Below are 72,089 nucleotides of genomic sequence, written 5' to 3'. Positions count from 1 at the left end.
TAAAAAATTCACTAAATCATAAAGCTTTAATTTGTACAAAACAAACCCAAAAATCTTATTTCATACCAAAATTCATAGAAATAACAAGCAAAAGAATGGAGAAAAAGAAGAGGTTTTTCATGTTTTTTATTTTAGAAAAATTGTCCAGCTTGCAAAGGTGGGTTGACACTATGAGTATGAGTCCTTATATATATATATATATTGTGTGTGTGTGACATAGATATAATGGAAGTCAAAATTTTTTTTGATAATAATGACAACCATCGTTATTAATAAAGGATAGTCATAGTATCAAAATTGATCATTTTTTTCTTTCTTGACAATAATTAATGGAGAATAATAAAATGTGCCCCAAAAGCATATTCCATCCGTCCCAAAATATATGGGAAAATTGGTCAAAGAAAATTGATGTATTTGGTTAAAAATTCGGACTAAATACATCAACATTGGTTAAGAAAGCAAATATAGAAATTATCATGTGGAACTTGTACATATTAAATTTTTAAGCATTAAATTTCTTTCATTATTCAAACATAATTTCTATATTAAGATACCATTAACATAATGTGCTCTTAGGGCATAAAAAAAAAATGAAATATAATGGATACAAAGTTCTTGTGTGTCTAATAAATTGCCATTTAATTTGTGTTATACAGTTTCATATAAAAATGTCAACATATGGTATACAATGCATACAAAAGTTCGAGTCATATCCTTTATTTGGTTGTTAAAGCATGACATACTGCAATATAACTATAATAAAAGGTGAATAAGATTAGGTAATGCACACTATATGTGATTTTTGTGGTAATATATGTTGAAGATTTACATATGTTGTGTGATTGCCCACTTGATCCTCTTTGGTTGAATGTTGTTCATGTTAGATAAAAATAAATAAATAAATAAATAAATAAATAAATAAATAGGATTACCACATCTTGAGTAACAATAAGTCAAATTGAACACCATGCATTGATGGATGTTGAGACTCCATATTGACTATCACAAGGTCTTTTATTTTAGCTGAGATATTCATTAGTTTTTTCTGGATTCATTCTTCCATGAAGCGTTAAAAAAGAAGTTCATCAAAATTCAGGATCTCCAATAAATCAAATAATTGAAATGATTATTCAGATGGAAAAAATTCATCCGAAATCACCTTCTGTACCTCTTTCCAACTCTTGCGCATGAAAAAAATTCGGATGAAAAAGGAGAAATCACCTTATGTACCCAACAAATTTCTCAACAAAGTGAAGAATTGTAATATTTTCTAATCCCCACCAACAAAAATTTCTCTAAATCGGCCACCGAACATAGTGTCAGGGGCGGATCCATGCCTAATGGATTGGGGGCTCAAGCTCCCACAACTAATATATTTATTTTAGTCCCCATAAAAATTAATTAAGTCCATTAACTTATACTTTATATTTGTACACTCGCCACAAATTCAAATTTTCATTTTCATCTTTTAATAATCTTGATTAAAATAAAATAAGTCATAATCTCAAAAAAAATTCTAGTTATATTTGTGCGTAGGTTCTCCCGGTCTCCGATCAAATTCTTTGTACACTATCTTTTTCGCTTTTATTTTTCTCCCATCATATGCAACCTCTCCTCCTCCTAATGGATCAACATAAATGTTGAAGTACAAAAGTAAGTATATTTTTATCGTTTCCACATGGACTGATGCGATATTGATGTCGTTCAACAATTAATATAATTTTAAGTAAAGTGGTTGACATAGTTTGTTTATGAGAAAGTACGAAAATATAGTTATGGTAAAGAAACGATTGAAATCACAGAGAGATAAGTTTGCTGGGATTTAGAAATCGCTAACTCATTCATATGTATTCTCCTAATCAGTTATATAGATTTTAGACATTTATCAATATTATCACCTATCGCTCGTCGAACGTTTTCGTGTCCAGATAACGTCGGGATATCTATCGTACCTATTAACCTCCAATGTCTCGGATCATCAATCAATACAATAGCATTAAGATCCGATACAAAAAGTGAATATTAAACCTAAATCTATGTCTAGAATTTAGGATATTCAATAGATGTTATCCTAGTTCTTTGGGTTCAAAAAAGTATATGTCTATAACAAGTTAAACCCTAGAATTAAAACATGAATATCAAGGACAACACCAATATTAATGGATAATCTAAAATCATATATAAGACCATGATCATAAAGTATACATATTACTAGAGTTAGTTACATTTAATCCCAACAAAAGAGAGATTAGCTACTCATTTTCATGATAGCTTTACAAAAGATAAAGAAGAAAAGAGATGAACAAACATATCAATGATGATGTCTCAACTATTGTTGTGCATCCACCTTCAAATCCCCTTGAATCTGCCTCATTAGGTTTCTCTCGGCTTCTGGATGTGTTTTTGAATGTTTAAAACGGAATGAATCTTGTTTTTCTGCATCTGGTGTATATTTATAGTGGAGCTGGAATTTCAAGCATTACTTCACAATTGGGTTTGTTAACACGTGTCCCATTAGCCCTCTGAGTCACCTCTGAACTCTTCTGACTTTCTCTGGCTTATGCTAGGAACTCTTTGCCACTTTCTTGCCTGTTTCTAGCTTTCTCTAGCCCAGCTAGCATATATCAGTTCAAACATTAATTCTTCATAAAAAATTCAAGTTTAATTACAAAAACTTGTCAAAATGATTGGGATTAAAGATAAACTAACCAAAATTAGATCAACACATATATGTACAAGTTCTTGGGGACTTATATACTCATATCTTGCAAAATAAGTTAATAAGTACTTTGATTCACAGTGTAATTCAACTACTTTTTGGCACTTATCAATAAACGATTTTTTTAGGACCGTCCCAAAGATAAGGCTATCAAGGCAATCACCTTAGACCTCTAAAAATCTAAAATAAATTATTTTTATCTTCTATTTCTCTTGTGAACAATTGCAAATTTGTAGAATTTTTTTTTTGTTTATTATAATAAATCAAGCAACGTCTTCAAAAAATTATTAGTCGTAACATTTTCAAGCCCCCACAAAAAAAATTCTGAAAAATCCATTTGAATAACATATGAAATACATGAAAAATCCAAACAAATGTTTTCCAACATGTAACTGAAGTGGCATCCTTTTAAGTTCTCAGTCTTTCTTAATTCCTAAGCTTCATCCTTATAAAGAATTTGTGTCACTCGATAAATGCAGTCTACTAGTTTCATAGTTCCTTCAATTTTCTATGAAAAATGCAATTTTCTCTTTGAAATGTTAGATGCATCAATAACACAATTAAGTCATGACTTTTCAATAAGGAACTAAAATAAATCTTCACTTAATTATAATTAACTAATTAACTTACAATTGATAATAATTCAGTTGATAAATGACAAAGGAGAGGGAATCCAAATAACAATATACTATGCTTTCCATTAAAATTTACTTGTAGCACATGCAAACTACTTTGCTTGCTAAAAGACATGGTTGCTAAATTCTCTATGTTTTTTTTTCTCTCCATTAAATAAATAATGGATCAAATATATTTCACTAAAATGGCAATAGAAACAAGTGCATGCTATCCTCCACTCACTATACTTTAATATTTTGCTAAATTTTCTAAAGGAACTAACTGACAACAAAAACAAAACTCTGTCCCTTTACTTATAGAATCAATCTGCTCAACTAAGAAAACTGCCCTAGAATTTTTTTATTATAAGCAAAAGAATTATTAATATTGCCATTAAAAAAAAAAAAAGAATTATCAATATTATACAAAGAATACTTCAACTATTTCAAAAGAAAATTCAGACTCAGTATCATAGTAGAAGAAGTAGTTGCGAAGGGTGGTATATTGCTTTGGACTAACCTTGACTACCCTACTTTTTTTTTTCCAATTTATTTAATTTTTGTACTAAGATTGTGCATTTTTAATATTTAGCCACTTTTATAATGTAGATTTAATTATTCTAAATTAGTTTATTTGCGAAAAATTAGTAGAAATAAAAAGGCAAAAAATTGTTACTTAATAAATAAACTTATTCTTTATATTTTTATTTAGTAGTTTTTTAATTTCTTTGTCAATAAAAATTCATAAAATTTAGTCTTTGCTTCGCCGCCGTGAATAAGAAAAAAAACTACCCTAAAATCTTATATTCCTTTCATGTTTTCACTAAATAAACCATTGAAGATGAGGATATAGCTAGTGATACATACATAGTCTTTATATATACTATCTTTAGACAACGTCACATAAGTTAGTGAAAGTGTAGATAAAAGTAACCATGTTCTTCAAGAATCTCATAATATACTCGGTGTATATGAGTAAAATGTAAATGTAATGCCTCTAGATGGAAAACTATTTTTAATAGCTTGTTATAGCACAACATTTGCTTTATGTTTAAGTCCCTGCTTTTTCTACTTTCATCTCCACACTCCACTCAACAGATTACCTTTACTAAGGGTGTAAATATGAGATCGGCTATAAACTAAATTAGCTCACTCAAATTGGCATCAGAGAGAATCGAACCTAAGACCTCAAGGAGGAACATACTTCCAGGTCCAAAGTCAATACCACCAGACCAACCCAAGTAGGTTGAGATCGGCTATAAACTAATATTTGGCTTGGCTCGTCAAGGGGCTCAAACTCCAATTATTTAAATTTTTAACTTGGCGACACTTAGTCTAAACAAGTTGAACTATCTATTTACCTTTGCAAAAAAAAAAATTGATGATGTTAATTAATTAAATAAATTTAGGGTCCGTTTGGATTAACTTACTTTTGAGCTTATTCCAACAACTTATGCAAATAAATAAATTTTTATTTATTATTATAAGTTGGTTTATGATAAAATCGTTTATTAAAATATAATTTCACTCATGAAAACTTATAAAATAACATAAAACATAATTTATATTGCATAAAATATTTACATAAGTTAAAAAATAAACTAATCTAAACATACTGTTAAGCTTATTTATTCAACGTCAAGCTTATTTAATCTGAAGAATATAATTACACTAATTTATTATTATTATTATTATTATTATTATTATTATTATTATTATTTTGTGAAAATAATTAATATTAACTTCTTTTTTAAAAGATAAATTACCAATTTGTCAAAAAAAAAGAAGATAATTTACCAATATCCCTAATTTCTCCTAGTTACCCTGGTACCGTTTTAGACCGTGGCTAATTGACGAATATGCGTGGTTGTAGATTTGTAGGCATGTTACCACACTTTATACTAGGTGTTCAACCCGTGCGTTGCACGGGTTTGATTAGAATGTTTTAAAAAAAAAAAGTTGCGTTTTATAATAAATTGTATTAAAAATGATAATTTTTTTAGATGTGTTGAATTATTCTTCGATTATAAAAGTGACTTTTAAAATATTTTAAATTTTTTTTCTCCATTCAAGTGAATCTATAATATATATAGATAGATAAAAATTGTTTTAAACACAGACAATGTGTCATTCAGGTGTATATAGAAATTATTAGAAGTGCATTCGATTAGTGTATTATATTAAAAATTTGTTTTATTAATCTTGTTTTTTCTGGGTTTAATTTATATATCTTCAAATTAGTGTAATTTTTATTTTAATGTATTTTTTGTTTTTATGAAAATACAGTGGATCATTTTAATACATTCTTTATATCTACCATTCTCTGTAGCTCTCTATCTTTATCTTAATTATACTTCAATCTCATCATTATTTTATATGAAAAAAATGGTTGATACTTGTCTTGACATTTAATTTATAAGAAGAAGATGACATGTTAATTAATCGTAAATTATTTTGAAGTATTAATTTTTTTTATACTTTAAAGAGGCTTTTTATATTAGACTAAATATTCAAAGAACTTTCGAAACAACTTTGTCATGCATGTGTAGTGTAAATAGTATTTTATAGGGTTATTAAATATATTTTTAATCCTCTAAATATATTTCAAATTAAAGTCAAAACACTATTAAAATGAAAGATGTAATCTTCATATCAAAGTCACAATATTACCAAAACATTTCATTGTCATTCCGCTTGAATAAATTTGTCATATCGCTGATCAAACAAAACGATGAGATTATGAGTTTGCTAAGCATGCGAAAGGATACTGCACTGAAAATGAATATCTTATTCATTTTAATTTTGATCGGTTTGATATTATTTTGGCAGCTTACGATTCACATCATGAATTCACATCGACTTATCATAAAGAAAAAAACTTTGTCATAAAGACATACTATAGTATAGTCTACTAATATATTTTTAAGGATCGACATCGACTTATATCCACTATCCTCTCTATGTTTCTCGCATTTTCTCTCTCGATTCACTATAATTTGTCAAATTTTATATTAGAGCTAGAATTCAAAAGAACATTTTTAATAAAAGAATATATTTTTTAAAAGAGAAAAGAAATCATACATGTTCTAATATTCTTCAGATAAATATGGGATTTTATCTTAAACGTCTAGCATTTATAATCCTCAATTCATAATATCTTTTTCTTTTTTCCTTATGAATTTGATAAAATAAAAATAAAAAACACACAATGAATAAATATGGCTAATGATATCAACTTAATATAAAGAATATGTAAGAGCAGAGTTATCCTTTCAATTATACTAATATGTAATCACCACTAACTCTTAGTTTCTCTCAATTAATTGGTAACAATCATTTGTTATTCTTAAACATTGTCTCTTTTATTTCTACTTCGTTTAAAAAATATATTATACTATTTAATAATTATCTTAAAAATAACAAACTTAAAAAGCGATTTAACAATATTTGGATAAACAACGAAAATAGCTAAAACTACAAAAAAACAAAAAGTAATATTGTTACCCAAAGTAAGGAATATTGTTAGGCAATTTTTTTTTTAAAAAAAACAAACCATAAACTAATTAAAGGGAAATTTATTAGGTATATCCAGCACAAATAAAAAGAAAATCAAACAAACCTTTACTCAAAAATTAAAACATGTAGTCTTGTAAAGATGACACATAAGTACAATATGTTAAGGAAACATAGGAGTTGTATATAACATGCATTGCAACAATGTCTCACTCGTTGAATATGAAGAAGAAAAAAAAAAAGACACAATGAGATTACAAAATTTTAGAAAATTACTATTTTTCTACGATAAAACTAATAACTCTTCCAAGCTTCAAATATAAATTTCAGATGCCCATATATGTATGAGGAGTGATTGTACATAAAGGTTTGACACTCAAAATAAGTACACAAAAAACAACATTAAAAGGGTTATCTTTCACCTTTCATAATTTTTTTTTATACTGCTCGTTTGTAAACACTATAATTTTATTTTATTTGTTATGAGATGAAACACTATGATTTATGAGATTGCTTTTAGCATATATTAAATTGACATTTATATTAAATTGAAACTTATTGGAGCAAAGATAAAACAAACTTAACTGATACTTAAATATCGAATATGATAAAAATCTTACATGGCATAACAACCATTAGTAAATTTTATTTTATTTGTCTTTTTTACTAACATTAGAAAGTAGTTCTGACAATCAACCAACTTCTTATATTTACAAAGATTGGACAAAAGATTATTAGCAAAAACATTAACTTTTTTTAAAAAAAAGACAATAAAATACACAAAATAATAAAATGAACAAAAAAATTTAAAATGAATAATAACCCAAAACAATAATAATAGTAATAATAATAATAATAATAATAATAATAATAATAATAATAATAATAATAATAATAATAATAATAATAATAATTACAATTAGTACCCCACATTAAATGGATGTAAGTGAATGATGTGGCTAAATGAAAGGTTTTCATTGGTTTGTGGATTAGGGTTTAGATAAGCAATTCCACAACTATCTAGGATTTATATATATAGATAATGACTAATAGAATGAGAAAGGGTGGAATTTTTTTGTAACTTAAGCTTAATTACATTAATATTAGAGATTAATTTATTATACAGAAAAAGAGAAAGTGAGAAGATTTTCTACAAACCAAAAGAGTTACAACATAAAAGCTCACATCATACAAAACACAGATACAATTGTTTCTCCTCTACATATAGTAAACAATTACCGGACTATATAAGAGAGATTGATAAGATTTTTTCTACAAATCAAGAGAGTTACTACATCATAAAAGTTGACACTATCCAACTCATACATACAATTGCTAACCCTCTACATAGCAAACAATTATTATCATTAATCTTATCTTTTCATCATACATATACATGTCATCTATCTAGCTCAAACCAAAGAAGTTTGAAAAAAGGTTTGGAATTAAATTAATTCCACAACAATATATCAAATTCTACAATTATACAACTATATTTTTTAATTTTATGACAGCTTACTAAAGTTCCCGATGGCATAACTTGTATCCAAACATGCATCTGTCACTTCAAGCTTAAATGTTACACTTTTTATGTTGCGGTAGCAATCAACCACTCCATTTGCACGCCTCAAAAAGCTACACCAAACACAAATTGGTAGGTGCTTAAATTAAAAGAGTAATATCATACGCTGATTATTATGAAAAAAGGACACAAAATGAAAATACAAATCTTTGATTATTATTCTCCTTCTGCAATACACACACCTCTCAAATTGAAAGTCCACAAACCCATATCTAGCAAGAGATTGTTCATAAGGCACATATATATATAGTCAATTAATGTCACGTTTTAATTTTTTGTGGGAATTGAAAGGCTAAGAAGATTTTTTGATAGGAAAATAGTAAAAAATTGCTAATATTAAAAGAGTGTACTGTTTCAAAAAAATGACAACTTTTCATATGATTTAGGCCATAAAAGTTAATGAGAAAGTTATTTGGGAGTTACAAACATGAAGGAAACATAAGAGTATACACAATAACAATGCATATGAAAAAAATATGAGTTTGTAGAGATGACACATAAGCATAAGAGTTTTTGTAGAGATGACACAGCAAAACAAAGTTTGCTTTACAATAATATATATATATATATATATATATATATATATATATATATATATATATATATATATATATATATTTGCCACTTCAAGCTTAAATGTTACCCTTTATATGTTGCGGTAGCAATCGACCACTCTATTTGCACGCCTCAGAAAGCTACACCAAATATGAATTGGTTAGTGCTTAAATTAAAAGAGGAACATCATACGTTGATTATTATGAAAAAAAAGGACACAAAACGAAAATACAAACCTTTGATTATTATTCTCCTTCTGGAATACACACACCTCTCAAATTGAAAGTCCACAAACTCATATCTACCAAGAAATTGTTCATAAGGCACATATATATATATAGTCAATTAATGTCATGTTTTAATTTTTTGTGGGAATTGAAAGGCTAAGAAGATTTTTTGATAGGAAAATAGCAAAAGATTACTAATATTAAAAGAGTGTACCGTTTCAAAAAATTTACAACTTTTCATATGATTTAGGCCATAAAAATTAATGAGAAAGTTATTTGGGAGTTACAAACATGAAGGAAACATAAGAGTATATACAATGACAATGTATATGAAAAAATATGAGTTTCGTAGAGATGACACATAAGCATAAGAGTTGTTGTAGAGATGACACATCAGCAAAAAAAAAAGTTTGCTTTACAATTATATTTTTTCTCTTATAATTTGGGACAAAAAAATGGGTTTTTTTCCTTTATAATTTGGGACGGAGGGAGTATTTCAAAGATAGTCAAATATTCAAATCTATCCATAAAAGTATTTTAAAAGAAATTAAGCACAAAATCATGAAAATTGAATAGAGCAATAGCAAACACACATGATAAAAATATTCAAGAAGGCATGACATTGTGACACAATAGGACTTTTCTACATTGATTGAGATACAAATGACGAATTTGTGTTCTGCAAACACATAAAAAAATAACTCAAGATATAAAAAATAAACGAAGTGCAATATTTATTCAATTACCTCTTTTTTTTTCTTCTAACATTGATTGAGACACAAAAAATGAATTCGGGATCTGCAAACACACACAAAAGAATATAAAATCCTCTTGATTCTAATTGTTATGCAGACAAATTGAGAGCAAAATTAAAAAAAGAAAAGAAAAAAAGAGTAGCAATCTAAGAAAACAATATGAATAGTCAAAACATGTGTCAAGAGTAAGAAAAATAACAAAAACTATCAAACATAATTGGATACCATTGAAAATTGTTTGGAGAAAATGATGACTATCCAAAACAAAATTTATACCAAAATTAGTGAGCTTGTGTATTGCTTATAGAGTCCACCGTCTGATACAATTTTATTTATATCTATAATAAGGAAGAAAACGTCAACTTAAAATTTAATTATGGTGTCATGTGTACTATTACTCTTTGACTCCATGTATTCTTTTCTAATTATTGTTGTTGGTTTTTGTTTATGAAATTTATTGGTTGTTACATAACTTCTCATGTGCCACCGAAAGAAGATATAAGTGGTTGCCTTAAATTTTTCCATTTAATCAGTTATGCGTTTTTTTTTTTAACATCAATCAAGTAATGTGCAATGAGCTTACAAAAAAAAAATTAATGTGTAATGAAAAATGACACATAAACATCAACTCTTGCTTAGAAAAAAGAAAAAAATGAGGAGTTTTGTTAGGCTGCCACATCAGCAAAAAAAAGTTTGCTTTACAATTATAATAATATATAATATATATATATATATATATAGATAGATAGATAGTTGTGGCAAATACTAAATTTAGTTGTGGCTAAATTTTAACGCTCCAATAGACCACTCTCAAAATTAGCATAAGCTTATTAGCCACAATCAATTACACTTTTAGCTACGGTTTTAACCGTGGCTAAAGCGTATTTTTGCAGTGTTATAAGCAATTTTAGAAATATATTTATGGTTTATTTCATATTACATTTATTATTTTATTTAAATATACTAGACCAAAAAAAAACATAGAGATAAAAAGTCAAAAATAAACATTATGTAAACATTAGATATATAAATTTGACATATTATATATGCTGTCTATATTTTTTTTAATAAAAAAGAAGTTAAGTGTGTTTTTAGCAACAAAAAAAAGAAGTTAAGAGTGCTTGTAAATAGTGAGATCAATGGTCCGTTTGGATTAACTTATTTTTGAGCTTATGCAAAATATGTTATGCAAATAAATAAAGTTTCATGTTAATTTTTAAATTCCTACTAACAAAAACTGTATATTTATAAACTATTTTTTTATAAACTACCTTAACAAACTTAGAATAATATATAAAAATTTATTTATTTACATAAACTATTTTTATGTAAACTCAAAAATAAGTTAATTCAAACGATCTCCAAATAAAAAATATAAATGCATTCATAAGTTTTAGACATATCCACCCAACTTTGAGAATTGAGATAATTCAAACATGAAAGTTAAATTAAATATAAGCCTTTCTTCTAAGTTCTAACCATATCATATATATATATATATATATATATATATATATATATATGCTTCATTATAGACCATGAAAATTTCTTTCTGGATTTTTAATTATGTGTAATGTTCCACTTGACTGAAGTCTTTGACTAAACTAATAAAAGACAACAATATTGAGTAACTCGTGGCCCGTGATATCAACACTACACAAAATGCCATAGGCTGAAATAATTAAAAATTGTATTACTCCATTTAATTGATTTTGTCCTTTTCTACATATTAAGCCTATTGTTATGAATAATATAGATGTGGATGTCCATTAGTCTAAGCCCATATTCTTGGCCCATGTAATCTCCTATATATATGACTATCTCACAATGTAAATGACACACCTTGAATAGAACAATACAAGAGTCTATTCTCTCTTCTCTTTCTCTCCTTCATCTCTTCTTCTTTATTCTTGTTATTCTCTAGGAATAGTTCATAACACGTTATCAGCACGATAGTCTCTCCTCTTTCAAGAAAGGTATAACAACCATGGGAAGTGATAATTTTATTTTCTGTATGATTTTTTATTCTATTTTTTATCGGATCATTTTATTCCTTCTCGTTTTTTTTATATTAATTCACAAACTATGATCCAGAAGTATCATGGTGAAATTTTTGAAATTTGAATCCCGAAGATTCATAGTGTGATGAAATTTTAAAATATGAATCCTGAAGATTCATAGTGTGATGAAATTTTAAAATATGAATCCCGAAGATTCATAGTATAATGAAATTTTAAAATATGAATCCCGAAGATTCATAAGCATACGCTTATAAAAGTACCGTAAAATATCTTTTAAAATATGAATCCCGAAGATTCATAGATATAAGTAAAATCAATATCATGTTAATCTTTTAGAAGAATTCAAAAACATCAATCCCTGAAGGATTGGATAAATAATTGATTTGATCTGTTATACAGTTCTTGAACAATTTAAGAATCAATTTTTATTCTCGACGAATTCTTGAAGAATTCGTTACGGATACATCTATGAAGGATCGTACAATTAGATCTATTATATAGTTCTCAAAGAACTTAAAAATTCAAATTTTGTCCTCCATGAAATCTTGATAAATTCAATGTTATATGCATCCCGAAGGATTGCATAAATGATTATTTTTAGATTATAACAATGTTATATAGTTCATGAAGAACTTCATATGAATTCCTGAAGAATTCAATATACATACATCCCCGAAGGATAATCTCATCAATTTTTGTATAGTTCTAACAATTTATAATTTTTATTAGAGTTTTAGCAACTTATTTACTCTTATTTTATTTATTTTGTTGTTATTACTATAATTCATGATTACATTTTTTTATTTATTTATATTTTTACAGTTTAATCATACCTAATCTTGTTGAATTCCTGAAGAATTTAACACTAAAGCATCCTCGAAGGATTGCTCAAATAATACAATTTTGATTGTTAATGAAGATTAATTTTGATATAGTTCCTGAAGAACTAAAGAAAAGAAAAAACTTAATATTGAAGCATCCCCGATGGATTGTGCAAAGAATGAAATTTTATATCAATATTTTGAAATTTATGACATAGTTCTTTGAGAACTATAGAAGGTTAATATCACGCATCCCTGAAGGATTGCGTGAAGAATGAATTGCTCTTACAATATAATTAAAGATCATGTTTAGATTATTCATTATATATAAATATTTCTCAATATTTCTTGAACATTATTTATATAGTTCTCGATTAATGCTCCTGAAGTAGCAAATTTGAGAAATGATTTTAAGAGTATGCAAAAAGATTAATCGCATAAAATTTTGGCTTGCATATTCTATATACTACCTTTAATGCATATTCTATATTATTTTTTTCGATATATTATGCATATTATACAATTGATTTGAAATAATAGTATTATGAAAGGTGTATATTGCTTTTAAATTCACTTAATTATTTTATAGCTACGATTAATATCATTTTTAATTGTTAAATTAGTGGTTTTATTTACATTATCTTTTAAAATAAAGAATATGAATTATAACATTTAATTGTCATCATAATCACAAATTAATTTGTTACATAATAATCATGAATTATTACATTATTGGTAATTGTTAATTAGTTTTATTTAATCATTAATTTGTATGAATTGGTTTTGAGTAAGTTCGGTTACAAAATAAATTACATATTGCCGTTACTTTTTATAGCTACTATGAGTACCTATTAAAATTTCATAATTTTTTGTAATGTTAGTGTAATTAGTGTAAGATCGGTTACATAATAATGTAAGATTTATATATCTCAGTTACAGTTTAAATCTTACTCATGACATGACCTTTATTATTTTTATTCAATCTTTTAATTGTTAGTCTTCTATTTTTATATCTATTAAATAAATTGAAACCATCGATTATCATTCACCTTAATGGTCATTATCTCTTGTGATAATTGTTTTATAGTTGACACCATTATTCTCAATGTCTTCTATGTTTTAGAAAATAAATCTCACATTAATTTGTTTTGGTTTTATTGAAATTTATTTCATCTGTCAGTTTCTTTTACTAAAGATCGGACCAATATATATATATATTTGTTTTAAAGTTGGCTACTATTCTTCTCTTCAAAAAGAGCAACGGTTGAGATTCAATTAATTTGCATATTTTCTTTTCTCTTCAATTAAACCTTCAGAAGCTCATGTGTGATTGATGAGTGTTTATAAGTGTTTTTTTTTTTTACCGATAGTGCAATTGCACGTATAATTTTGAAATAGTACAAAATTATTGAAGGCTCCGGAAGAGTATGTGTTGTAAAGAAATAAAGTTACATTTTACTAATGTACTATATATTTTTAAGTCTTAAAGAAATTTATTATGCTTGGAGGAAATTCACATAAATAAATATCATATTGAAACAAATGAAGGATATCTTGTATCTTTATCTTACGTCAACATTTGCCTCTAATTTGGGGTATACTTATATATATTTGTGCAATTGAAGCACACGTTCTTGTAAACCGGAAGTTTACAAATCATAATAAGTTTGTAATTGGCAAGATCAGTTGGGTCATCTCTGTTCTATAATGATGCAAAAATGTTCTATGGATATGTATTGAATGGCCAGAAGTTCATTCAATCTAATATTTTTTTGTGTATTACTAGCTCGCAAAGAAAATTGATAAATTAAGAAAACGAGCGTCTCTTATTTTTTAGAATATATATAAGGTGATATTTGTAAATCAATACACCGATCATGTGGACCGATTAGATTTCTAAAATTTGAATTGATGCATCAACCAAATGGTCACATGTATGTTTGTTATAAACTCACAACCAGAAGTTTGTGAGATTATTTTTAAGAGATCATTTTATATATATTATTCTAGAAAGTATTTGATAAATATCATATGTTAATTGAAATTTATACCAAACATCTTGTGAAATATGTTCATACAAACAAAAAAAAAATAATGGACCTGAAGATCCATTCTAAGTTATAGTTGGGAACACTCAAACATGTATGTTGAGATATTGAATAGCATCATGCCAACAAATTATTATATACATAAGCTCTCCCCTAATTTATTTGAATTTTAGTTTATAAACCTATTTTCCCATATAAACATTTTTGGATGTGTTGGGTACGTCTCAATTGCTCCAATATAATGCATTTAAATGGGTAGTAAAAGAATATTGGGAAAATAATTTTTATATGAATCTCCAAAGTGAGCCAATAATTGGAGATTTTTTTACAACTTTATGGGTTGATTATCAATTGGTGAATTAGTTTTCCCAATATTAGGGGGAGATAATAAGCAGCTAAAAATATGAACTAGAAGTTCAATTGAAATGTTTTGAAATAAATTAATAATTGTTATTTTGATCCTCTTAGAAATCAATATGAACCAGAAGTTCAAAAGATAACTCATTTGCAAAATTTATGAAATCAATCAACAGCTGCTAATGCTCCAATAAAAATGAATGTCTCTGTTGGACAATCTAATATTGCAAATGATTCTTAACCACGCTTGAAGCATGGTAAGCAAATCGGTTTCAAGGATAAATTCCTCAAATAAGATAAGGAGCTAAAAAAAAAAAAAAAGATGACCCAAGTGAGGATATGAAAATCTCAAAAGAGCATTTGACATAATTGATTTTTCAGTTCCAGAAGAACTCATCAGGTACCTGTAATTTATTAAAACAAAGAGATCTCAATAAATTATGTCATGAATAAAATACGATGGAACCGAGATGAAGTCAACGTTGACAATATTTTTGCACATAATAAAGCGCTATATGTGATAAATGACAATGAGGATCATAAATCAAAGTCTATTAAGGATTATAGACAATGAAATGATTGACTAAATAGATAGACGCAATTGATAAAAAATTAAACCAGCTTTGCAAAGCGAAATGTTTTTGGACCAATAGTCCATTTCATCTGCAGATGGAGATAAATCGATATGAATAAGTTTTCAAGAGAAAAATAATAAAAACAAAATGTTTAGAGTTTGAATTGTTATTCAAGTATATTGATAAATGTCAATCATTGATTTTCAAGAAGCATATTCACCTGAAGTGAATTCAAAAATTAATTAAGTTGAGTAGCATCTGAAATACTCAATTCATGTGAAATATGTGTTTTAACGTATTTGACTGGCTCACTTGATAATGATGATCCCTGAAGGATTTAGTTATATTTGACAATGAATTATTTATATCTGAGGCTTATATTAATGATAAAATATCATCTAGACTCCCGAAGAGCTTATGAGATATTCTCATTTAAATTTATAATTTAAATAAGATTATATAGCAAAATTGTTAAAACAATTTGACATTGACAAATCTAATTTGTTGTATACTAAAAATGGTTGCAATGTCATTTGATGTGTCATGCCTCAAGAAAATGATGAACAATTTGAATTGGTCCTGAAGTACCATATCTTAATTCAATTAAGCTCACTAATATATTTGCTATAATTTCGTAGTATTTTATTTTTGCCTATTCATCCAACCCAAATATTGAAGTAAAGCAAAGCATACAATTATTTATACTTTAAAGAAACAACAATATCATCCAATCATGTGAAGATTTTAGCATTACATCAAGCAAGTTGAGAAGATGTTTTTTGTTGAGGATTGTAATTCAACACATACAAGAAATTCGTTGTTTTATTACAAAATGATGGTTCCTGCAACAACTCAACATGAAGATAATATCAGACGCAATGCTAATTTAGAGAAGAGTATAATAAAGAAGATATGACAGATTTTTCTACAGAGTCAACTTTTAGTAAAACTTTGGAGCAGCTAGTACAGAAGATTATTTGATTTTTCATCTCATGTATAATAATTGTCTTTATGAGGGAGAGATATAAATATGTTCTGCACTCTTTTTTCCTTCACCGTGGTTTTGTCCCACTGGGTTTTCCTGGTAAGGTTTTTAACGAGGCAGTTCACACACAAAGGATATTGTACTCTTTTTTCCTTCACTATGATTTTTTCCACTGGGTTTTTAATAGTAAGGTTTTAATGAGGCATATCATCGATGGACATCCAAGGGGGAGTGTTATGAATAATATAGATGTGGATGTCCATTAGTCTAAGCCCATATTCTTGGCCCATGTAATCTCCTATATATATGACTATCTCACAATGTAAATGACACACCTTGAATAGAACAATACAAGAGTCTATTCTCTCTTCTCTTTCTCTCCTTCATCTCTTCTTCTTTATTCTTGTTATTCTCTAGGAATAGTTCATAACACCTATAATTTAATAACTCTATTTTTCTTTTTCAAAAGCCAAATTTCATGTATCTATCTATATTATTTATAGCCACCAACATAGCTATTTGGCGCTGACGGGGTATGATTTTCCACGTACTAAACATTGATTAGTCCACATTTACCACGATAATTTTTTGTAATATTCATGGATGCAACTTTCATAACTTTTTCACCTTTCATGTTTACGTGTCCAAAATGACTTCGTCATAACTGTGTGCAGACTGGTAACTTTCTAATCTATTTTGTTGCATGTGTTTTCAAAGAATTGATCCTTCGTCATTAAGCTAAAGCCATTCTTTTTCTCATCGTGTAGGACCCCATTATTTTTTACTATAAATATAAATAATTATAACAAAAAAAATAATAATAATAAAGCTCATCATCTATCTGATCAATGTCTTTTCCCACCGCCATATTATGCTACCTTACTATAAAGTTAATTTTGCATGAAATTGAATATTTGGTAATGTAAAACATTTTTCATGTGTTCCTCTCAATATTTCAGGTTTAATTTTCTCTTGTATTAATTTTGATGAGTAATTTATATAGAGTAAAAATTTTGGCTTTAAACAGGTCTTTTTTAAATGGATGGTGAGATTGGTCAATTTAGATTAGTCGATCCTTGGAACCTGTAAATATACTCCTCCTTAAGGTCTCAGACTCGATTTTCTCTGGTGCCAATTTAGATAGGATAATTTATAGCTTCTTCAAAAAAAAAAAAATAGTCGATCTTTGGACCGGATACCAAATTTTTTAAATAAAATAAAAACATTTGTTTTTCCTTAAAGGAAAAACATCCACCATACGTACATATGAAACCCACTTTTACTTTTTTTAAAAAAAATAATAATTTTATCTTTGAAAAATGACCATAAAGTGTTTCCAATATCTTTTTCTATGTGGAATTTACGATGTTGCCCCTCTCTTTTCATCTTTAAATACCCAACTCCTTCAATTCAGTTCTTCCCTTTTCCCCTCCTTTCCTCCCTTCAACTCATTTTGAAAATAATTAGCAATTTCTTTGTTTCCTTCTCTTTGTTTTGTTTTAGCATTTGCTTGTAACAATGTCGTCCTTCTATGAAGAGGAATTTCCGGTCCAGTTGATGAGTCATTCGGTTCACGAAACCTTAATGTTCACACAAGACGAAATAGAGGAGTTATTTTCCCTAATTAACCAACCGGTTAATTCGTCCAGTCCAGAGTCCGGTTCACAAGGGTCAAATCGGGCGGTTTACTCAACATGCGAGAGAAAAATAAGGAGAATGCAATCAAACCGGGAGTCAGCTAGGCGATCACGTTGGAGAAAGAAGCGACATGTAGAGAACCTCAATAACGATTTGAACCGGTTGAAAATGGAAAACCGAGAACTAAAAAATCAGCTCGGGTTAACCATGCAATACAATCTCATCCTATCCGCGGAGAATGAACGTCTAAAATCAGAATCAATGTCACTTTTAGCAACACTTTTGGATCTATATCGGACTTTAGAGATCATAATTTCACAATAGATTGCAAATTTGCAAGTAGTCTTCATAACTAAATATTATTTACAACAACAAAGAAAGTGACACTATGTACACATGCATATTAATAATAAGTACGTTAGTTTTAGTTTAACTTTTACTAGCTACGTACTACAAAGAAATCATATTAACCATAGGAAGTGCATTTGTTAGAAAGTAAATTTTTTCTTCTTTTTTATTAGAAGAGAAAATGATAATCACATGGATGCGCATGTGGTGGTTTCGGGGAACCCCACGTTGTTGGAAGGACAAAGATTTGGGGTTGTGTCTACTTTTTTTATGTTGTTGCATGTCACTTTTGTCTTTTGGTGTAGCTTTTGTAAATTATATGTTTTTTTTTAGTGGAGTGATGAAAGTAATTAAGAAATGCCGGCGAGTATTTTCTAATAATTATTTGAGTAGTCTCAATCGGAATGATCATGGAATATTTGGTTTGTGTCATTGTAAATATAATCATCATAATTCAATGTAAATACGCTAAGTATCGTTCAAGTGAAGAATATGCCATATTGTTTCTTCTTTTTGTGTCTTATAATTTGGATTTTGGATAATCTTTCGTCAACTATATATTGAATTGACTAAGACCCGATGATGTGGACAAATATATAGTATTAAGTTGGTTCATGTCTTCTGCCTTATTTAAAAAAGAAAATAAAATATTGATCCACTATAGAAAAGGAAGTGGTTCACTAAAGAAATTGAAAAGGAAGTGGTTAAAAAAGTAAAAAGAGACGTAAGGCCAATATTTAGGTAATGAGGTCATATAGAAGCGGCCCACTTACATGTGAACAACTTTCTTTTTTGTTACTGAGAAAAATAAAGAAAAGAATGAACCATTTCCTAACACATAAAGGATGATGTTTTCTCTTTCGATCCCCCGTGATTATTTTTAACCTCCAATATTTCAATTTTGTTTTTGCAGAAAAATTTGTTTAGTAGAAATCAAAATTTTTTCTAGTGCAAATTCAGATAAAAATTTCGGTTTGTAGAAACCAAAATTTTTTTTCAAGGCAAAAAAATTTCGGTTTCTAAAATTCGAATTTTTTTGCAAGAGCAAAATTGAAAATTCAAGCGGTATAAAAGAAACACGGGGGGTCGGAAGAGAAAACATCATAAAGTATATGCTAACATGGTTGGAGGCAAAACATGGATTTATGGACCATAGTAAAGAGGTCGCAACAATTAGTTTTCATCTTAACAAGAATATCCGCACACTCATTGTTTCTCTTGAGGATATGATGAATGCAAATACTTCAATCTCTTGCAAGAAATTTTTTGTATTGGGCGACTAGTCCCCTAGGTTTATTGGGCTCGCCCCGCCTTTTGGACGAGAGTCCTAATGGGCCGTCTGATCCGCCATTGAGAGGACATGGATGGATTGGATCTTAGCTATCTGTAACCCTGAGCTCATAGGTTGGGGACAAGCTCAACTTCTTCCTCTTATTGAGGAGGCACGAGCGCCACCTTAACCTAGAGGAGGGATATATGGACCAGTAGCCATCAGAAAAGACACGTTCTGCATATACAGAAAGACTAAACCCTAGCTCAGCATCCCAGTTTACTAGACACTCTCTTACTTAACCTTAGCAAGAACAATTTCGAATGATTTTTGAGATAATTGCGTAATAATGAAAATATGGAGTGTCCTTCATGACCAACTGCACCACATGTCGTGAGTGCTTTAGTAACAAATAAACTTTCTATAAACTTTCTCCCAATATAATTTGAGACTAACCAAAAAAGCTTGAATCTCAACACAGAGGATATTAGAAGTATTCGCACTTCCATAGAAACTAAATTGAAAATTGTACGTCATGTTTACCAATCAAACCAACGTAGCCATACTTGGATTCGTCAACACACTCCCATCAACATATCGTGGACAACCATGGTATTACCATCTCGAGGGCCAAGTGACCATGAGAACCGGCCGGAGACACCGCCAAAAGCTAGTTGAGCAAGCTGAAACTAGGAATATTTTAGATACTTGTGTTCAAGAAAATAGAAAGATTCATAAAGAAAATATATGGAGATCCATTGAATCTTCCATCACTTGTTCTCAAAGGATGAATCTTCAAATGTCAATTCTTCACATTGTTTTCGTTGTCCCCAAACTTCAGCATCTTAGACTACCATACAATATGCTATTTTCTCCCTCCCCTCATGCATCAATCTCAAATTATTATTCTCCACTTTACAATATTTATGATAATAAAAATACACCTATATATAATAACGAGACCTTCTTTCATTTGTTATTTTACAATCTCAAATTTTTATTTTTCATTTGTTATTTTTTAATATTATGTAAAATTGTCAAATGTATATAGAAGGAGAGAGTATCAATCATTGTCTAGGAAAATAAAGATGCACGTGCATATTTTGGACTCAAGTAAAATCTGCCTTCAAAGTTACAATGACTTTTTTTATGAGTGGTTGTTTTTAATCCAAATGCAAGGAATGGATTTGAATTTCAGATTTGTAGCCCCCATGAAATCCACTTTGAATCCTCTTCGTGAAATTGAAAAAAATAAAAATAAAAGGAGTTAAATAATCGCATCGCATGCAAACCAACTTATTCAAAGTTGCCTGTGCATGAATATATAATTTTATGAAAATATTTTCTTTTGAAAATTTTGGTTTAAAAAAATAACTTGCTCAAATTAGATTTACATGTATATATTTTGATTCTCAATTTATATGTTTTATAAATATATAGCGGTGTCGGTGTCCTATATTTTTTACATTAGTGGTGTCATGGTGTCCGTGTCTGTGTTGTGTCGGAGTCCGTGCTTCATAGTGAAATACATCTTATTTAGATATATGCATCGATATATTGTTGAGGATGGTAATTTTATAGGGTCTACAAATAGTGTTTAAAATAAAATAAAAATTAATAAACAATTTTCATAAATTTATCCGAATTATCCACCTCGGCGGATGTATTGATACATATTTAAATAAAATATATATAAATTATCAAAATGAAAATAATTTTCAAGGTTGAATTACATGCTGCCACCTATTTTCTTTGCCTACTTCTTAGATACTGCAACTTCTAAGAACTTGCAAGAATTCTCTGTTGCAACAAAGTTTAATAAAAGCAAGAGTTGTCATCTTTTGACCTAAAAAACAAGATTAGACAAAACAAATTGATAATACTTAACTTTAATTTTAGAGAAAAAGATAATCAATACGATTTGATATCAATCCATATTGTGCATTGTGGTGTAATGTGAAGCTTCTTTTTCTTTCCAACAATGGATAATACAAGACTATTTACAATATAATCTTTTCACTGTCGGTTAGGATGTCTCATATTTCAATTAATCTCTGTTCATGAGATTGATTAAGTATAGTAGACAAATTATCATGCACCAATCATATATGTTCCTTTCTAAAACTTTTCCTAATTTAACTTAATCTAAAACAGTCATTTTAATCTCATAGATGACATCTCAGCAGTCACAATTTTTTTTAAAAGTAGACTCACCTTATCAAACCAGTTAGCAGAAAATCCAATGAGTTTGTCGCTTAGTTGATTGTGCATATACTAAGTTTGTTGCGAAAAACAAACTTATGAATAATACATAAAAGATTGTTAAAAAAAGAAATACATAAAAATTTATTTTCTTGCATAAAATATTTTATATAAACGAGTCCTAAATTTATTACGAAAAACATTTGATTCAATTTTAGATAACACGTAAGTGATATTGGTAACAAAAATTTAAAGGTTTGTGACATGAATTTTACCTGTGATTAAACAATAATTTGATAAAGTTACGTTAATCTGGAAATACAAATGTTAAAAGGTTAGGGACATGCTGAAATATGGATTATCAGAAAAAAAAAAAAAAATGCTGAAATATGGATTTCAATCTACTGTTTTCAAAACTCTGCACGTATATTTTTGCATGAAATATGAATTAAATTTTTCCGTTAAATTCTTTAAAAAAAATATAATGTTAGAATTAAATAGACATTATAAAAGAAAGTTAATTACAATAATGTGCTTATTAGTTTGAAAGACTTTATAAACTCGTGGAAACAAACGGTAAACCCACATATATAAAAAAAGAGAACGAATTTTTCATTGATATGAGAAAAATAGTTGAATCTTAGTCATTGAATAAAATTGTGATATTAAATAAAAAATAAGAGAAAAATATTTAAAAGTGAGATTAAAGACACATAGAAACATGAATGAAAATAAATTTAGAGAATATTTTGACCACCCTCAAATTTAAATTTTAGTTTGAAATGAAATTCAAAATAGTCCAACAAAAGAGTTAGGTGGGAGTAGAACTTTGTCTTGGTAGGTAAAATATGTTTCTTTGCCACTAAGGTGAAGAGCCACAATGTGATAGTTATTAATAGTAGGGTTGAGCATATTGATCAGTTTCGAGTTAAAAATCGTCAAACTGTTAAAATTCAAAGCCATTTTATTTGGACATAATTTTGACCATCTACATCTTCGATTTATTTGGGCATTGATCGGTTCGAGTTAAAAATCGTCAAACTAGTAAAAATCAGAGCCACTTAATTTGGACATAATTTTGACCATATACATCTTTTGTTTATTTGGGTCTCCAGTTATACAGGCTTGGTTTGTATGGGTTTGATTGAAACTTTGTTGCTATGTACATTCGAAATTTCATTGATCTAGAAATTTTAAATCTTCAAATAGTTCACCGTACACAAGACACAATAAAAGATGGAAGAACTAAAATGAACAAACAAAGAGGGTGAGATGCAGTTGCTTTGTTTCAATTTGTAGATCCAAAGACAAAATAGATCAAGTATATTAGAAGTAGACATTAAAATAAATATTCCACACATGCTTCATCAACATATTATAAATTTGTAAAATATAATATTTCTCTCCTCTCTTAAAGGGAGATAAAGTATATATTAGAGAGAAGGTGCTCGAAACCGAAGAAAAAAATTACATCCTAGCTAGTGATAATTCGGCCAGTTTTTGTTAGCAAGAGATAGATTTTTAGAGACCTGTACCACCTGTATACAAACCGTTTATGACTGATTTTTCATAATTGTTGACTCGAGACCCAATCCGCATTTGATCGGATGCTTCCTTGTGTTGGCGGTCATGTCGGTTTGGCGATTTCGAGTCAGGTTGCGAGTTTGTGCTCAACTATAATTACTAGTACATGAATTTCAAACATAAATACTTTTATAATATGAAAATCGTAAACTACTGGAGTGGATTCTCTCCCATGAGAATCCATCCAGTTAAGTCTGGACCCAAAATAATCACAGTTAAAATAATTAAAAAATAGAAATAGTTTGTTTTAATGGTTAGGATTAAATAATGGAGAGGATCTCTCCCGTAAACTATAATAGATGGTAAACTCTCCTTAAGATAACACTACTCCAACTAGAGATTGAACACTGAACTTTGATTAAGTTAAAAGAGATTCACATCATTTCATCTAAATATTCTTGGGTTGTTTAATTTATTCATCTCGAGAAATGTGTTCGTATATCACTTTTTTATTCAATTCCATTAAAAATGTAACATAAAAGACCGTGAAAATCATGTAACAAAAAAAAAATCGTGAAAAAAAAAATCGTAAAATGTATTTTACCTAAATATAAGCTATATATCCATACAAAAAAAAAGTATTTTACCTACAAAATAATATGCCAGCACATGAAGTTTAATAAGTGACTCATTAATTCAACCACTAATATATTGACTCTACACCTTTTTTCTTTTCTTTTTTTGTCAAGAAAACGAAAATTGACCCAACACTTTAATTGAGTCAATGACCAGTTCAAATTTCTAAATATAAAATTGCATAGAGAAAAACTGTGAAAATATGTAATTTTTTAATTAAAAATATTTAAAAGTGTATTAGTAAAAAAAAAATTATTTAAAAGTGTATTAAAATTTTATTCTTCTAATATTTATATTTTTTCAATATAAAAAAGTTTCATCTTTATCTTCACACACAGAATAATAATAATAATAATAATAATAATAATAATAATAATAATAATAATAATTAATAATGTTAAATATTCAAATAAATAAATAATAATGTTAATTTGAAATAATTTGCACGTATTAAGTCCAGAATAAGGCACTGCATTGAGACACAATGAGTTTATTATGAAAGCAAAAACTTTAATTAAAGTGGGTGTGGGTTCAAAAAAACTAGACAAGTAAAGTTTAAGTCATTGTCAATATCATTTTAGTCAAATATTAATGATCCAAAACCAATCAGATTAAAGTGCATCATGATTCATTTAATCAATCTTTTTTGTCCCACCTAATATTTGGTCACATAATCTCACATAAGATGTACATCATTGATCCAAATAAAATTTATATGGATATCATCAAATGAGTCTCATATACATTTATTTGTATCCATGTATCAATATTCCATCTCGTCTTTTGAAATCGGAGAAACTTAAATCCAGCAGCCAACTCGTTTTTCCCATCAAAATCGGGACAAGTTTGAGCGGGTACCCACGGGTACGAGTAATATTCCATGCCTGCAAATAAGTCATATAAATTGGAGTACTTTTTCACTCCCTCAAAAATATTGCACCTAAAATTGTGAATCATCTCGTTGATGAAATTGCTGCAATGTTTGACTTCAAGAGACATGTATCAACTACTGATTCAACGATCATCAACAATGCAGATTCAGAGACATGCGTATTCTAGTCATTTTAATTTTGTCATATTATTTCTCAGTATAAACATGTTATTTTATACTATTAATTTTGATGATGTGACATTGTTCACATATTAATCCTTTTCACTTAAAAAAAACTTATAAAAACACGGACGAGGCTTTCGCACTCCTAAATTAAAAGGCCTTGTCACAATTTTGAGACCAAATTTAAGCCCACCAAATGCATGATTCAACAAGCCCATGAAAGCCCATGAAAAATAGAAAATATCCGTTTGACCGAGGGTATTTACGTCAATAACGAAAAAAACATTCAAATTTCACAAAGAAAAAGGGAACTAGTAGCAGATCCCGTTCCGAAGTGTAAAACAGAACCAAATGGAAAAGATCTGCGTCGCCGTTAGAGTTCGTCCTCTCGTTTCCACAGATTCCGTCAATGGAAGTTTCTGGAAGGTTGAAGATAACCGCATTTCTCTTCACAAGATCCATGGAACTCCATTCTCTGGCTCTTCTTATGCTTTCGGTAAACATAAATTCAATTCAATTATCATTATCATAATCATAACCAATTTCGTTCTTATAATTTTTTTTTCACTTTCGATTTTCAATTGTTTTCAGATCATATATTCGATGAATCTAGCACGAATTCGAGTGTTTATGAGCATCTCACTAAGGATATCATTCTCGCTGCACTCAATGGCTTCAACGGTATACAAATTCAAATTATTTTATCTCATTTTAGTTTAATTTCTTAAGCATACTTATGTACTATCTTTTAATTTTAAGTTTAATTTTCAATTGAACATTTAATCTTAGCTTAAAAATTAACTAGCTAAACAGTGCTAAATTCAATTTAGTAATATGTGCTTTTTATGCTACTAGATATATGATTAGTGCTACTAGATGTCTCTCTGATGTCTACTGGTCTTTGAGCGGGTGGGTGGGTAGTTCAACTAGTTTGAGGTCGAGGGTTCAAACTTCAAACTTGGACAAAGTAGAAAAATACTAACTAAACTACTAACATTCAAAAAAAAAAAAAGAGAAGATTTGAGCTGGTCAAATGATATATGGAATTGGATTTATGTAGTAATTGCATCACACAGATACCAACTTCAATGGTATGTTTTTTGTTTGTCTGAAGACGAAATGGCAATTAGTACCTATGGAAAATGTTCAGACTAATAATCTCGGCATTGCTAGTTTTGTTTGGTCTTGCGGATCACTTTATGCTTTTTTTACATAAGGACGAGGCAACCGTTACTGCATGCTTTTATTATCTTGTGTTAGGGATGTGGCAAACCGTTACTTTGTGTTAGATTTGGATATAAATGTGAATTGATTGAGATAATGACAATAATTATATGATATGGTCAGGGACTGCATTTGCTTATGGGCAGACAAGTAGTGGGAAAACGTTCACGATGAATGGTTGTGAGACTGACCCAGGAGTGATTCCTAGGGCAGTCAAAGATATATTTGCGAAAATTGAGACGGTAGGGATAGTCCTTTTTTTATTTTAACTTTCAGGAAGAGTCATTACTACTATTCTTGCAATGCTTAATTGTTTATGCCTTGTTTGTTTGTTTCTCAGATGTCTGAACGGGAGTTTTTAATTCGAGTTTCCTACATGGAGATTTATAATGAAGAGATTAATGACCTTCTTGTTGTTGAAAGTCAGAAATTGCAAATTCATGAGAGTCTGGAGGTTGGTTACTTGCCACTTGATTTTCTTTTATCTCTTGTGGTTAATGTTATGTGTGTGGAATAAATGTAATAATCATCTAATATATTGTGCTGATTTTATTTATTTGGTTTTCAGCGGGGAGTATTTGTTGCAGGGCTGAGAGAGGAAGTTGTCAATAATGCTGAACAAGTGCTAGATCTCATTAAAGCAGGGGAAGGTTTGTAGTTCTACTACTGCATTCTTATTTGTTTATGAAATTTGAAGTTAGAATAAGCATACTATGCTATATCGAAGTTGAAAACTGTTATGATTTTACAGCGAATAGGCACTTTGGTGAGACAAATATGAATGTAAGGAGTAGCAGATCGCATACAATATTTAGAATGGTATTCCTCATTTCTTTAAAATTTGTAATGCATGCTTTTTACATAATATTATTAACTTTTGTATAACAATAGTCCTAATCAAATGATTTTTAATCAAATATGTAGGTGATTGAAAGCAAAGGGAAGGATTCCAATTCTTCGGATGATAGTTCAATAAATGACATTGTTCGAGTTTCAGTCTTGGTTTGTACTGTTTCTTTTCCTTCAAGTTCCTTCTTATATAAGAACTTCTTGCAAGCAAGTTGCATACTTATAGTTAAGTTTGTGGAATTAGAATTTGGTAGATCTTGCTGGATCTGAAAGGATTGCAAAGACTGGAGCTGATGGAGTACGTTTGAAAGAAGGAAAATATATTAACAAGAGCTTGATGGTTCTAGGAAATGTTATTAATAAATTAAGTGAAGGTTCAAAACAAAGGTATATAATTTTTTGAATTTGCCTTGTGTACATGATTTGAATTCTATAGCTTAAGAAAATAATAATGTTGGACATGTTTCATTTTATGGTAGGGGGCATATTCCATATCGTGATAGTAAATTAACACGTATTCTCCAACCTGCTCTTGGTGGAAACGCCAAAACTTCTATTATTTGCACCGTAGCACCAGAAGAGGTAGAAACTGGTTAAAATTGTGTCTTTCTTTTTCTTGGTTATGTACATGATTTCACAACTCCAATATTTTTCAAATCATTTAGGTTCACATTGAAGAAACAAAGGGAACTCTTCAGTTTGCTAGTAGAGCCAAACGAATCACCAATTGTGTTCAAGTTAATGAGGTCTGTGTATTTTATGCACATCAAATTTACTGTTATCCTAACTAATATTCTTTTCTCCCCTTGTATGTTTCACATTGGTCAATGTTTTCCCCATTGCATTTTCACTATGATATAGTTTTCCTCTATTTGCATGATGTTACTTAAGTTCTTGTTTGCCAAATTGGTTTTACAGATTTTGACAGATGCAGCCTTGTTAAAGCGGCAACAATTAGAGATAGAAGAGTTACGTAAGAAACTTCAGGTAATTGTCTTTTAATGATACTACTTTTGATCTCAAATATAAGCAAAAAAGTCTATGTATTTAGTTTAGGCCAAATAGATAAAAAAAATTGTTCATAGTTGTGACCGGAAGGAGTAATTTTTATTTACACCCTTGTTGGAGAATCTTACAGTATTGTTTCTATTCAGGGATCCCATGCTGGGGTGCTTGAGCAAGAGATTCTTAAACTTAGGAACGATTTGCTCAAGGTAAGTTTTATTTTTCAAGTTTGTCTTCTTAGCAATGAAATCATGCAGAAGCATTAATTATATGATTTTATGTTGATCTGTTAATTATGTATTCATATTCCAATAGTATGAAATGGAGCGTGGGAAGCTGGAAATGGAACTGGAAGAAGAGAGGAAATCGCGTAATCAATGGATTAGCGAGCAACAGATGAAAATTGAAAATTCCAGTATTGCATCGTTCTCAGTCTCAGATTGTGGGACGAATGACAATCAGGTACACTTCATAAGAAATGAAATAATAGGGCCAGATAAAGCCTGTAAATGCTAAATATTTTCTAAGATAGTGGGAACTGGGAAGCCTGCAAAAACTTTGTCATTTATCTAGTCTATTTAGATCCTTATGTTACTTTGTACGTGCATAGTCATTTTTGCTTCTCTGGACAATTCATAGCTTTACTTTTTGTGCTTCTTTTCAAACTTTCAGTTGATGTGTTTTTCTTTCTGACGTTTTTGCTCCATTTTGTTGTTCCAATAAATCTCATGTACTGTTAGGGACCAAGATATTTGAGGAGGCAAGGGTTTAGGGAAGACTACAGTGACGTTAATAGTACATCCCATGGAGATATATTTAAATCTCCCTGTTTAAAGACAGCTAGTGCTTTTGTTGTCAAGCGATCAAAGCATTCAATATTGCCAGACAGTAGTCCTCTTCCTGATAGTAGTCCTCTTCCAGATGCTTTCAACAATGTGGCTGATGAAGATACATGGTTGAAAATGAACAATGGTTATGTTGCGAACCTTGATTCTCCCCAAACGACTCCCACTCGAAACTTTCAATCATTCCCACTAAGTGATACAACTCCTGTAAGTTCATGTCTGTTATTTCTATTTTTTAAAAGTAATTTTCTTTTTATGTCTTTCTGTTGCCTTTTTTTGGCATCCATATTCCATCCACTACTTCCCCCATACGGGAAAAATTTATAAGAAAAGGAAGAGTAGCAATATATACAACATCAACATGTTCTCCATAACTAATATACAAGATATAAAAGACTAATGGTTGTCTAGACATACTTGATGGTTATGGTTACACCAGTTGAGCAATTATTGATAGTTACCCCAGCTGAGCAATTATTGTTGGTTACACCAGTTTCACAAAATAATACTTGACCAATCCAAGTACCGAACAATGGTTATGTATGTAGATTTTATAAAAACTAGAATTTGTGAAAACCATATTTTTGTTTAAATGCAAAGTGCTTCTAATGCACTGTGTGGCTAATGCACTGCTTTTAAGTAATACCATATTAATCTCTCTTTTTTCATGTGTGTGCTGCTTTGTAATCGTTTCTTTCATTTTACTTATGTTTGTCAGGGTTGTGCAAGTCAAGTTGAAAAGTATGAACGGGAAGTTCAAGATTTGAGAAGACAGCTAGAGCTTGCAAATGAAAAGATAAATGAACTGGAGGTTAGTATACAATATACTAGCATTCATACTTCGGTGAAAATGAAAGTGTTAGTAAACTAGAAGATCATCAAACAAAATTGTTTGACTTGATAGGTGTGCCCTTGATATTTCCAATTTGGTTTGTCAATATTTTGAATCCATTTGGTTATGCTGATATAGAGATATGCATGATCATTTTTGTACAGTTGTGCATCCATGATAATATACAATACTATCTTGTGCTTGTGCCATATGAGAACTCAATAGATTTCAATCTTTCTTGCATTGCCTTTATGGCCTTGATGCATGCACTACAAGCTTTTGCCTTTTTAGTTCCCGTTATAAACTTGTCCATGGCTCTGTGTTGATGCATATTAATCCAGAGAAAGCATTCAGAGGAAGTACTGTCAAGCAAGCAATTAATAGGCGAGATCCCAGACAATCAACAAGAAACACAACTAATTCAGGAATTGCCTCTAAGGTTATCGGAGTCTGTGGAAAATTATAAAGATAGCTTTGAGGAGGTTTTATCAGTAATGCAGGTTGAATGAGTGCACCATATCAAATTTATTTTCCATGATCATTCCAAGAAATAGTAAAGTAAATTTTTCCTTGTTTTAAACAGAGATTTGCATTGGATGGAAAATTCTCAACTGAAAAAATGCTGTCAACCATGAGTGACATTGGTGCACAGTTATTTGCAGCTTTGGAAGGTCAGCTTACAATATTTACGAACGGTGAAAGGTCTTCCACTGCGAACTATGCTTTGATCCAAGAACCACAAAAAGAGTTTCATGAGAGGGTGAAGAATATAATAACATCATTGGAGTTATCAGAAAGCTCAATAACAAAAAATCAAGACAGGAATCCTTTGTGCAGCTGTGAACACAAGGTAGTTGTCTGGCCTCAAATATCAAGATATCAATCATCAATCATGGTTTTATTTTGTGTCGTATTTTTAGGATATCTTGTGTCTTTTTTCAAGACTTTGTCGCCGTTAATACCCCATAGTAACTAAGGCATTTGTTCAATAGCTGAAATTGAACAAATAATAAAAAAATTAATAGATATACTTGTTGAGTATGTGTGTCACTTCAGGGTTGTAACTTGTAAGAATTGAACCGAGTTATACTAGATCTTTCATGATCTGCTTGTGTTACATGTTCTTCAAATTATACAAAAGCTTAAATCAATATAATGGCTGATTTATTTATCGATGCAACTGTTTTCCTTATACACCCCTCAAATGAAGTAATAATATTCAGCTTTATTTGAAAACATTAGTTAGAGAGGTTAAAATTGCATAACTTTAAGTGCCCCAAAGTTAAATTACTGAATGTGAGAAAATCTGAGGAATTTCTATTTGGTAGGAAGACTTAATGATCTATAGGATAAAATGCATATAGATTAGATTATCATAAGTTGTTTAGAGGTCAAAAGTCAAGCTAAAGGAAGCTGCATATAGATTAGATTATTAGAAGTTTATAGGATAATCTTACTAGTAATACACAAATCCATGCACACAGTTTTCTGAAGAGCCATAGGTGAAAAGATAGAACTGCATTCTAGCATAAGTTTTGAGACCACATAGTAGGTTGTTCTGAATTATCCTAAACTGACTTTTTGTGACAAAGGACTCTGGTTTGGGAGGAGAAATTGATTCCTCAAAGGATGCATTGAATGAAAGATATGAAAGCTTGGAAAAGGAGTTATTACTTTTGAAGAATGAAAGAGACTCTTTGTTACAGAAGTTCTCTGAATCTTCTGATAAACTTGCAACTGTTTCAAGCGAAAAGGAAAATGTTTTGAAAGATTTAAACACTGAAGCACATAGAAGGAAAAAGCTAGAAGGGGAGGTTAAGCAATTTACTTCAGCTTTTGTCTGTCGTCAGAAATCACTTATTTCTTTGCGTAGTGACCTTAAGACCAAAATTGAGAAATGGAAAGCTGAGACACCAATTTCAGTGCCCAAGTCTTTTGGGTGTGAGGACTAAATATGTTGTAAAGCATGAACATCTTAGTGTTTTATTTATTTATTTATTTATTTTATATTTAACATCTTAGTGTTTTTTATGCTCATATATTATTATATTTATATTTATTCACTACACTATTATTCTACATTGATTGAATTCTAGCCTCATTTCACTAGTGTGTGTGTGTGTGTATGAAGATTTTCCTTCGAAGAAGTTAAAGAACTCATAATTGAAGGATAATTTTCCTCAACATAATCGTTTAAAGCGTAAATGAAATCATGGCTAAGACTTACAGGTTAATCACTTTGCTAACTCGCAAGTTCAACAATAAAACAAAATAAACAAAAAAGATATATTATCTATATTTTCTATACCAAACTATACTGTATTATATTAGAATTTTACGTTAAACTTTAATCAATCTTGTAAAATTGATCATAAGATGAAAAAACTGCATCTATATATAAACTCATACTCAAATTTTATTTCATCCAATATAACCACCCTACAACCACCAAACATGCAAGCTTTCATATTATGCAAGCATCACAGAGTTGAAGTGTTGTCAAGTATCGATGACCTATACAAAGAAAAGCGACAATAAACATAGGTTATGGTAGAGGAAAAGGTCTAAGGATTAGGCTTAGTTTTTTAGACAGATAATACAAAATTAGTGGCTGTATCTATCTTTAAAGTTGATACTACTAGTGCCATTTATTATTGCAATGCCTTTGGTCCAGGTTGGGAAAAGGTGTGTGTTATTATATAAAATTTATATTAGAGAGTGCTTTTTCATATATTATATTTTTATTTCCCACCATAAGTGTTGATGCTGCATGGGACACTTCTATTAATAACATTTATCTAATTATTGAAAACAATATCCCACCATAAGTGATAACTGTTTAATTAAAAATGTCATTTTATGGTACAAATCAAAAATGTCATTTTACATCCGTGTCAATAATAATATTCAAAAATTGAAAGGTCACATGGGATGTTGAGTAACTAAAATAGAATTAAGCCTTCAAATTTTAAAGCATCTTCTTTTCTTTTTTTTTTCACTGATTAACAAAGATCTCATGCAAAATTACAAGATGTAAAAAAGGCAATAAAAAAGTGTGAAATCATTTTTTTTTATATAAAATCCATGTGTTTTTTTTTTTTTTTTGAAACAAAAATCCATGTGTTATTAATTGAACAGGAGAGCTAAAATAAAATTCAACAACTTGACTGTACAAATGGTACAATTGGCTGACAACCAAATCTAAACTAACTTTCACAAATGAAGAAACTATATTTCAAATAAATATGTACTTAATTTGGTGTATGAAATTATTGGGTTAGATCATTTTTTTAGTCCCCTATTGTTCTTGTCATGAATCAGGGACCACTATCTAAAGACACACAGCTGCAAGATAGTATTAAGTTTGAATTTGGATAAAATTATTTACGTTTCTAATATCGATATTATCAGTTGAATATTTTAAACTTCTAATCCATTATATTATTAGTAGTATTTTAAAATGATATTTAAAATAATAAAATATTGGTTAGATACATTCTTTCTATAATATTTGCAAGGACTCTAATATATTAAACTGGTAATATGAAAAAAAGAATTTAAAATTAACTAATTAAGCCAATAATTTGAATAATATATTTAATAATAGATCTAGAAAGATGATTGAACTTGATTAATACTTTGTAATTTTATATATGATTTTTGAAATATTGATAAAATGAAAGACTAATTAGGTTGGTAAGATTCTACAATTTCAAGCAAGATATTTAATCCCAGTTTTCTTATATTATCCCTTTATATTTATTTATTTATTGACGAAACATTATCTCTTTATATTATTTATTATATAATTTTTTGACAATTTATATCATCTCTATGTATTGATTAATTAATTAATAATATACAATTATGACATGTCTTCTTTTATAGTTTTTTCTTTTTTTTACTTAATGTCTTCTTTTATAGGTATTATTAGGTAGTAAACAATCATCTTCATTTAAAATCTCCGTAAACAGTTGCTTTCTTCTATATTATAGGCTATTGAAAATTATAAGACCTTAGACCTATATTTAGTCCCAAAACGAAGAAGACTTTACACCTATATATTTACATAACATAGGAAAATATATATAGGAACTAGGAAACCAACAACTTTAAAATGTAGCTTTTTTCTCAAAAAAAAAAAAAAAAAAACTTTAAAATATAGCCTAGCATCATACAAATATCAAAATGAATTTAATAATCATGTAACGACAGTAACATAACATCTAATCAAATTTTACCATCTACTACACTTATTTGGTAAACTAACACAATAAAAAAATAAAAAATTATTTTGAGTAGTTGATATTTAAATTTAATATGGGTAGTAGAATCCTATAAAAAATAAGGTCATAAACTTCCAAAGAATCCTTTATGGCTGCTTTCAGATATGTTGTCCTATAATAACATCTTCTATTTTGTACTCCTAATCCTTCAACATAGTATCCTCAAATCAAATGGCTTCACCAATAGCCAAACCCCAAAAAAGATTAGGAGAATTTCTAAATGAGCAACAAGAACCCTTCATGCTAGAGCTATATCTTCTAGAAAGAGGGTACTCAAATAAGTGGTGCTTAAATGAAGATTCACTCAAAAAGAGAAAGAGAGATGTTTTATTACCATTTTCCAAAGTTCTAATATCCATAGTTAACAAGCTTGCTTTTCATAGCCAAAGTAGTACCCTACAAAATAGGGACAATGGTCAAAGAAAAAAACATGTAAATTGCAATGTTCAATTTTCATCGGCTAGTAGCTTTACTATGTTCAATTTATGCTCAAATGTTGATGTAGAAAGAACTTCCATATCATCACATAAAGATCAAACTTTCAAGGAATGCAATATGAGGTAAGAACTAAAACTTGACATATGTAATTAACTCCAAATTTTCAAATGTTAGAAATAATTAATTAATGTATGGTTGTGTTGATCTTGCTAACAATAGATGGCAGAAGCAGAGTTGCTTAGAGGGTAGGCCTGATTCACTTGTAAAGATACCTCTAGGCAGTGTTCTAAATGGTAAGTATTTCTTTTAATTCTTGTAACATGCACATTTTCTAGACTTGGTTTCTAAAAAAAAAAATGGTTGGTTGTAGTCATTAAAATATAGAAAACTCTGTTTTAAGTCTTAGAGTCAGTTTTAATTGCTTATTTGAGCTTATATATTTTTAAACGCTTGTGAGAATATTTATGAGAACGTATGAAAAAATTTATAACATGTTCATAAACTTTTTTCAACTTATTTTTATAAACTCTTTATGAAAGCTTATAGCTTAGATGAAAAAAAATTGACTTTATGTTATTTTCTGTTATAGAAATAATTTTTTGCATAAGTAGTATATTATTGATTTTATGTTAGTCATTTAAAGTTTTAGTTTATAATTTTTACATAGGTTGAACACATCATAATAATTCCCTAAAAAACATAGTTGTGTGATTAACTGTCTTATGAAACAGTGAATGAGGATGTTGAGGAAATGCCTAAGAAAATGACAGAGGACTCATTATTATCAGTTGCTATAATGAATTTATTTGGCTTGTCAATGAAGAAAGAGGATTGTACTAATGTGTTGCAAGATTATCTTCCTAAGCCTCATGTTTCCCAAGTATTAAAATCCAAAAGGGTAACCCACAAGATAAAGAAGCTGTTATTATTTGATTGTGTTAGAGATATTAACATAACCCTTCCAACAAAAAAGGAAAGAAATCAAGTTTGCAGACAATCCATGGGACCTACAGAGTTTGAGAAGCTCAATTGTCAGGGAACAAGAGAATGGGGACAACATAGTGAAAATGGTTTAATGTCTCTATTGACTATTGATTACTTGGATTCAGTAATGGAATGGAGCAAATTTGTACCAGAAGTTAAAGACATTAGCTTTGAGATCACTGATGCAATTTTGGATATTATGAACAATGAAATAGTATCAGAAATGATTGGAACTTTAACACCTACTTAATTTCAAATTTCATCATTATGTATGTGTCTGTCTATTTAAAACAATTTATTCTTTGAAACTCATCATGTGAGATTATAGAAGTTAAATGCCAGCCGCGATGAACATAGCAATCTTTCTCGATTTGAAGTACTACATTTTTATATAGATAAAATGTTAGTGGTTAATTTGTAAGGAGAACAATTTATAGTAACAAAAAACGAGTTCTGTACAGTATTCTTTCAATATCTCAAACCATATCATTGAGCTACTCCTTCGAAGACAAATGAGTGAATGCATAAAATAGATTTTAGTTCTTCCGGTCAAATGGCATCAGTTTCTTAACATGTTAGCATTTGTCAAAACATAATCTGCAAATATTAAGTTTGCAATGTCATTGAAATTTGAAGATATGTAGTTCACATTAAACTTGGTACAAAGAAAACTTCAACAAAAAAAAAATTGGTACAGAGTTTACATAGAATCGATAAATCTATAACGAGAACTAAAAGATTTCATTTTTACATAATCCTCCTAAATTCACAATTGTCCCGAGATGAAAAATAACAAAGTTGTTGGACAATGAAAGTCAATATTCTCCAAATGATGTAGGTGAAATTCTATATCTCATCATTGCAAAAAGGTTAGGGACTAAGTAGTAAACTAAACCTCTCCATCATCACCGAGCTCCCCATCTTCAAGATCGTCATTCAATCCGGTTCTCCTAGAACCATCCCCGTGCTCCCTCTTGTGTTTTTTATGCCGACTCTCGTTGTCTGAATCAGGAGAGTTTGCATGCTGCAAGAATATATTCATTTCAGATACCTATTCTAAATTGTAAAACTTCAAATTGATAATTTACTGAATGAAGATGCAGAAATATCCATACCTTCCTAGACTTCTTGCGATCACTTCCATGTCTACGCGATTTTCTTGACTCTTCCTTCTCGTCTTTTTCAGAATCCACGTCATCTATACTGCTCTGATGCCTTCTCCGATGCTTCCTTTCCTTTTCCTTATCTTTTTTCCTCTCCTCTCTATAACCATGGCTGTCACTAATGTCTTGATTATCACTATCTGATTCATCTTTCTTATGTCGTTCCTTTGATTTTTCTTTCTCACGTTCTCTGTCCTTCTCTTTTTTCTCCTTCTCTTTCCGTTTCTCTTTCTCTTCTCTTTCTTTTTCCTTCTTGGCCTGGAAAATTTATTTATAAAATAAAATGATGACCCCATATTTAGTAAAACAAATGCAAGAAAATAATCCAGACATGCACGCTACACAACCTGTACAGGATCCTAATCCCTAAGCTACATACACTGAACTACGAATTACAATGCATGCCAACTCATTTCCTCCACTAAGTTTGTTTTGGAAAAGATACATAGTAAGAACTAAGAACCTGAATGGAAACATTATTTCAACAAAAAGGAAATTCGAAGTAACCATGGTTGGTTACTTTCAAGTTTTTTATTGCAAATTCAAGCATATGAACAACGATTGCCTCAACAACCAACATATATAGATGTTACAAAATCAAATTTCGAAAGAAACAAAATTATGCACCTTTTCTTCTTCACGCTTGCGTTCCTTCTCTTTAGCTTTTTCCTTTAAGTATGTAATGTATTCTTCAAAAATTTCTCTACTAGAGCTTTCGTCCCCAATTGACCTATAAAAGGAGAATGCAGGGTAAAAAATCATCAAGCAAAAAATCTTCCATCAAGGAGACATTACGAGCTACAACTGCTCCATCTACATAAAACCAAATGATAATCATACTTGTACTCTTGTGTCTCCTCAAAAAGTGGCTTGCAATCCTCCCATATTGAAGTAATAGTAATTTCCTACAAAAATAATATATGATGTTTTATTATGCTTAATAGCAAATTATTGAGCCAAATACTGAGAAATATGAATCAGATCACTGCTAGAATCTCCATCTACCTTGAATGAATATAACAAGTTAGTAAAGTCGTCAGCAAGGCGTTGGCGTTTCTTAGCTTCTTTCTCCTCCTTCTCCTTCGCTCTCTCTACTAACTCTTCAAATAAAAGCTTTAAAAGAAAAACAAAGTATCAAACTCTGATAATACATGTTGCAAAGAAATAAACAACATTAAATAGGCCAACTGGCTGACAACCTCTTCATAGAGATATTTGTTCCAACATGCACATGAGATTCTACGTTTTCGAAGTTATTCCATGATATTATAATATAAGGAGACATAAACAACAATTGATAGAACAAGAAAATATATTGAAGTTTCAAACTCAATAATCATAACTATTGATTATAAATGGCAGATTTCAATGTTTTGTTGCTGTGAGAGTTAATTAGAGACATCAAGACAAATAGTAATAATTGCCCTGCATTGTTTTGCCTTGTACTCCCCTCGTCCAAAAAAATATATCACTTTAGCAAATGACACACTAATGGTATGGGGAATTAAGAAACATAGTTAATTTTGTACTGGAAAGAGAAATTATAACTTACTCTAGGAAAATATTTTTCACTAATGGTATGGGGAAAAATAGTTAGGGGTATAATAGTAAAAAAAACATTAATACTTCATTGTATTGTAAAATCACATATAAAATGAGTTTTTTTGCCTGGAATGACTTATGTTGCGGGACGGAGAAAACGAGACTAACTGACTCTGAGCTCTAATTTCAGTCATAACTACTTTATAAAAAAATATACGGGTTTATGTTTCAGGAGCATCAAAAGGAATTGAAATGGACAGATTACAACCAAAATTCATTACCTTGAAATTGATTTCCGATATTGTTTCGCAAGCAGCTTCTTCTAATACAGCAGACTTGAAGTCCTCAAATACTGATGTAGTCACTACAGTGATCTACTCGAATGGGAAAAGAGGCCGGGGTTAGCAGAGTTTGTCATTAAACACAAGCTACCGATACAACGCGAGAAAGATCGTTTTTATGCCTACCTTGCCTGACTTCAGTGTGTCTTTTATGAGTGTCTTGTCTTCATGATACTATCAACAAGTCATGTTAAAATAGAAATCAGCAGCCATCTTAATACTTTAACATTATATCACTGTCTAATACTAAAAATCTAGCACATCACTATATTACTCCCTGATCACAGACACAACAAATACTCGATTAAGATACTAATTGCAAAATACAACAGCAATCTTGTTTTCTTGAAGTTCTAAATAAGTTGAAATCAAGTCAACTAACAGTAACATTAAATACGAACGGGGAGAATTTGCTTTCTTTCTGTTTGTCCACTGAGCAGTTCAGAAGAAAACAGGACATAGGCAGAACAGGATGTCACTCCAAAGAGAGAGCATTTTGGTTGATGAAAGGCAGAACAGGATGCCTACTTGAATAACGGTAAACCATCAACTTACTTGCATAGAGCGTAATGATATCATTCTAGTTTTCAGCAGTGATAGACATCTATAACAAACTCATCCCCAACATTAAAAAAATATAATCGAAACCAAATTTAGGTAACCTTCTTTTCAAGATCTTCAAAGACATCCTCAAATAAATCTCTCGGAGTAGAACCAGATGTATTTGATGCAACAGCTTGATATTGAGGCAACTCTTTCACCTACAAAATAGAGAGCATAATGAATATTTCCTTACCATATTTTGCCAGCTTTCATGTGACCAACTAAATATTTTACTACCTTCAAGCAATAATTTCGCCATTGTGTTTTAGCAGTAAGAACTCCATCAGCAATATGCTCTTCCAGCAACTTGCGAAATGCGTCACGGTTTTTCCTTTCACCCCGACGGATTCGTTCCTATATCATACCCCATTAAAATGAATACACAAACAAAAATTGACCTGAAAAACAACTGATAATAGAACACTTAAATTCTACCTTCTGTATCCTTTTGTGTTCCTCTTCCTCCTTCTCCAAGTCACGAATATAGTCCTGCCAAAATTAATATTAGCACATAGACCTGTCAAAATTGACTTGTAAGTTGAGAATTGCCTTTTATTATATGCTCTAAATAGGCCATATCTCTAGCCAATGTTGTACTTGAATATTTTCCAATAATGAACAACTAAAAGAACATATATACCTGGTAAACAACCAAGCGGTCAAGTTTTTCAAGTAGTAAGCATCTATCATCATCCTCTAGCCGATCTTGGATTTTTCGCCAATGACTATTCACCTAAAATAAAATGAAAAGGGTTCAAGAATAAAGCAACAGTTACAACAGAAGTGTACCTCTTCAAAAAAAATGTACCTTCACAAAATCACAGGACTCCAGAAATTTCCTATATTCTGCTAAATTCCGCCGGTGTTCCTCAGCAGCATTTTCCTTTTCCTAGAGTTTACACATAAAGGATAGCAGTATTAATTAGAATGGACCATGTTGACACATTACTAACTGCACAGTTTAGCTATTTAATTTTAATGGGAACTTGAATTAAAATCAGCCAATGCTCATTATTAAGTTTTAATCTAAACAGGGATTTTCCACCCCAATATGTGGTCCCAGGCTGCCCTGGTGTTCACTCTTCGGTATAAACAGAAAAAAGTAACCCAGATCATGTAGTCACTGGTCACTCATTAACTTTATAAGCAGCCAGCATAGAAACTTTGGGGAATAGATGGCCAACCCAGAATTAAAAACTAACTAGCTAACACACAATAGCACAATCATCAGTGGCAAACTCATTAGCCCTCGATTCATGAAAAAGGTAGTATTATTCTTCTCCCAGCACTCAATTCATGAAAAAGGTTTATGCAGCCTCTTTGAGTACCAACAATAGACCTAAATGATATGTCATGCTCACAAAGGTTTATATGTAAAAACTAAAAATATAGTAACATAGTAATCACCTTTCTCTCAAGTTCCACCATGTAGCTTTCAAATAAATCTTCCCGGTCTCTTACTCTTTCAACAGCATTGAATCGTTCATCATTTTCAAGCATACTTATAGCTTTGCTGATTTCAGTAAATGATTAATTAGAAACTTCAAGATGAATCAGTTCAGCCTAAAGGTTTATATGTCAAAAAACAAATCATTAATCAGACATCCAAAATTATACCTCCATCTTGTGGATGATGTTAGCTCCTTGCATTCCTGAAAAGAGAATGTTTGTAATGAGTAACTATTAAAGGCACAAATTAATCAAGTATTCTGTTCAACGTACTTCTAACATCTTTGTGAATTCTTCGCGGGCTTTTTTCTGTTTTATGCGCTTCTCTTCAGCCTCTATCTTCTTCCTTTGGCCCAAATACTGAATGGAAGATAAAATTGATTCAACGTCAAAAGCCAGATAAAAATGGCAGGCAACTGAAATAGTTCACTTGATGCAAAGTGAAGGATACGATGTAAGGTCAGATATGCAAGGTCCCATATGAGGCCTGACTCTCACCTCATTGAAAGCTTGTTTTCGCTCACCAAGTGTTTTCAGGGCATTATATCTTTTATCATTGATGATTTCTCTCATTGCCTGAATTACGATTCAAATATAATAATTAGCATTTGAAACACCAGAATGAGTGGAAAAACTGAAGGTCACCATCTACCTGTTCCCACGACCAATCAGAATGAACATTCACAGATTCCAGAAGCGCTTTAAATGCATTTTTTGCTTCCTGAAAGAGTAATGTAAAGCAGTAATAAAGATGATGGAGAAGAATGATAACATACGGACCTAGCAAGTTTTTTAATAGAGGAGATTATACATGACATAAAGAATCCTTACCTGCTTATTTGCATATACAAAAGTTTCACCATCATTGGTCTTCTCCGCTGAAGGAGTCACATTAGTTGGTCCAACCACAGGAAGTCCTCTTTTGGCTTCCTACAAGAGTTGCAAGATAATTTGAATAATAAAGAACCACCAATTAAGGTCTTATCCACAGCTACATGGTTCAAATATGCCTATAATATCCTACAACAAATTTGACTAATATGTAAATAAATTAAAAATATTCTTGACTGGACAAAAAACTAAGGATTCTCCTAGTATTATACGATTGATCCAAGATTGCAAAAGTGGACAACTACGGATTAAGATACTACAATTAGAATATATGCTTGCATGAATGTTTATGTTAGGATTAATATACACAGCAGGTATCTCCAAACTAGCCATACTTTTAGAGTGATTACAATTCCAATAATTCTAAATGATAAAAATAAAGAAAATACCTCCATATCTTGAAGAGGTGCTCCATTTACAGAGGAAGTAGAATCATGAGTTGCTTGATTTTCAACACTGTACCGGGAATTTTCAATATGTAAGTCAGCAATGAAGATATAAGAGAGAAATGAAGTCATAAGAAAAAAATGAACTTGCAAAACATAATTTCATACATGGATGGAATTTTTGAATCAAGTGAGCTGGCTGCTACTCCTGAGCTTCCTGCAACTGTTGTAGGTGCAGTGCTCACAATTACAGCAGTGCTTGGTTCAACTCCTGTGGTACTTGAAGTGACTACAGAATGGGAAACAGAGGTCCCCGATAATCCAGAAACCATCCGTTGCTGATCAGTAGCTACAATTGGTGTAATAGAAGTTGGGCTTGAAGCAAAACCGTTAGATGTCAAAGTGTTGGAACTAGCTGCATTAGCTGGTGTTGATGCTGCTGCAGAGGAGGCCGTAGCATTGGATGTGTCACTTGTTTCTGACACCATCCCCTGGCTAATAGTTTTATGTGCCTGCTCACGAGCCAGCTGAATGGAAATTTTACAAATAGGTAAGAAATTGTCGGGCAAATAATGGAAAACAATTACAAACATCATTAATCATAAACCTTGAGTTCTTCTGGTATTGTCCATGTTGATTGCTGAGTAACCTTGTTGTAATAATACCTGCAGCAAGTCACCGCCAAATTAATTCAATTATTACAAATTAATGACACACGAAGGTACAGAAAAAATATATGGTACATTTTGTAAATAAATATAAATATTATGCAATAATTAGACAAACATACTTTCTTCCGTCTGAAGAAGTGAACTCTTTCCAGACAGTTGACGCGTCGGCCCTCTGTCACATCCAGCAGAATTAGTAGGTTTTGAAAATGCTAAAAGTAAACTACCCAAGAAAGATTATTATATCTAGGTAATAATTAACTACAAGCCAATAAAGGAAAGAAGATAGTATAACTAAAGTGCTAATTATTGTCATACAAAATATTGCCAAAACTAACAAGAATAATACAACAAGAATTTATATATCCCATTCATAAGATAAGCAAAGAAGAAAAAAAAAGAAACTAATAGATGGATAAATGAAAATAAACCATGATAATAAACATAGAGAGATGCACAATAAAACCACTAGAGGAAGGGAATGGAAGGGTGCGGTCAACCATCAATTAATGGCATGGCAGAACCAAAGTTATACACCAATCTCACATGTTAGGCTTAGAAAAACAAAAATTGTAAATAGCAAACTGTTGCCTGACTTGAGAAAGTGCAACCCCAGCCTTCACAGAGACCATATAGAGCAGTTGTTTAAATTTCTCCTGACTTGCGATGATATCTACAAATCAGTGGAAGTACATGCACATAAAAGGATATTCACACCATAAACCTTTCATGATCATTGGAAACATAGTAGAAATGGTCAAAATCCATACTGTATACCAGTTGGGTTGAACACAACATTTTCAAAGCATGTCCAACAGATAATAAAAATGACAACGGATTTCAGCACCAGCATGACATTTTAACTCACCTCAAGAGGTGACATCAACTCCAAAGGTTTTTCCCAGCTAGATTGCCTTGTATTCTTGTTGTAGTAATATCTGGTTCAATTTGGTAAAGAACAAAAACTTTATTACACTTCAAAATATTGCAAATTGTGAAAGCAGTAGATTATCAAATCATCAACAAAAATTGAAAAACCATACAAGGCATTTTTTGTTTTTGCTAGGAAAACAAGATATAATTATATTAACCAATACCTTCTCCCATCACCAGCAACATGCTCTTGCCAATCAGATGCAGAGTTCTGGTTAGTGGTATTAGTTGCCTAAAATTTGTCAGAACAAACAACCAAGAATTATTTAATCTCAAATATCTCAGAAAAGATAATACAAAACAGAATTATATCATCACAATTGAATACATTATACATTTAATTCTTTGTATTGGGAAAAACTCAGGTCTCACATTGATAATAGATAAGGCAAGAAAAAAGTTTCTAAAGAGTGGCGACCCTCACCTTTAAGCCGGTTTTGTACGGATGAGTTAGGTCAAATATAAAAACTTAATATATCCAATCACATCTAATGAAAAGTATTACAAAAAATTAATTAATGACCTATGGAGATTCATCAACTACTCTTGGGGAATTTGCCTCAAACGACATCATTACTTTAACAACAAAGTCACCAATTCTTTTACAGTCACATTCTACCACAATATATGCATGTCAACTAAATAATCTTTCCTCGCATCCCTTAGGTAAAACAAATAATTGAAAAATTAACTTTACATAACCTCTAATTTATACTACCAAGTTTGTCAAAATTGCCTTTATACTTGTTTTCTGGTGGGAACACTAATGAAACTCGTCATACTGGTATGGGATCAATAATCATCCACGAGTTGGGAACCCACAATACTAATCAGTTGAGTTGGGCGACCCTGCAGACCTAATAATCTAGGATCAGTGTCCTCTCTAAGTTGAATCAATTCTCTCAATTTCAATCCTCTGTCAATTTCTGTTCTTCGTCATCTCACAACAATGGTTTAATTGCAATTATACTTGAAGTTTTGCTGTCCTCACTATGCTCGAGGTCAAGAAGGTGCTGTCGCATCTAAATATGATAATGGTGAGATCACCTCATCACCATGAAAAATCACAAGAGCATAGGATGTGTTTTCAAGCCAGAAACATGCAACGAAGCTAGGGTTCACAAACAACCCACGAATCCTCACTAAAGTGAACCCTAATTTTTCCCATCTTCTCATAATCTAATTCCCTAACTCACGCAACATCTGTAGCAGAAACTGACCCTCTCTTTCTGCTACGCAACCTATGAAACTCGAGCTCTCACACTCAAGCACATATCCCAATCCGCACCAACGGCAACTCCCTTGTCACCAAATTTAGTCCTCCTTTGACCCAAACATATCTGACCAATCAAACTCTTTTCCGCCAAATACCCTCCGATCTCGCACATTCAAAACTCTTCCTACCTATTGACTGATAATGCTTCAGTCACAGATCCGTGGGAGCCCTCCCTCAAGTTTTAGTTTGTGCAGTGTAAACTCGTCTCTTTTTCAAGTTTCCTGATAAGACCTTTGACAATCCTGGATACAACTATAGTTGCACAATGCAGTACTTAGAGGCATTGAATATGAATCAAATTGGTAGATTTGCTTAAACTTCACAAAATGAAGCAAAGCAACATACAGAGAAAGACAAACAGTGGACTGATTATAAACATTCCTAACAACTTTTGCGAAATTCACCCTGAATGAAAAACCGAAACAAATAAACCTAAAAAAAATATCATATTCCATAATGATACTAGAGAATCACCATCTTGGCCATTCTATTGGAATATATTCATTCAATGAACAAACAAGTAACTATAAATTACTCCCTCTGTCTCATTATAAGTGTCCTCTTTGCAAATTTTCAATGTCTCAAATTGTTTGTCGTTTCGAATATCAATGCAACATTTATTAATTTTTTCCATTAATATACCCTTATTTATTGTATTTCAACTCATCTAACCACTCCACTAACTACTATTAATAAGGGTATTTAAGCAAATGAAACTCATTTTATCATTGAAATCAACACAACTAATCATTATTTAAGAAATGTACAAAACTCAAATGGGAGACCTACAATGAGACGGAGGGAATAAAAATAATTAAAAAAAAAAAAAGGAACTACAGCATTTAAAACACATTACTTCATAGGAAACACACTTGAATATAATTACACTGTATAAACACAAGCACTTTAAATGTAAATTTCAAAAATATGAATTAAACCAAAATTAATATGCCTTAAACAACACTTACAGCATCATTTGATGCAGTACCAGATGATTGAACTCCAGCCGGCTGTACTGGCGTAACAGTTGCAGCACTCTGAGGTACTGAGGACGACCAAGGTTGTCCAGCAGGAGGTGCAAGCATTTGAGGCGGATGCTGGAATTGGGGCAATGCATTAGCATTGTCTTGCTGCTGACCATACGATGGTGCGAACTGAAAAATCGAAAATGATGTGTCAAAGGTAATACATGATTCAAAGACAAATCTTGTAATCTACAACAGGAGGAAAAACTTCAAAAACTAAGGCACCCGTACTGTATATGAAGATTGAGGAGGTGCTCCTGACAAACCAGGCATATGATTGCTTATGTGGGGAACAGCTTGCTGTGCATGTTGTGGAACAGATGTCAGTGGCCTGTTTGTTTGAATATATGGCATAGGTATACCCTGTGATGAAGACACAGGATGACCGGGCTGAATTTGTCTTGGAGTCAACTGTTGCATTTGTTGAGAATACTGCAATTGCTGACCCTGAATGACAGGCATCCCGACGTTAGACGAAGGAACAGCATGCCCTGTATGTCCAAATTGTTGTGAAGTCATTGGAACAAATGGTTGCCCTTGCTGTGGATGAATCACTGGCCGAAACTGCACATATAAATATGTTAGAGTGATTGCAAAATATCCAGGTGTAAGAATAGTTAATAGCACATAACACCAACAACCACCAGCAAGCACTATTCTACTAAGTAAAGTTAGCTACATGAATCTGTTTATTTAGTCCGTCTGGCACTTTGAGCGGCATTAACTGCCCCGCTAACACACTATCTATATCTTAGGAACAGATATTAAGAAAGAGTAATAGTTCATCAATTAAATTGACTGTATATTCAGAATGTAAGCTACTAGCTAATCCCAATATCAAAATTTAGTGTTAACATTATCACAATTATTTCATAATCAAGCAAAAGAAATTACAAAGATACACTATATTGAATTAAATTATAAGAATTGATAAAGAAATAGGTTACCTGAATACCAGAAGGAGGTTGTTGAGGATTATTTGCCATCTAAACAAAATTTCACAAACAATTCCTGAAATGAACAACAAGATGAATCAGTTAGTACGGAATCGAGGTGCAGAAGCAATTCTCTTTTGAGGAGGAGTTTCTCACTGTTTGTGGCGGACGACGATGAAGTCCGCTCCGTTTTCCGGCGAGATTTTGAGTTGAATTGAACTGACTCCGATTTAGGTTGGTTTATGATGCAAGAAGGGTTTTGATTTCGTGAAATCGATGAGTTTTCTTGTTTTAGGGTTTTAATTTTTCTTTTCTTTTTTTTTTAACAAAAAATGGCTTTTAGTTGTAGAAGTGTTTTTTTTTTTTTTGGGTGAGTGATGGTTTGTCTTCTTCAAAATTGAGATGAATTGGTCTTTGCATAGTCATTTGAATTTTGGATGCATATAAGATTATATATTATTTAAAAATAAAAAAATAAAAAATATTTTTTCCATGCCACTAGGTTTGATTTAGTTTGATGGATTTGAGTAGTATGTTATAGGTCATGAGTTTGATTCTCACTCATCGTAAACAAAAAAAAAAATGTTTCTTTTGTTTATATAAGAAATAAATTTTTCTTCAAAAAATAAATAAATAAATACATTTTCTTAAATGTGTATCCAAATACTTGTAATCAACCAACTATTTTTTTATTAAAATCTCATTTTTTTTAAATAAAGAAACTGTTTTTGTAAATTTTTTGGTACATGTGTTTTTCCTAAAAAGGCAAAAATTATAGTACTATTTGTTATCGTTTTTTTAATATGAATCAAGTATTTTTAGAGACAATTGTAAAGACTAATTTTTAGTTTTAAAAAAAATTGTAAAGACTAATTTATCGAGCTGAGTAGGACTGCAAAAGGTGATAAAGTTGTCCTTCGAGAGAATATAACATTATTGGTTGCATCTCATGGTTGGATTTAAACTCATGAGCTATGATTAAGCTGAAAAACATCTATTACCACATCTCATTAAAGTGTTTTTGGATTGTATATTTGTTATGTTAGAGTAATAAAATGAGAAAATAAACAACCTTTCTAATCAAATTAAATATTATATCATTTTTGTAGATTAAATAATAATGTTCTTTTATTATCAAATTCGGAAGTAGCAAAAGTTTTAGCTAGGTAGAATAGTTCGGAATAAATCAAGTTATTGGGCTCAAGTGGTTAACGAGCTTCATCAAAATGGACGAATTTCGGGAGAACTCGGGTTCGATTCCTGGGTGGAACAATTTATTGGTCAGGCTTTACATACCTCGCGGTCGAACTCTGGACTACTAAGAGCTATTTCCCCTAGGAATCAGATGGTTATAAAACAAAAAAAAATAGTTCGGAATTTGTAAAATATTTGTCTTTCTCAAATCTTATTGTGTAATCGGATACTTCAAATGTACTAACCATAGTGATTCTATAACTTCAAATGTCTTAGACGAAGTGGTAATCCACTGAAATTATTAAACTCGCATATATTTGTGAGATTCCGGGTTCGAACCTGAGTCACGACGTCCGATCTAACAATTTCGATATTTTTGTCAGTTGAGTTATGATTTATTGAGACGAGATTATATTAATTTTAATATTTGCTTTGATAGTTTAATTTTTGTACATATCACCAAGCTGGTCGTTGTTTATAAATCATATTACATGTGAATTGAAGAGAATTCACTTTAGAAGGTGGTTGTGAGTGACTTTGAATCACTTTGTTGTGTGCCAAGGAATTTGAGCTGCAGAATGGGGGTGAATATGCATAGACAATTTACAATGATAGTGTCAAGTAACAATGAACCAAAGAGGTATTGCTATTAATATGCTCCATTCAAGACTAGTAAACTCAATTCTCATTAGTTCATCATCTTATACCATTATAACTTTTATTATTTACACACCTAAAACATATATAACACTAGAGATTGACTTGTCCCAATAGAACACAAGTTCATGAAAGTAAATACTAGCTATGTGATTAATTAATTGAAACACACATATCAATCTCAATCTATGTTTTGTGGTGAATGGGAGATTCTTACCAAATTATTGTCTCTAACATTGCAAGATCTCTTACATGAAAAAAAAGACATATTTCTCATTAACCTTGATTCACAAAAACTACTACTACCACCCCTACTCAACTTTTTGTCCTTCATACCACTTTTCTTACTCTTGGTACACTCTTTATAAGCTGCTAAGAAAGGATCATCATCTTGAACCCAAATACCTTTCTTAGAAGTAGTTCTATAATAAGGAGGTTGAAAAGCACAAGGAGGAAGTGGAATTTGAAAATCATGAACATGATTTCTAGGAGTAGTTGATCCATCTAGTGAAGAAATTGGAGGAGGTGGTAACTTATGCAAAAAATCATCATCTTTTTGGATTAATTTTTCACCATGAGTACTAATAATACTTTCCTTAGGGATTCCTGGCTTCTTTTCCCATGAGAATGATATCTTTCTTGTTGGTGGTTGACTCATGATTCTATGAGAGGAGAGTTTTTTTTTTTTTTTTTGACAATATGAGAGTTTTTAGTTATGTGTGATTCTATACTAACTAAGGGTTTATATATATTTTTCTACCTTATAATAATTCTAAATTAAATGACATAATCTTTTGGTATTGGACAAACACATAAAACATGAGTATAGACAATTTGTATTGCGTGTTGGAATAATTTCTTGAATGATGACAAGTGAGTTTGGAAAATTGTGGCCATATTATAATGGTTGACTTGGTCTTTTTGCCATTTGGATCAATTGAAAGAAGGCAATGATGTGGAGGTAGAATATAAGACAAAACCTTATATTGGTTGACTTGGTTTATCTCAAGTCCTCAACCACATAAACACTATCTTCACTTCTTATGATATTTTTATAAACCAAACACACACTATATATAGTCTAAAAATAAAAACTAAACTAAGTGGTTGGATCAAGTTATTAACGAAATTTTAGAAGAATTCGAGTTCGAATATTAATGAAACAATATTTTCACTAGATTTTACTTACATATATGTTCCCTAATAATCAAATTATTTTAAAAAAAATAAATTAAAATTTTATAATTGTTAGAACAAAATAGATTTAACCAGACTTTGTCCTGTAATTATTTTTGATTATTTAATAAAAGAAAATCATTTTGTACCAAAAAGAAAAGTAAAAGAAAAGTAATACATAAAAATTGTCAAAGCAGGCAGACCGTATTTTGATGAATGAGAAAATGAACATTATTCTGTTTGAACTTTGAAGTAGTGTATGTAAGTATTACTACTATTATCTAATCTAAACTATGGAAAAAATTAAAAGATATTGTTCATACAAGGCTGCAGAGAATTAACTAGTGAGTAATTGTGTTCTTTCTTCCTTGTTTTATTTTGACCAGTCATTATATGATTTCTACAAAATACCTATAATATATGATAACTCAAAACTGACATTTGATACTATACAATACATACATACATATGCATCCAAATTAAACAAAATACAAAAAATTATCAGCAAACAATTCAAGATCGGTTTCAAGATATTATTTTTTAACATCTCTTTCGTTTTTTGAAGAATTATTTTTAATTACTTTTTTAACCTCGTTTACATCTTTAAATCTGAATTCCTTGCGTTTAAACAAATACATTGTTGTCTCGTAAGCTTAGCTCGGTTGGTAGGGATATTGCTTTATACAGGGGGTCGAGATTCGAACTCTGATCATCTCACTTATTCACCTTTAAGGATGAAATTTCTAACCACTAAGCTACTTGATAAAAAAAAAAAAAAACACAGTTACATACATCAATTGATTTCGATTATCGATTTAAGATTGATCGACTCACATAGTCACATTACATCTTCATCAAATTATCTTTAAATAATTTTCACATTCAATTTGAGATCAGATGTCCAAAAGCAATAAATGTGTCACACTTTTCTGCGTGAAATTGAAATCTCAAACCTTTCTAGCATAGAGACTTTTATGACTAATAACATCATTAGAGTACTTACAAGAAAGAATATGCATATACTTCCTTAAGCTAGGCCAATTAAATCCATTGTTCTTTTGATCCCTATTTTGCCCTTGAACAATAAAAGGACTTTTGGTGCAATTCTTGTAAGCTTCAACAAAAGGGTCTTCTTCCTTTTGATATCTACTCTCCAATTTGAAAGAACCAATTCTAAGTAGAGTACTTTGAACTGCACATAGATCAACAGGAATATATTTTTCCTCATCTCTAAATCTATGATGATCACTTTTAGATAATGTACATGGAGGAGGTTGAAGCACTAACTTAGTAGCATGATTTGTGTCATAATAGTTAGGATTAGTGACTTTGGAAAGACCAGGCTTGTATTCCCATGAGAAAGGAACATTTATATTCCCTTCATAATAAATATCATTGTTGTAGGTAATATTATAGTTGTTATTGAATGGGATCTTGGTATGTTTCATGAAGATTAATATATATTATACTCTCTATAAGGTTCTTAATTATAATATAGTGGCTTTTTGTGTGTGAATCTTATATATAGTGGTTAGGCATACATAATCATGATGTGTTTCGTGATTATTGATTAATAAACGGGTAATCAAAATTGTGTGGTAGATGATATGTAGCTTGTATATTAATTAATGTATTGTGTATTAAGATAAGACAAATAAACATGTAACATGTTCATGTACAAAGTATGCAATTTCTTATAGGCCCCCTTCATATGAATATCGTGATATATAATATCATACATTACTAGTATATAATTATTGGAACTTGGTATCTTAATTAGAAAAGGACCTATATTAGATGAAGATCGTGACCTACACGAGGGTAATATGCCACAAACCTAGGTAGAATTACATTTCGTGGCGTGTGTTTGGATATATATATTTTTTAATTTGGTGTTTAGATTTTTTTAAGCAAATGTTTAGAGAAGATTTCATAACAAAATCTAAATAAATTAGAGAATTAAGAGTGATTTATAGTTAAAATTTAGATGGTAAAATGGGTTGAAAATTCGGATTGACCCGTTTAGGCCGTTTTTTCACGGGTGAGTTGAAATATTGAACTAAAACGATTACTCCCACCTCTTCTAACCGTTAAAAAATGTAACGGTGATGAGATGAAAATTAAGGGTTAGAAAATTATATAATTTGATCATTTTAGTTTTATGATTTTTTTTTTGGTACAATTAGTTTCATGATTTTAGTCTCGTGTTTTTAATAGTTTGTCAATTGTTGAACTCATAAAATTTTTAATGTAGTTGTTTTGTTGGTTTATTATGGATTCTTAGATGATGAAACATAGATCTTTGAATGATAATTTCTATATTTTTAATCGATTCATTAGTTACATATTTTAGTTTCTTTAAATTAGTCAAACTAGCTCTTATATTTGAGACGGAAGAAGTATTTTTTGTTAGTTTTACAAATAAAAGGAAAAACATTGGCTGGGCAACCCAACGATCCACCATAAAAGGGGTAGTATAGAATTTTTAACCTTATATAGTTTCGTTCAGCCCCATTTTAAACAAGTTAATGATGTAGTAAATTGTTCTGTTTTGTCATCTACGGTATTAAAATTGTACTCCATATCATCTTTTAACACTCCACTTATTTATTATAAAGTAAATTTTTTTTATTATTTTTATAATTATAAAATAAATTTCTAATAATTAGAATACTTACAAAAAATATCATATCATCTAAATTCAACTAGATTTAAAACCCAAAATTTTATACGTATATATAAATTTTAATGATATTTATTATTTCGCGGTAAAAAATTTAACAAACAGCGAAATACTAACCATACTCCACTTTTGCACCACGTTGAGGGCCTTAGAATAATCAGGTTCCAATTTCCAGATTCACATGCCACCTGAAGCCCATTTGGAATTGGAAGACTCAAAGTTTTATTTATTTTATTTTTTTACAATTATCTTACACCCATAGTAGAAAAAATCTTGTTTGTGTTGCAGTTTAAAAGCAACTCAAGAGTTTTCGTCTAATTAATCATAATGTTATCAATTATCATAGTTCAATAATCACTCGATGTCAACATAAAATAAAATTCTCAATGATCATCATCATTAAAGAACAATATTAAGAACGTTATGATAATCGACGGCGGACTATGCAATCATTATTTATTCACAAGCTTTTGAAAAAACCAATAAATGAGAGAATTTAGTTTATTTAATCTATATAATAGTTTTTCTATTCGAGTCAATTTAGTCCATATATTAAAATCAATTAAGCACAAGAAATAAAAAGGATGCTAAAGATAAATATCAACCTTAATTATAATCTAAACATACTGTTGGGTTAGACCACTAGGAATTATTATCAACTCTAAAATGTAGGAAGCCTGTTTAAAAAAAAAAAAAAACAAATAAACTGAGAAAGTTATATCCTATTAGGTGAGACTGTCTCTAGTATTTATAAGGTTTTTTTTTTTTTTGATAAGCTCTAGTATTTATAAGGTGAAACTCCCTAATATAGGTTTAAGCTAATCCGTAGTATAGGTTTTAGAGGAGTGCTAGCAACACACTCCAATAACAAACACACTCTAACACACTCTCTTCTATTTGTTAAAATTTATATGGGTCCCATAAAAGTTATATGGGTTCACATTTTTTTATGGGACCCATGTGAATTTCAACCAATAAAAGAGAGTGTGTTGGAGTGTGTTTGTTAAAGAGTGTGTTGCTAGCATTATTCTAGGTTTTAATTATAACAGTGGACTTCTCTTCTAGTCGATACTCCTTCTCGTCCTTATTATAAGAGAAGTTTTATTTTTTAGGTTCATCGTAAAACTAATGTATCTAAAAAGTAAAACTTCTCTTATAATAGAAATTGGAGAGAGTATTTTCTGTTGTTTTCACTCTCAGCCTCGTTATTCTAAGTCTCTTAATTATGTTGCATTACACTACACCCGCTCTTTATTTTGTTTGGAATTGCTATGGCAAACTCGTTCAGGTTTTAGATAATCAAACTCTTTTTCTAACACATTAAATCATAAGATTTATTCTAGTGATGAGAGGTTTATATAATATTCTATTCATCCCAAAATAGGGAGAAGGTTGTCTCATGTGACATTTTTTCACAGTGAAATCTTAACCATTGCTTTATTTTAACAATTTTAATTTTAATTTAAATAAGAAAAATTAAAGGTGGATGTATCCACTGGACACCCTCCAGTTTTTTTCTCACTGGAGACAATCCATCTCCCCCAAAATATAAGCAAAAGTTGGTCAACAAAAGTAAATATATTTTGTCCAAATCTTTAACAAAATACATTAAATTTTGTTGACTTATTTTTGCTTATATTTTTGGACAGAGAGAGTACTATGAATAAGATTTTAAGTTCGTTCTCATCGACAACCGTTAGAATTTTGAGAGTTTGGAGAAATTGAATGATAAGAGCCATGAGAGCTTGAAAGAAAGTAAAAATTGTAAAATTTCATATTGATCAAAAGATGATAAAATGAGTACAATTGATATTCTTATATAAAGGTAATAGAGGCTTGACTAACTAATCACCTAATAACAAAATATATCAAACTAATAAAAATACTCACTAACTAATTATTGGAGTGTTTGGCTAATTATCAATATTCTAACAACATTGTGAAAACAAATTTATATTCATAGAAACTTATTTTCACCGGTTATTAAAGTACTCTTATCACAATATTCACCATCATTTTTCCTTAATTAGAAGCAATCATCTAATTCAAATAAGCTAGCTTATTGCTTATTGGACTAACTTATAAGCTTGTTTGATAAAAATGTGAAGTGTTTGGTAACGAGCTTTTCTAACTAGTTTATAGCGTTTTTTTGAGATGCTATTTCAAGTAGCGTATGAGCTTATAGCTTATAATTTTTTACATTTTATTCCATATTTACCCTTATTAGTTTTATTTATTATTTTTTTAAATTATAATAACTACCCATTAACAATTACAAAAAAAAAAAAAAAACTATCCACTAATCATATACTTTTATGTCATTTTGTACTTCCAACAGCTAAATTTGTCAAACACTTTAATTTTATTCTACTAGCTTTTCAGCTATAAGCTACCAGCTAGCTTATAGCTTATTTTTACCAAACAAGTATTAATCACATGAAAGTAGTAATTGTAATAGGTTAATTTAGAAACAATTTTTTTTCTTAGATCAATTATTTTGAGACGAAGGAGTAATAAATTTGTTTTCCTTGAGTCTGGAAGTCTTATTTATCTCAAATAATAAAAATATCGAAATTGTTAAGACATACGTTATGACCGGGATTCGAACCCTGGCTTCCTCACTTGTAAGTAGAATTTTTAAGTATTGTAAATGAAGTGAAGAAAACAAAACAAATTCTAGAAAAACGATACAAGGATCCACACCCACCACATTATCCTTCATCTAATAATGCATTACAAGTTTTTCCTAAAAATACTACAGACAATAGAATTGAACCATGAAAACAAAGAATAAAAAAATCTCAATCTTTATTGCTAATTAAATTTCATTTCAAAAAAAAGGACAACACTAAATTATGTTGGTTGGTTTGCATTTGCATTAACTTTCACTACCTTTTTTCCATGTGCACACCGTGAGTCCCACGAATTATATCAACTCACATAAATTAATATTTACGGCAACAACATCATGCAAACAATCAAAGACTCAGTCCCCACTTAAACCATCTCAAAAAATCAAAACAAAATAAAATCTAAGTCCACACTCCAACCAACATCACTTACTGTTTTTTTTCATACAACAATAACAACAAACTTTGCCAAATATCACTTCCAACAACATCACATGAAACATAATAAACAAAAGTCAACCAAACCAATTACTAACATATCCAAATCATGTTGGCATTGGTAAGGTATAGTAATTACTAATTAACAACTTTAATAACCACAATTAAAAAAAAAACTTCCAAATTCCAACATAAATAAATAACCATATATATAAAATATCATATATAAAAAAAACTCATAAATTAAAGTTCTTTTTATGCTTCATTTCTTCTTCATCATCTTGTTCCTTTAAGGAGTAAAGGAAGCATTATTACCAAGTGTTGATCCTAGAAGATCATTGCACAAACTAGCTCCTTCTTGAGTTGTCTTATTGTTCTCGGCCCTTGGACTACTACCGGCGCTACTATTGGAAAGTGATCCGAACGCGGTCTTTTGAAGCACCCCGGTTGGCGATGATCCCATTGGAGGACTATTGTGATTGTCCCAACCATCAGTCATCAAGTTTAGAGCCGCCGAGTTGCTGTTGCTGCCACCGCCGCCAACATAGTGATCATCACTTGCATTGTAGGCAATACTACTACTAAGATGAAGTACTTCACCGAGTGGACCGCCCATTGAACTTTCCCAAGTTATTGGAATCCAATTAGTTTGTCTAGTAGCAGCATTAGTACTAGGGTTCGATGATTCGTTGGTGTTATTGAGAGTACTACTTCCAGTTCCAACACCTAACCCCATTTGAATAGGATCTATTTCCCTTGATAGCCTAAGAGGCGAAAGTGTGAGCTTTTCATTGGTTCCTGAGGAATTGAACGACATGAAGTCGGAGGAAGTCATTGGTGTTGAAATTGATAGTTGTATCCTATCTGACTGCATATCGAGTTCTGGCCAAGAAAAACCACCCGAGCGGTTATGATGATCGGAATGTGTTTTGGGAAAGTCATCAATGAAATGCCTGAGGGAATTTTGAGAGCCGGTGTCTCGGTTTGTAGTGTTCTGCAATGATGAACCAAAGGCTCGGGTTCCAAGCAAGGTGGGGGGTTTCTGTGAAGGGTTAAGCAAGGAATCGGAAGTGACAAAGCCGAATTCGTTGTTCCTTGAGGATTCATCATAAGGAATGTTCTGTTTTTGAATCATAAAAGGGTGATTTTCTTTTGGTTTCAACTCTAGTGTTGGAGGCAGCATTGGAAGCGCAGGACCATCCTGCATCCTCTCACTTGTGCTGTTATTCTCTTTGTTATTCATGAACATCCTGCAAGCAAAAAAGAGAAACTTTAAAACACAGTACACAAGTAGATTCACTAACCTAATCACAATCAATGCCTAATCGTAGTGAATTTGTAATTATCTTGCCGTAAGTATTTCTGAAATAGTGTTGCTTTTGAATGAATAACAAAGCTTATGAAACATAAAAGCACAAAAAGAATATATCACGAACAAGGTTTTAACGGTTGCAGTTCTTGATATTGCAGAGAATCACACTCAACTACGGTTGATGCAAAATAGACCAGTAACCTACAAAACAATAGCTATCTGACCTGTTGATGGTGTTGGCAGCAGAAGAAGCATTATCTTGTCCAATAAGGTTATTCATATTCTTGGAATGTTCCTGGTGTGCAAAGCTAAGAGTGTTGGAAGCAGTGTTGCCACCAGGAATAACAATAGATGAAGAAGGAGAAGCAGCAACAGCAGCAGTAACAGCAGCAACATTGATCTGCTTCGATGAACCACTTTGAGTAATGGTAGAAGTAGCATTAGTAGTAGCTGTACTATTTGTGGTTCCACCAGTGGTGAGAGCCTGGCCAGATTGGCCTTCCACAGGCTTTCTTGAACGATGGCGTCCTCTGTTCATATGCCTTTCGCAATACTTTTGATCAACAACGGCATCTCTTGAGCATCGCCATTTCTTTCCATCTGTTCTCCTACACCTTCCTGGTTCCGGATCGGTGTTGTTCGAGTATCCCAGATGAAATCCTCCCCATCCCACTGCATCATCATAAAAAAACATATACAATTAAACTTAGCTCTCTTTTCAACCTTCACTCATTCACACATGTTACTATTGATGTTTTCACCGGACGATTAGTTTGATGACACCAAAATGTTCAAAACCAACAATCTAACATATATAACTATTGAAACAAACAAAACAGTAATTACTTTTCCATATTTTAGATCATTCATCAAGTGTCTCTTCCTCATAGAGGCAACTCTTCCGGGGGCGCGATAATATAAACTGTGGTTTGTCACGCCGCAAGATACTAACTCCATTACATATTAGTAAGTGAACTTTGAAAACCTTTCAGTACTAGAAATGTTAGTATATTAGTAAGTATTTTCTCGTTCTTCGGACACCAGGGTTTGAACCTCGATCATTTAACTATTTCAACTCAACCCTAAACTCAAACCAGTTGAGCTACCTAACCTCACCACGAGAGTTATATTACCGAATTAGAGACACAAAATGAAATTACTCTCTTAACTTCAACATTAACATCTTTAACATTTAAAAACAAAATTAGTGACAATTAATTTTATTTGACTCTAATTTCTATCCCTAATTAAACTTTTTCACAATAGTGTTTATATTTTTTACTAGTCAAGTAAAGGGTAAATATACAATACATACATGCATTAGGTCTGAGGAGTGCAGCTGAGTAGCTAGATAAGCCAGCAGAATCAAGAGCTTTTTTTATAGGAATAAGCAAATGATGAGGTACAGCAACATTAGCAGTGATATACTTATAGATCAAGGCTTGATGTTCCAATTCCATCCACTGTGAAGGTGTAAATGGTCCTCTAACACCACTTAAACCTCCATGCATGCTTCCAGAACTGTAACCTGTTCAAATAGTATCCAAAGTAAAGTCAAAAAAGTTAACAAAAAATCAGAAAAAAAGTTATTTCACCTCAGAACTTAAAAAGAAACACAACCAAAAAAAGGCTATGCTGTGAAAAAAATTATAGATTTTTTTTTCTGATTTTGAAACAAATATTAACAGTCAAGTCAACTTTTTTATTTTTATTTTCATGTAAGAAGGATATAGAAAAGGAAAGAACAGATTTTTTAGAGAAAGATGGTACAGAACAGAACCAATCAAATAAAAATAAGATTTTTTTTTCTAGCTTTATTTTTTTTTTCTTGTTCCTATAAATTGTGTAGCTCATAAATTTTTCTTCTTTAGTACCCTCTAGTATCCTGTGCAAAATTTCACCAAAACCCATCTCCCTAAAACAGGAACTAGATAAGAATTTTAGAAGAAAAAATTAAATTTATTTATTTTATTTTATTTTTTACCTTTCTCTTGACATGACTTAAAAAAATGAGACCATTCAAATATATTTCCATGAAAAGACCCTTAACAACCTTATACTAATTTTTAGCTCCCCACAATGGATACCATATTCAAAAAAAAAAAAAACCAAAAATACCCCTTTAATTTATTTTCTTTAAAAGAATAAAGAAAAAAACAACCTTAAAAAATGGTATTGATGTACCTGTGTTTCTGTTATAACCAGACATTGGAAGATAAGCATAAGACAATGTAGCATTTTGGGCTGTTTTATCAACTAAAAAAGAATCTGATTTTGGATTTGGAGTTGAAAAACTAAGCATTTGTTGTTGGTGTTGACCATCAGAAAACATAGTTGTAGCATTAGATCTCAAAAGTGAAACAGAGTTTCTCTGTTGTTGTTGATCAGTTGTTTTTGCAAGTTTGAAACTTCTTAACTCATCTTCAGTACATGTTCCAGATCTCTCTTGTTTAAGTAAACCAGATCCATTATACCATTTGTTCTTTTGTTCAGGATCTGAATTAACTAACCCATCTAAACTCACACCACCAAGATCCATTTAGAAAACAGAACAAAAAACAGAGCAAAACAGAACAAAACAGAACAAGAACTAGACAAGGTTTAAGAATGAGAAATGAAGTAAGTTATATTAAACCATGACAAGAGAAATAGTACAGAAACACCCTTTGGAAAAGGAAGACACATCTCATGAGAGAGAGAGAGAGATGAAGTTGTTGTTGTTGTAGAAATAGAAGATATGTTTGTGACACCTTAAAGCTAAGCTAAAACAAGAAACCGGAATGGTTTTGTTTTGGATTTGTGTTTTATTTTTTTGGGAGTTGATGTCTTTGCAAAGATAAAATAATTGGAGAGATAGGAAGAGAACTTGTTGTGGGGGAGAGAAACAAATTGACTGCACTTGGTTTTCATCTTAAGACATATGCTAAGCTAATTTTATATGGTTTTTATCAAATTTCATGACAAAAATGATTGGATCTTTTTAGACAAATTATATAATTTTTATTTGTTTTTAAAAATGTTATATATATAATATAAAGTGTTGGAAATTTGAGTATATTTCAAAAGTTTAAATTATATTGTGTCTCATAATATCAAGTGAGAAATATAAAAATATACTTTTATAAAAAAAAGTTATTTTCTATTATATTTACTTAGCCTTTTATTTATTATATTATTGACATTTTTTGGTTTTTAAATAAAAAAATATGTATTTGAATTTGACATAAATTGACCACGAATAAAAAAAATAATAATTTATGTGTATTTGTCGTCTTTTCTAAATTTTTATTTATGGCAGTCAATATGACCGTTTTAAAAAATGCGGTCAATATATTAGTTTTGAATGAATTTATGAATAATGACATGGTTTTCCTTTCGAAATAAAAAAATATGAATAAAAGGCAAATAGAAATATAACAATTTGGTTGTATTTGTCGATTTGTGTAAATTTCCTTTTCATGACCGTTAATATAATCAATTTTAAATTAATTTGTGTTTGCGACAGTTGGTGGACAAATGGTCATTTCATTTTAGAAAAATGTAGTCAAATATATTTTATCTTGTACAAATGCATGAATATTGACATATTTTTATTTTCAAAATAAAAATAATAATTTGAATTTAACATAAATCAACGAAGAATGGAATATAACAAGTGAGTGTATTTGTCGATTTCGATAAATATATTTGTATTCAAGACAGTTAGCTTCTAAATACACATTTCATTTCAACGACGTCAAATATTGATGTATGTTTGATAAAAAAAAATAGTTTATATTGAAATTAGTATAAACATATATCAATGTATAGTATTAGCAATTTTTTAATTTAACATAAATCAACTAAGAATATTGGAAATATATTTGACCTATATTTTCTTAAAATAAAATACTCATTTGGAGGCCAATTATCTCGAATACGAATAAATTGAAAATCAACAGGTTAAATTCGCCAGATACTTGACTACATTTTTCTAAAGAGGTTACTAATACTAAATATTTATATATGTTTGATAAAAAAAAAGTTATAAGCCCCTTATTATTATTATTCTCTTCTCCAAGGTTTTTTTTTTTTGATAGACATTCTCTTCTCCAAGGTGAAATACAGCGTGCACAACAATAAAAATAGAAAATCCGATCGAAGTCTTTGAAGTTTGAACTAATACGCCAAGTAACAAATTAAATTATATGTAATACAAAGATTTAAACTATTTTTCATGATCTTATAAAAATAAATATTAAAAAATAAACTATTTTTCATGAAAATATTGCTTATTGAATAATGTTGATGATTCCTTGCTTCAGCTGAAGAATTTTAAAAAATTAAAATCTGTATTGAAGATCAATAATATGTTAACAAATATTCCTTTTGAAAAAAATATCCCGACAAATATTAGATAGAATAGTTTTATTAGGGATTGATTTTTTTTTTTTGCGACAAGAAAAAAACAAAAAAAAAGACAAAGGTATTAATTCCAACAAAGGTTACTCCCCAAGCATCCGTTCGAAGAGCGCTGGACAATTAAGAAGGAGGTTCTTCTAAAGCCATCAAAGGTGAGTTCGCGAGCGTTCCCATCTTAGCCAAAACATCTGCAAATGTGTTCCCTTTCCAAAAGGTGTGGTCAATAACAATGTTCCAATCTCTACTCAACATATGACAACTTTGGATCTCATTCATATATTTATGATACGGCGAAACACCATCTCTAATCAAATCAACCACTTGCAAGGAGTCGGAGTAGCAAGCTATATTCTTGAAGGCATTCACCCAACATAAAGTCAAGGTCGTGAAGGTCTGCCATGATTTCAGCATAAAGAACACTTGAGTGTGACGTAGTACCATAAAAACCTTTCAAAAATGTTCCAAAATTATTTTGTATGAGACCCCAAAAGCCCGCGGATTGAAAATGAAATACTAAACAAAATCAACTATGATAATTTAATAAATAATTCTGCATTCTAAAATGTTCTATTTATTTTTTTTAATATAAATACAATAAATTTACTAAATAACTACTTTTAACTTCAAAAGTTTCAATTATGTAAAGTGGTCTTCAAATAAATGTTTATATTCATGTGCCCTAAAATATTAAATTTTCTTAGGGTACATATTAAAATAACTAAATATAAATATTTAATATTCAAAAGTTGAATGAACAATTTTCATTAAAATATTTTCACATTTATATCCTTAACATGTGCTTAAGACACATGTTAATTAACATTTTCGTATTAATGTTAATTACTCCGTATTAACCTATGGTATAGCTTTGTTTTTGAGTTACGGTCTACTCTAGTGTTTTCTAGGAAAAGTCATTTGTGGAAGCCTATATGCAAATAAAGAGGAGTATAGTTGGATTGAGAGAGACATGAATGTCTTCTATTGTAAGAGCCACTTATCACCATGTTTCACAACATTAATTTGTTCTAGCTTTTTCAATTTCACTATAAATTCAAAATTCTTCTTTCAACCATTATTTTTCAAAGTTATTGTTATAAATTGCTTGTGGAAAAGATTATAATTACCGCATAGCACATTATTGGAAACAAGTGAAGAACCTTATAAAATACAATCAAGTACTCCAAGGAGATTAGTCTTTACATTAAATCCAAAAGGATCTAAGCTTGTGATGAAGATATTTTGTGGACCATTTAAGGAATCAAATGTCTTAATACAATGTGTACCTATGACAAACTAATGAGTTAATACTCCCTCCGTCCTAAAATATAAGAATCGGTTGACCACTGCATGTACATCAATGCATAATTTTGATTACGAATATTTTTAATTGACGATTAGTTAAAATTATAAAAATTTGATATTTTGAAAATACTCGTCGAAACAAATCAAACAAGATCTTATATAATAATATTTATATTTATATACTTTTAAAAAAATACGGTCAAAACAAGATATATGAATAGTGCATTTAGTCAAATGAAGTCTTATAAAATGGGACGGAGGTAGTATTTATTTTTAAATCCCAACAAGAGCATATGGGGCAGAGGAGGCTCGCATGCATGTGCGAGGTGTGCGACGGCATAGGGCCTCAAAATTTTGAGGGCCTCAATTCAAAATTTTGAGGTCCTATAATATTACTTATATATTATTTATACCTATAAAATATCAGATGTATATTAATAGATTAATTTTTAGGCCCTAAAATAATAGTTATATATTGTTAATGTTCATAAATATCATGAGTATCAATAAATTAGTTATCTATACTCGTAAATATAGTTCTAGTCCATTTTAATCTTTGCATAAAATTTAATCTTAGATTATGATGTTCCTTTTTGACGTTATATTCAAAGATAATTATTTTGTATTTCTTGTTCCATTTAATTTAATGTAAGATTTAATATTGATAATTTATATGTTTACAAGAATGTTTTTTTTATATTATATGCAATTTAAATCGATAATTTTTTTAATTTTTTTTATTAAGGGGCCACTTTTATATTTTGCACAGAGTCTTCTAAAACTCGGAGACGCCCCTGATATGGGGTTTGTACTTTTAGTGCAAACAATTTCTTTTTGTCCTTTATAAACTTCTAACGTTTTATTTTCAAGAGAGCCTCTCTAATATTTTCAAAATTTATTCTTTTTATATTCCTCACTGTCAATTTTTAATTTGTCTACTATTTTTCTTACGAGTAAAAAAGAAAATTTTAATTTATTTATTTGATGCTAACATAGCTAACAAAAATAATTATCACTATTGCCACTATTGCTAATTATGATTAATAATGTCATGTGAGTTTGGTATCCCTGTCTACACAAATATGGTAATATTCCATACAATGGTAATGTTTTATTTCTAAGATATGTTATTTTTACACATACTACCAATTAAAAATACAAACAAAAAATTGAAAACATATTTTTAATGTCCAAATATTATGGATTTAAAGATATGCACGTCAGCGTAAAATAATTTTACACAAACATTCAATAAAAATCCATCAATTTGAGACGTCACTTCACTCATGTGTGGTTATTTTGAAACCACTTATATTACATGAAAGAATGATGGTTTCTTATTGGATGTCAGTGTAATGTATGTTCATTGTAAAAAAAAATCATGAATAAGTAAGGAAATTTTTTATTTTATTTTGCAAATATTAAGTGGAAAACATATATTTACATTAACCATATCTAACTAAAAATAATTATTGTTCCACCAAAAAAATTTTATAGGTTTGTAATTTCCCTTGCAAGGGGGTTTCAAAGGGAGAGTTCTTATTCTCTTCTCTTCTTTATTTAAGATATTTAACATTAAAAAAATCCAAAGAGTTGTGGTGGGTTGCATGAAGAAAGATGCATCACCACGTGACACATTCACACACAAAATTCTACTTCTCATATGTGTCTTATTCTCATTTAAGTTCATATACACTTCTCATGTTTTGCTTTGCTCTATCCCCATACACGCATGATGATAGAGATAGACATCTCTCTTAATTTTTCTAAATAAAATATACACTTTACATTTAATTTAATTTAATATAAGCATAGGTTTCTTTCGTAGTCCATACATTTATTTATAGGATGCACATACAATACGTCAATCTTTATCTCTACCATACCGTTTTATTGGGCAATGGCATAACTTGAGGGCAAAGATATATATAACCTTGCTTAGCTTGTGAGCCTACTATTACTATAATAGAACAAAGTTTCTTTCACTTTTTTCACATAACCAAAAATATCAATTAAAAAAAATACCAATTTGATCTTTCAAATAATTACTTTATTCCTTCACAATGCACACTCTCATCATGACTTAAATTTGAATGGGTATACTAATAATTTCATGGAACATATTCCATGTATTTAATGTGTGATATATATTCTCTAAATATCACAATATATATTTTCTTTTGGTTTTCTATACATTCAATATAATTTCTTGTGGACAGAAATAATATAATTTACCAAAAGAGAGCAACATGGAATTGATAAATGAAAGTGAAATTAAATAAACACCCTAAAATATTAAAAAGTGGTCTCACCATTTAAGCCTAAGCCCGTTACCAACATCATCATTACGGGTGAATGAACTAACATAGTAATTTGTTCATAAAAAAGGGAAATGATACTATGTTTCAACCTTAATTAAGCATGAGGTGTCTTCCATTTTTTAGAGTATCACCAAACAAATAAAAAAGCGATCATGGAAAAGGAGAATGAATTCTCTCATGTTGAAAAAAAACTTGAGGAAATAATATTGGAATCTAAGCCATTAAATATAAAATAATATTTAAATTTAAAAGAAATGCTATAAAGTTGATCAATGGTTGAAAAACGAAAATTGAGAAAAATTGAGAGAAGAAAAATTGAGAGGATTCATTCTCATGAAAAGGTCACTATATTTAGTCTAATAGTAAGAGATTTAGGTACTATACATGAGATCCTGAGTTCGATTCTCTGTTTCATTGTAAACAAAAAAATTCATGGAAGGAAAAACCCTTATACATTTATGTATACTCATTATATTTAGTGGTCTTAATTAATTATTTTTTACAATTATCCATTATAATAATTCTTTGTATATAATCCTTAGTCAAAAAAAAATTTCTTTGTATATAATCCATTTATTATCATATTACTGATTTATTAACTTGAGATAAAAAAAAATATTACGTCAAATAAAAATTACTATATGTTATATTTCTAAAATATTTCTTTGCAAATATATTACTGATTTATTAACTTGAGATATTAAATATGCTCTACCTATATTATTGACAATTGGTGAGATCGAAGTGATACCACCACCACCCATCCCTATTCCACAATCCGAATTGCATGCAGTTAAAACTGTATGTAGTCGTACAATTAGGAAAGATTGGACAGTTTTGATATAAAGAATATTTAATCAAACTGTATAACTATACTTTTATATATAGATTATCTGATTAAGATCAGACGACCATAATTTCACTAACTGTATAATTGAGAGAAATTGAGAGAAAACAAATCGAGCGATGTTTCTCATTTTTTCTGTAAAAAGTTAACACAATATTTAAAATTTTCATCATCGATCTAGTGACTATGTGAATGCAAAATTTTGACGACAATATATATAAAATTGATTTGGAGGATTACTATTACTATTATAATAATGGAAAATCAAAAGCACATGACAACACTTTTTTTTTTGTGTGTAACTAAACATGATCACCACGCTTTTAATTATAATAAAACAGAAATTAGAGTAAAAGAAATGAGGAGCACATGACCTACTAGTCTATCTAACCAATATTTAATTTACCAAGCACATGATCCTCCTTTGTAAAATATAGTGTCTTTGTCACCTTGCATAATTTCAGTTTAAAAGCAAATCCTAATTCTCCAACTGATGATGTATTAGTTAGTCAAATTGACCAATATATCGTGCACCTATATCATAGCATGTTAGAGTTTAGAGACACGAGAAGTGGAATTAAGATATAGAAAAGACAGATCAGTTCTGGGTGTTATATAAAAAGTCCTTGTTTTTATATGGTAAGTAAAACTTTAATAAGCTGTTTTCCATAGTTCATTAGAATCGAGTAAAGTCTCCAAATTCAAGAGTGTTTATACATGTCTAGCTAGGATAGTTTTTTTTTTTTTTTGTCCACTATATTTGATTAACCAGACCATTTAATCTAATTCTTCGGTGTCAGTTCTGACATCAAGTGACTATAATCTCTTCTCAATTATAGTTGCGGGGATTGAACTGTGGTTCTCCCTACCAAGTTCAACTTCAATCACCAATGAATAATTATCGATTGGTAAGTGATTAATAAACTTTAGTTAAATGTCAGTCATTAATTTTGAAGAAATTAAACCGAGTTTGAATTATACTTAAATGAGTCTTTAGACGTCATATTTTATTATAACTGTTAAAATGAGCCGGGTCTAATGGCCTGATCTATTAATTAGTTAATATTTTAATGGGAAAAGTTTATGGTGCATAAGTGTCTCAAGTTGTGCACCATGTATAAGTCACCGAAAACACTATAATGAATACAAATTTTACAAAATCTACCGTTGGATTGAAAGTTTATATCGTATAGATCATCCATAAATTTTTCTAAAAAAATTAAAAATCATTTGATATGTTATTGAGACCCGTCAAAATTAACGGTTTATGGATTTTTATTGAATACCATTAATCTTGATGGATCTCAATAACATATCAAATGATTTTAAAAAAAAATTTAAAAATTTATGGATGATCTAAACGATATAAATTTTCCATCCAACGGTGAATTTTGTAAAATTTGTATTCGTCATAAAAATATCGAAGACTTGTGCACCATGCACCACTTAATCAAGTGGTACATGTTAGACAAAGTCATTTTAACATGGACTAAAGTTGTAAAAAAGTAAAAGAAAAAAATTTTTTGGTTCAACTCGTTTAGACCATATAAATATTATGTTAGGTCGGACTTGTTCGCTTTCCATATCAGGTGAAAAATAAGAAAAACACACACCGAAACAAGAAAGAAAATTAAGTTCATGGACGACTGACGCTTAAAACATTATTCATTAAAACGAGATTGAGTTGAAGAGGACAATTCGTCTAAATTTCCAAAGTATTGTTGGAGGAAGTTCTTATCATCACAAGTTAATTGGCACATTCATTGTACATCTCTAAAACTATATATGTTGAAAAGAGACATTTCAATCCCCTATTATGCAGATGATGTTTCAATAGTCATTGTTGCTACGCAAGATGCCACCAAAGCCTAATCTTCAAAATATTATTGAGAGAGCTTTCATCCATATTAACTTTTATGGTGCCTTTCAGGGGATAACTCATGTGACCTTGCGCATCATTTTATGAATGATAGATACACCTGTAAGATCTGTAAATATAGGACTGTATAAGAATGAATTCTGTTAAAAGAATACAGTTAGAGTTTATTTTATATTCAGTGTAAATGAAAGAAAATTCACACTTTGTATCCAATCACATCTTACCAAATAAATAATTGTGAGAAATTTATATATTAAAGTGACATTGAAACAATGGACTGAATGAATAAATAAAAGAAAATGAATGGGTCGACTCGCCTATTAGCCCACATAGTCCATAGTGGTAGATGCAATTTAAATGTGTGACTCAATAACAAACAATTCGGCCAATATTGTCCATTTATGTATAGTTGGACCCAATCCATTAGGTCAAAATGAGTCGATCCCGACCTGACCATTTAAAAACTCTAGGTTTCACTTATCTTTTGTCGAACTTAATATTACCGTGTCTCTTTTACCTATCTCACCCATTTATGTAGTTGAACCCACCAGGTCAGAGCGGGCCAGTCCCGACTATCCCGTTTGACAAGTCTTTCTATATAATTTATCGTCACTATATTTAATCAGTGACATTTAGAAAGAGATTCCACGGTTTTTCTTGCTAATGTTAAAAAGAGATTCCACGACTGTCATACTTTTATATTTATATTTTGGGTCTTGCTAACGAGTGCCCCCGGAGCACTCTTTAAGCATTCCACTAAAAGAAACTTTTTATTCAAAAAATTAAACACTCAAATTTCTAATGCGTTGACTTTACGCATTTCCATAAAAAATTTATAAAAAAACTTACTATTTAAGAGCTTAAAGAGTGCCCCGAGGACATTATTTAGCATTTGCCTTATTCTTTTATTAAAGAAATTTATATTTATTTGAATGAAAAAAGAAAACCTTAAAAGACCTTAAAGACATGTACCAAAAAAAGAAAAAACCTTAAAAGACTCAAAATACATTTACAAATGAGATTATAACATAACTCAAACTCATAATAATCTTCAAAATTAATATCTGTCTTTTTATCACTAAATCAACATCATACTATCTTATAGTTTGAATTCATTCTAACATAGCCAATGAATACTCTTAATTATATGCATATATGAAGCATATTTTGTAAACTTATGTATACCAATCAAACCTAGAAAGATTTTAAATTTGGAAGAAAAAAAATATTTCCTCATGAACATCAGCTTAATTAGCATTGGTATTTGTCACGCCTATTTCATTTATTTCTTTGTGTTATATTTCCTCTTCATCTTTTTTATTCCAAATGGTGGAAAGGGCAGAAGGAACAAAAAATTTAAAGTGACTGTATAGAAGCTAGCTGCACTCAGATCATATACTATACTATATAATAATAATAATAATAATTTAATTTAATTTAATTTATATTTCCCTAATGTGAATTGTGAAGGGACGATTCTAAAATCGTATGTGACTGAGCAATGTTTCCATTTGACTAGTTAGGCCCCACGATGGTCCAAAAATTAAAGGGAACATTGATATATTAATTTCCTTCGATTCTCATACCCCAAAATAAGATCTGCATTCATTATAATGGTCCTATTAAGTTTGAAATTTTTGGTACAGTCACATTGTGCTTGCCCAAAAATTAATATTGTCATATGTGGTTCGTGTGTGGAGAAAAGAATAACAATGACAACTCATATTTTTAATTAATTACTAGCTTTTCTATATAATCAATTATTTTGTTCTCATTTCAAATACAATAAAGTAAGAAAAATGTGTAGTGATGTTCGGGAATGTTTGATGAGAGTAGGCACAAATAAATGTTTCATTTTGTGAGAGCATTGTTATTGTGATTACTTGTTGAGATTTAATTGAGCAAAATTAAATAGGTGGATCTAATTATAAAGTAAAGTACAATAATGAAGTGCTTTCAAGTAGCTATTAATAGTATGTACTATTGTGCTACTGTCTCCCAATATGGGATTCTAGTTTTAGGAAGGTGCATTACTAATTTTGGCCAATTTCTTGTAATTATAATTAGGGTCTTGTTAACATGTGCCCTTAGGGCACATGTTAAGATATACCAAAATAGAAATGATAACATTAGTAATTTAGTAGTACTTAGAGTGGGTGGAGTGGGTAACCAAGTTGGTTTGATTTAAGGGAGATTCTATGGTACATTCTCTTTTTGGACTGTTTTGGTGCGGTCCTTTTTTTTTTTAACCAATATAATTCATTTTAATTCTTACATCAGTGCAAGTCTATGGTAAGTCCTTTTTTTTAACAAACTTTTATTTATTGCATATGAGTCCCCCATCAAGTAAATAATCATTTACAAATTAAAAAACAAATTTTATTTGAATTAATAGTTAAAAAAAAAAAACACAAATCTACTCATAATTTATAATGTTTTTTATTTGAACAAATTAAAAATAAAATTGAAAGTAACAAGATCTTAAACCAACACTCCTGCATCTTCTCAAACCTGTTCATCGTCTCCAACACTGATGCCATTCTCAAACCCTTCCATCAATCTAGGTGCAATTGCCAAAAATCATCACTCGGCGGGGCAACAAAATTCGCAACATCAAAGGGTATTCGCAGCAACAAAAAATGCATAGTTTCACACTCAACAAAGACAAGTTGAAGCTTAATGCACTGTCACAATTCACTTCAAGACCACAAATTTCTTACTGATGCTTTTAGAACAAGATAATCACTAAGTGCCCAAATTCAATTCACAATGAAAATCAATTTAACATCAGTAAAATCCTTGCAGACGCAACCCTTAACAGATTTACATTGCAATTTTTTTTTTAAAAAACAACTTACTAGTTCACAATTAACCAAGCTCTGATATAGAAGTAAGAGAAATTAAACCTTAAACCCTAATTCCCTTAAGAAATTATATACAAAAACAAATTAAACCATAAACCCTAATTCCCAAATTGAAATCAAATTGATTCGTAATAAATAATTACACATATTGATTCTTAATATATCTCGCCGTCGAATGGAGTTCTGTTCGCGAAAACAATGATGAACGCAGATGATGAACAAGAAAGTTTCAATTTTAGTGATGATGAGCGCAGGTGATGAAAGCAGGTGATGAACTGAGAATTTTCAATTTTAGTGATTTTGAGACTTAGAGATGAAAGGAGGTGATGATGAAGAGAGGTTTCAATTACTTTTCTTTCTCTTTTTTTGATATCGTAGAAAGCCAAAGTAACTGACTTTTTTTTTTTTTTCAATCACAATTAAAATAAAAACAATTTAAATATTGGGGTAGTTTTATAACTTTTAATATGATAGGGACTTAGTTGAAATATTATTTGATATAAAGATACATAGTAGGTACCATATAAGTGGTTTGTACCATATAATTTAAAATTAGTCAATACTTCATCCTCATTGGTCAGATTAAGACTGCACCAAAACAGTCCAAATAAAGGGCTGCACCATAAAATTTTCCTTGATTTAATGGTCAATGATGTTAAGATGTAAAATGAGTTGAGTTCAAATTTTAATGAAGGAGAAAAATGTTAATATGTAAATTACTAATGATTAATTACTGATTTTAGCCGTTTAAAAGAATATATTACTAGTACTTAATATTTTAGAGAAAGAGACAAATATTAACTCGTTAACAAGTAATTATTAACCTTTGTTTTTTTCTTTTTCAACGGAGCTAATGATCGAACCCAAAACCTTATGCTTACTACCCAAAACCTCTCATCACTATCAAATCTAGTGAATTCAAGTAATTACTAACTTTACTTATTTTTAAAAAAATATTAGTACTTTTTTTTGACAAAAAAAATAGTACTTAATAGTTAACTACTCCAACTTGGCTGTTGGTCCTCATTTATTTTATTTTTTTTTTTTATTTTAAAGTTTTTATAAGGGAATGGGACTCTTTGTTTTAATCGGAAGAAATTTAAAGTTGTACATTCCCTTCAAATTGCTGTTTCTTTTTTATTTCTTCTTAAATTTTCTGCTCCATGCTAGTACTAATGGCAAGGTTGTCAGAACCGGACCGGTCATCGAACCGGCAAGCTCACCGGTTCAAGGTTCAATTGGTCGGACCGGGTTCAACCGGGGTCG

The 72,089-nt window shown here is 30.2% G+C and overlaps 5 protein-coding genes and 1 long non-coding RNA gene across 6 annotated transcripts; 2 read left to right on the top strand and 4 right to left on the bottom strand.

The window, feature by feature from the left end:
* Positions 1-8,436: 8,436 nt before the first annotated feature.
* Positions 8,437-10,293, bottom strand: LOC123917422. The gene is made up of 4 exons (XR_006812448.1): positions 9,957-10,293; positions 9,220-9,284; positions 9,072-9,123; positions 8,437-8,481 (listed from the first exon to the last, which is right to left on the bottom strand). It is a non-coding gene; the product is annotated as an uncharacterized LOC123917422 (long non-coding RNA).
* A 15,457-nt stretch (positions 10,294-25,750) lies between these two features.
* LOC123917415 (kinesin-like protein KIN-7N) lies at positions 25,751-32,300 on the top strand. Its single transcript, XM_045969121.1, has 18 exons — positions 25,751-25,940; positions 26,036-26,125; positions 26,792-26,910; positions 27,009-27,122; positions 27,237-27,318; positions 27,420-27,487; positions 27,593-27,670; positions 27,762-27,904; positions 27,997-28,099; positions 28,183-28,263; positions 28,436-28,504; positions 28,672-28,731; positions 28,838-28,984; positions 29,263-29,574; positions 30,086-30,178; positions 30,541-30,699; positions 30,783-31,049; positions 31,792-32,300. Exons 1-18 carry the CDS (start codon positions 25,796-25,798, stop codon positions 32,149-32,151), a joined length of 2,490 nt encoding a protein of 829 aa, XP_045825077.1. The 5' UTR covers positions 25,751-25,795; the 3' UTR covers positions 32,152-32,300.
* A 2,199-nt stretch (positions 32,301-34,499) lies between these two features.
* On the top strand, positions 34,500-36,336 carry LOC123917407. Its single transcript, XM_045969112.1, has 3 exons — positions 34,500-35,045; positions 35,143-35,216; positions 35,655-36,336. Exons 1-3 carry the CDS (start codon positions 34,657-34,659, stop codon positions 36,155-36,157), a joined length of 966 nt encoding a protein of 321 aa, XP_045825068.1. The 5' UTR covers positions 34,500-34,656; the 3' UTR covers positions 36,158-36,336.
* A 169-nt stretch (positions 36,337-36,505) lies between these two features.
* Positions 36,506-47,543, bottom strand: LOC123917396 (pre-mRNA-processing protein 40A). Its single transcript, XM_045969101.1, has 28 exons — positions 47,276-47,543; positions 47,132-47,195; positions 46,416-46,748; positions 46,128-46,313; positions 44,048-44,115; positions 43,819-43,888; positions 43,073-43,125; positions 42,890-42,947; positions 42,451-42,809; positions 42,286-42,352; positions 41,837-41,935; positions 41,658-41,726; positions 41,504-41,581; positions 41,279-41,365; positions 41,174-41,208; positions 40,964-41,069; positions 40,365-40,445; positions 40,197-40,289; positions 39,992-40,045; positions 39,794-39,910; positions 39,616-39,714; positions 39,080-39,127; positions 38,894-38,986; positions 38,076-38,183; positions 37,911-37,975; positions 37,698-37,800; positions 37,023-37,328; positions 36,506-36,931 (listed from the first exon to the last, which is right to left on the bottom strand). The coding sequence occupies exons 2-28, from the start codon at positions 47,168-47,170 to the stop codon at positions 36,797-36,799; spliced, it is 3,009 nt and encodes a 1,002-aa protein (XP_045825057.1). The 5' UTR covers positions 47,171-47,195; positions 47,276-47,543; the 3' UTR covers positions 36,506-36,796.
* Positions 47,544-48,983: 1,440 nt separating this feature from the next.
* On the bottom strand, positions 48,984-49,699 carry LOC123917387. Its single transcript, XM_045969090.1, has one exon. The coding sequence runs from the start codon at positions 49,626-49,628 to the stop codon at positions 49,152-49,154; it is 477 nt and encodes a 158-aa protein (XP_045825046.1). The 5' UTR covers positions 49,629-49,699; the 3' UTR covers positions 48,984-49,151.
* A 6,096-nt stretch (positions 49,700-55,795) lies between these two features.
* Positions 55,796-60,129, bottom strand: LOC123917378 (growth-regulating factor 6-like). The gene is made up of 4 exons (XM_045969079.1): positions 59,394-60,129; positions 58,525-58,737; positions 57,434-57,881; positions 55,796-57,147 (listed from the first exon to the last, which is right to left on the bottom strand). The coding sequence occupies exons 1-4, from the start codon at positions 59,746-59,748 to the stop codon at positions 56,187-56,189; spliced, it is 1,977 nt and encodes a 658-aa protein (XP_045825035.1). The 5' UTR covers positions 59,749-60,129; the 3' UTR covers positions 55,796-56,186.
* Positions 60,130-72,089: the final 11,960 nt, after the last annotated feature.

This window comes from Trifolium pratense, linkage group LG1 (genome assembly GCF_020283565.1).
Source record: "Trifolium pratense cultivar HEN17-A07 linkage group LG1, ARS_RC_1.1, whole genome shotgun sequence".
Taxonomy (NCBI): Eukaryota; Viridiplantae; Streptophyta; class Magnoliopsida; order Fabales; family Fabaceae; genus Trifolium; species Trifolium pratense.
The sequence above is the reverse complement of the archived record's forward strand: the minus strand, read 5'-3'. Positions and strand labels throughout refer to the sequence as shown.

Bases quoted from the DNA above. Each gene is read 5' to 3' on its own strand.
- LOC123917407 (XM_045969112.1), top strand. From the start codon at position 34,657: ATGGCTTCACCAATAGCCAAACCCCAAAAAAGATTAGGAGAATTTCTA. The intron at 35,046-35,142 runs GTAAGAACTAAA...TGCTAACAATAG, and splicing joins TTCAAGGAATGCAATATGAG to ATGGCAGAAGCAGAGTTGCT. The intron at 35,217-35,654 runs GTAAGTATTTCT...CTTATGAAACAG, and splicing joins TCTAGGCAGTGTTCTAAATG to TGAATGAGGATGTTGAGGAA.
- LOC123917396 (XM_045969101.1), bottom strand. From the start codon at position 47,170: ATGGCAAATAATCCTCAACAACCTCCTTCTGGTATTCAG. The intron at 46,314-46,415 runs GTACGGGTGCCT...TCGATTTTTCAG, and splicing joins CTCCTCAATCTTCATATACA to TTCGCACCATCGTATGGTCA. The intron at 40,290-40,364 runs GTACATTTTTTT...ATTTTATTTTAG, and splicing joins AGTCCTGTGATTTTGTGAAG to GTGAATAGTCATTGGCGAAA.
- LOC123917378 (XM_045969079.1), bottom strand. From the start codon at position 59,748: ATGGATCTTGGTGGTGTGAGTTTAGATGGGTTAGTTAATTCAGATCCT. The intron at 57,882-58,524 runs GTATGTATTGTA...ATGATGATGCAG, and splicing joins ACTCCTCAGACCTAATGCAT to TGGGATGGGGAGGATTTCAT. The intron at 57,148-57,433 runs GTCAGATAGCTA...TTTTGCTTGCAG, and splicing joins GCTGCCAACACCATCAACAG to GATGTTCATGAATAACAAAG.
- LOC123917415 (XM_045969121.1), top strand. From the start codon at position 25,796: ATGGAAAAGATCTGCGTCGCCGTTAGAGTTCGTCCTCTCGTTTCCACA. The intron at 27,123-27,236 runs GTTGGTTACTTG...TTTGGTTTTCAG, and splicing joins AAATTCATGAGAGTCTGGAG to CGGGGAGTATTTGTTGCAGG. The intron at 28,100-28,182 runs GTAGAAACTGGT...CAAATCATTTAG, and splicing joins GCACCGTAGCACCAGAAGAG to GTTCACATTGAAGAAACAAA.
- LOC123917387 (XM_045969090.1), bottom strand. From the start codon at position 49,628: ATGAGTCAACCACCAACAAGAAAGATATCATTCTCATGGGAAAAGAAG.